Consider the following 72,089-nt stretch of genomic DNA (forward strand, 5'->3'; position numbering starts at 1 on the left):
ATATGATAAAAAGAAGTTAAAATGCTTATGGGATAAAATACCAATAAATTACCTGGGGTATATTGGAGAAGATTGGAAAGGTACTTGAGTGAGTATTTATTCATCATTGTGATAGAATCAACAACTTTGTAAGATAGAAAATATCATAGAATACACCCTCTTTGATAGAAACCTCAAGCTGTCAATAGTGAATTTCAACTTGTTTTGAAATTGGTTTTGTAAAATGTGCTTATACTTATAAATTGCTAATTTTGATAAAGAGTTTATATAAAATGGGAAGAAATTGTACCTTATTGATAGTGTTGTTTGAATATTATTAGTTGAGAGATTAAGGCTAACAACCTAATGGGCATTTCACGGTTATAACATAATGTTATGCCAAATTTGGGCCCAATATGTGGTGGGACAATTCACTAGTTTGACCTAGTGAATTTTGCCCATGTGCACTTCAATATATGCACTGAACCTTTTGATTTAAATTGAGATATATGTGGGTCCAATGCCACACTTTGCCCATGTGCATTTTAATATATGCACTGAACCCTTTTGGTTTAAATTGAGATCTATGTGGATCCAATGACATACAATAATAACGTTCAATAGTTGATCAAAGTTATGAGAGAATAGGATTGCTTAAGATTCAAATTTGTTTTCAACTTCCTAATCGACTAGAAAGTTATATAGTTTGACTAGGTAATTAGCTTGTTGGAAAGAAAAGGTTAAAGTAGGGAACTTCTACTTGGACTCAGAGTCTTAAGTTATAAAAAATATTGTGGAGGGAGACTTGGTGGCATTTGGCAAATCAGAAAGTCTAAGTCTAAAAAGTAAAAAAAAATGGTAAATCAACGAATGAAAATGATAACAAATTAAAACTAATAAAATAAATTAGTAAATAATATAACTAAAAATAAAAAAATTGATGTTAAAGAGAAAAATAGTAATATTATAAATTATATTAATTAAATAAATGTTATAATATTTTATAAAATATGACAAAATCATCTTAATTTTTTATAGAAAATGTTCGAACTATGGAGAAAGAAAAAAAAGAAAAAAATATAAATGTGAAAAAATCAAAATGGGGTCAAATTTTTGGTTGGCAAACGAAAGGATGAAAAATAGGATTCGGGGTGAGTAATCATTTTTTATTAATTTTTAGAAGAGGAATACTTAAGATAAGAGAGAATTCTCTCAATAATCTTTTGTTTTCATTTTTTATAGGGGAACACCCTCTCTACTTCACAGTGATAAGATTAGTGGTGTTGCTGCTCCACCAGCAAGGATGAGACAGAGAACAATTTTCTCCTTCTCATTTGAAAATTTTCTCTGAAAGAACTTTTGTTTTCATTTCTACTAGCGGGACCCGTGCAATGCATGGGAAAATCTGAAAGATTTAATAATTTTATTTACTATTAATTAATATTAAATTAATAATCAAAGTTTGTTGTTAATTAACTAAAATATTCAAAGCTGTTGTTAGTTTCTAAAATTTTAATAATTGTATTTTCATTTAATGTCGATTTATAGAAAATAATTATTGTTAATTTAATATGAACAAATATTTTTTTAATAAATTTAGTTTTATTAGTAATTTATAGTAATTTTAATATTTTTTATTTTTTTAATTGAAATTTTGATTAACTTTAAATAGATAAAATAATAACAAAAGTTATCATTTTTATTAATTTCACTAATAATTAACAATTATATAGGAATGACAACGGGGTGGGTTCAGGGCATGGCACTCCATCCCTATCCTTGTCCCATAGTCAAGACACTTTACCCCATCCCCGCCCCATCCCTAGTGTTAGGCGGGTTCAAGGCAAGGCAACCACTCCTCAATGTCGGGCGAGTTCAAGGGCAAGGCACCCCACTCCTCATCAGGTCATGTTGGGCCAAGCTTTGGGTCATGCTAGGCCGCAGACCGGGCCAAGCTATGAGAGGTCTATTTAAAAAAAATGAAAAAGATGTTTAAATTTTTATTTCATATGATTTTTTATGTATGCAATTGTTTATATATACAATTAAACCTATTTGTGAGCCAGGTAGCTAGCTTCACTGCTCCACGACCTGACTCGACCTGACCCGTTATTTTTTAGGCTTGGACAAAATTTTAGGCTTGTGGGCTTGAGCTCGGGCTTTCTTAAATAAGCCCAACCCAATACTATTACATATATAAAATAGTACTTATGTTATATATAATAAATATAATATATATATATATATATATATGCTTCTTAAATTATTAATAAATATCAATTTACTATTTGGAAATATAAATTAGTTTACTGATTTATTAAATTATTACTAAATTAATATAATATTAGTTTATAAAAGTATATTGAAAATAAGACATTTTGTGTACAAATCGGGCTTCGGACTCAGGTTCAAGCTTCGGGCTCTATATATGAGCTATGCTCGAGTTCAAGATCTAGGCCCGATGGTCGGTTTGGGCACGAGCTCAAGCTTGCACATTTTTAATTGATAAAGAGGCATGTGTTAATTATAAAACTATGGTTTTTTACAAATTAAAATTTTTATCTAATTCTATTCTAGTATAAAAAAAATATGTAACATTTCTATATATATAAATATAAAATTTGTTATTTAAATATTATATAACAATATTTACCATATATCCATATAACTTCCAAGTTGAGCTTATCAAGGGTTGTTTAGCTTGGACCCTATCCGCTAAAACCATCATTGAACTCCAAAAGTTTGATACCCAATTAGACTTCGGATCTGATTATCCTTGATAATGTGTGGGCATGGTGCATATCTCAGCTAGACCTAACTCAAAAGAAAATAATTGCTTGAGTTTGAAAATTTATAGATCTAATTAGGTTAGGTTAAGTTAAAAATGATTAGTTACTTTTTATTATAAATTATTAAAATATTGTAAGCTATTAAAATAATGTAATTATTAAATTATCGTATTTTTATTTACAATACAGTAATTTTTGGACCCGAGAACCGTTATCTCTCTCTCTCTCTCTTTTAAATGTAATAATAGCATGCATTAAAATAAAAGGCCTTTGAAAACCCAAAGGTCTTTCTTTCTCTTAAATGTCTTTTTTAAATTTAATAATAACATGTATTAAAATAAGAGGCCTTAGAAAACCCAAATGTCTCTCTCTAATAGTATGCAACTTTATTAATCTAATCAAGATAAGCAATGATTACTGTTTATATTTTTAAAACAAAAGAAAATAAGAAAAAATACAAAAAATGGAGAAAATAGATAAATAGCTTCTCTCAAAGGAGAAATGCTGACATGAGACAAAGAACATTTTTCCTTCTCTAAATTTTTTCTCTCAAAAATCTTTTTGTTTCCATTTTTTCCTTCTCCAGTAGGGATGGAACAAGGAATAGCCAGTGATCCTAGTTCATCAACACCTTTGTTCAGACTCACAATTGACATTCTAGGTTTGAACCTAGTGCATCAACTATTCATGCGAGAGATAAGGAAGGAGGAAGAAGAGGAAGAAGAAAGAGGGAGGAAGAGAGAGAGAGAGAGAGAGAGAGAGAGAGAGAGAGGCAAGGATGAAATTGACATTTTGTCCGCTACCTTCAAATGCACTCGGAGGTAGCTTGGGCCTTAAATGATTCAGAGGTACTTTCATTTTTCATAGGTGCAATGAACAACCTCTGACCACCAAAAAAGCAATATTTTTGGTATTCATAGGTCAATTCAGTGCTACCAAATGCCACCTAGGTTAAGTAATCAAGACAAGCTTTCATGTAAAAGCAATCCTAGTTTGACCTAAGGGAAAAGGAGGCTCTATTCTTCTTCTCCCACCCTAATTTTTGTAGAAAAACTTCAGCCTTTTTGAAAACATATCAGAGGTACCCCATTGCTGAATTCAGTCTACTCTTTGGAGTGCAACTATTAGCATCGATTGATCTCTCAGACTTCAGCAAGCTCAATCTCTAAGTTTGGGTTGCACCATCTTCGGCTTTGGGGATTTTTGGACATGATTCTTTGAGCAGGTCTATTGTAGACATCACATTTGCTCCCTTCAATCTTTCTACATCACTTTGAGCTTTAAACATGCTCCAACTCACCTCTCAACCGATCAGGGGCATTTTTTGAAATTTTACAAAAGTTTAGACTTCTAGGATCCAATACCATAGGTATGTAGAACCCAAAATTCCATATCTAATGACACCAAGATTACCCAAATCTAACAATGTTTACCCCTTTATCTTAAGACCCAAAGTCGGAATCGATTCTAATCATCCGATTGAAATCATTTCATTCTTAAACCTTATCTCACACCAAGGCAAAAATCCAACATCATAAGTACATAAATCCTGACATTCCAAATCTGAAGATCACTCAATCTAACACCATGCATTTACCCCTTCATCTTAAGACCCAAAGCCAGAACTGATTCTGATCATCTAATTTCGGCCATTTTGATCTTGAACCTTATCTCATATTAAGTGAGAAAAAGGGACTTCACTGCCCGAATGAACTAACTCTTTCTTGAAATAGGGACTTTTTCAAATAACGGCATGTCTAGCTCTTGAAATAGGGGCTTTAGGGAAAGGGTTTAGGGTTTACGTAAAGGAAAAAGGTTTGGTTTCTAAATAGATAAGTCTCTTGCCATTATGATTTGGTTTTTATAGTTTGAAAGAGAGTGAATGAGAAAACTGGAAAGGGGTAAGGGATAATGGAGAGAGCATTCAACAAAAATTGAGAATAGGGGAAATGGGAGAAGGAGAGGGCTGCTGACATGGTCTTTAACACTATATCTTGTCTCAATTTCATTTAACGAAGTCATTGCATGCACCGGTCCAAACTAGTAAAGCAATGTTATCCACATAAGCACTACTTTCCTCTTTTCTTAACTTTTTCTCTTCTTGCTCGCTTGCAACCCACATTTGCTACCACAGTATGGTAGCGCTGAAGCAATTAAATTAAAGCCTTTGATTTGTTGCCATGGCCCCACCTTGAATTAGATGAAATGACTTGTTTGTGAAATCCCTCCCTTATCCTTTACCAACCCTCCCATTAAGCCAAGTCACTAGGGCTTTCTCCTATCATACTACACCAAGTTATCCTTCCTCTCCAAGAGTTCAAATGGTAATATAACTCTTCTTAATGAATACCCAAAAAAAACTCGTGATTCTAAAGGAAACTTGCCGAAGTAAGTAGAATCCTCCTTCCCTTCCCTACATTCCTTGATTCCTTCCCCTTCCCTTCTTCCCTAGCTACACTCTCTGTAACTACACCCAAAGTAGATTCCTCTCCTGTTTTGGATGATAATCTCTGCAACTAGACTTGTTAAAGTAGATTCTTCCTTTGTTTTGAAAGTGAGGGAGATCGAAACAATCTAGATGGGTAAGACATCATTCTTACCTAATTTTTCAGATGGTTCACAGTTCTTCCTGCCCCTATTTTGATTTGTTTTCCACTAATGTAAAGGTTAGATCGCAGTTCTTTGCATCCAGATATGCTTTCCATTTGAGTTTTCTTTTTTTTCTTTTTTTTTTTGTCTTAAATTCATTGTTTAGAAGAAAAAGTAGTCTTGGTAACTTCTAATAGGCCGAACGGAAAAAACTAGATAGCAACCAGATCCATCCGAACGACCTTGAGTTGTTACTGTTGTCCCTCGATCAAGCAACAACTGTAACAGTCATTCAGGTCAAGGAGAGTAGAGGTGTCAAATGGACTAGATTTGGTTCAACCCAATCCAGTCCAATGTGAGTTCACTTACAAATGGACTGGACTCAATCCGGTCTAAATCCAATACAAACCAAATCCAGTCCAATCCATTAAAATGTAAACGGACTGGATTGGATCCAATCCAAACTGAATGAAATATCAAAATTTATATAAAAAAATAAAACATATAAAAATTACAAAAGTGCTTTTACAAAAGTACTTTCGTAGAAGCAATGTTTTAAAAACTGACCTAGAGGCTGAACTGTTTTTGCCTCTTGGTCGTGGGTCATTGGTTCGATCGGCCAAATCGAACGTTTCGGACTGTGCCACGCATATATATATATATATATGTATGTATGTATGAATGTATGTATGTATGTATGTATAGACATATATTTTAGCAATAAATAATACATAGATATGTTTTAGATATGTTATATGTATTATTTATATTTAATTTGCCTTTTAAGTTCATTTTTTATTTTTTATTTATAAAAAATATTAAAAATTGCAACTTGATGCCAAAAAATGGATTTTTTTTGAAAAATAGTAGGACAAGGTGCCTATGGCCCCCTGGGATGCATAGATCTCGAAAAGTTACCCAAAATAAAAAAAAAATGGATATCACCCCTAACAATCTACCGAAACTCAATTTTCCATGATTTGTGTAGTTTTTGTTAATTTGGGTAATTACTTTTGGTTTAATTAATTAATACTTTGTGAAACTATTTTTCATCAATTAATTATTTTGGTCAAATTTTCATGTCTTTCGTAATTTTTAGCAAATTTGTACAATTATATTTGGTTAATGTTTATAACTAATTTTGAAGAAAATAATTTCACTTAATTTTTCTGTAATTAAAACAAATAATTTCATTTACCGATAATTTTAGACAATTAATAATTATTAGTTAAAATAACCAATAAATTCCCAAAAATTATAATTAATTGCATTATTTAATATTTGGTTATTTAATTAATAGTTGATAATTATTTATTCTTGAAAATCTTCAAACAATATATTCTCACTTTGGAAAATTTTCATCATAAGTTATTGGAAAATATTTTTACTAATAATTAATCATCGAATAGCTAATATCTGAAATATCGATGATGTATAAGACATGTTTCAACCTGACCAACAATGTATTCTGGTCAGCAGATCCAAACTTCTTAAAACTTCAAATAACTGACAGCCATTCAGCCAATCTGGGCTCAACCAATTTTCTCTTTCCACATAACATATATAGATTATAGGCTGTCCATGACCATGTGGCTCCCACCTCAAAGCCAGAAGCCGCTGCACTAATTCAGTTCAGTCCTCCCAAACGTGCGAGTTGCTTTCGTCGAGCCGCTTTAGAGAAGTCACTGGATAAACTCAAGGGGAAAGCCAATTTTTTCTTGGCTGAAACCGCTTAATAGACTGTCTGGGTTGGATCCCAAATTCTCAAATCCCAACTGATCAGGCAAAACCAAAAGCCAACCGCTTGACCTCCCAATGGAGAACTTCATATCTTGTCTCGTTCTCTACACTTACGTTACACGTTGTCTCAATTCCCTCGCTCGCTATCCATGCTCTGAGTTTAAATGTCTCCCTCGTCTTCGTCTTATTAATTTGTTGGTTAATTCGTGCTATTGGCTTCCTTTCTTCTTTAGCCCTGTAAGACACAGAAGAGCAGCTCTTCACCTCTCTCTGTCTCTTTCATGGTTCATGCGAGGGAATCAGTTGCCACCATCTTTACAGGATTCTCCTCTTTACTCTCAACTTGGTAAAAGACTGGAACAGAGAGGTTTCGGCCTATCCTCGATCTTTAGCTTCAACTGGTAAGAATTAATCCCAAACAAAACCCTATCCCTACTTCAATTTAGATTTTAATTAAAGATTATTTTATCATGTTATAACAAAAATATTTGCTTGTTCTTTCTTTATTTTCTTGCTTTTTTGAACATTTTAAAGTTGTCCTGATTTTGCATGTACTTGTCCTGATTTTCACTTTAATCGGGTGTGATGTTCATTCAATACATCAAACGTTAGAATTAAAAATCATCAACCACAACCAGCAGTTGATCATCAATCGGGTGTGGTTTCCTTTTTTTTTTTTTTTTTCTTTTCTTTTCTTTTAATAACTAACTCAAGTTCATCGGTTTTATGATGCTTATGTGTATTAGATGGACTCTGGTGAACGATTATCTTTTCAAGGTTGCCTTTTCTTAGTGAGGGAAGTTTTTTGTCCAGACATAACAAACTAAACAAAACTGACATTTTTAGAAAAATTAAACCACACAAGATGTTACACGCTAACAGTTATGGGCCGAGAGTTAACACAGATGGGAGATTTTTGTCTCCTGATGTCACTTGATTTTCCATTTTAAAAAAAATCAGGGGAGGTTTCAGTGTTTAGGTGAAATGTAGGGGAGGTTTAAGTCTTTTGCCTATCTAAAATAAGCTCATAATTAACCATCTTGTTTGAGATTCCTGATATATTGGAACAAATTAATACTGCTCATTCCATCAAATAAAAAAAGCTAATACCGCTCTTAGTAAGGTTTACTAATTTGGATAAACTTTTGTCTTTTGTACTTAATACTGTTGAAAACAAAAGCATACCCAGAAGTGTTTTTGAATATTTGGCAAGAGTTGTTTTTAAAAATATAACAGCCAAAACACTTTTTAAGCCACATAAAAACAAAGCTTAAAATTGGGCCGGGCCGGGCTTTGTGCTTTTAGCTTTTGGGCTTTTTCTTGAAGCTTATCCAAATACAACCGGTAGTTTATTTTTTGGGTTGATGAACTAATTATTTTATTCCACCAAATGCCCGCCCTTAAATCTGCCGATTAAATTCGAACAATTCAGAATATCTTCCGCATTAAAATCATCAACTAAAGTGGTGCACCTAAGTAGGGGTGCCAATTGGACAGGATTTGGTCCAATCTAATCCAATTCAGTATGAATCCGTTACAGATGGACCAGGTCCAATCCCTTCCAATACTTCAATGGTTGGACCTTGACCTTCCAATTTGTTACTATTGGTTTTAATTTAGATTGGTTCCAACTAGACCTGGCAATTGGGTTGAGTGGGTTGGGTCAAGGTATTTTGGGTTGATTTCGGGCCGGGTTGAATTTTTGGTTGGGCTATCAAATGCTAGACCCTAACCCTAAATGTTCGGGTTAGGGTTGACCCATGGGTCAATTCGGGTCATTCCAAAAAATAATTAAAATTTAAAAAAAATAAAGAAATTACATGTAAATTGTTAAAATTAAAAGAATTAACCTTAAAATTCCAAATATAAAATAAAAAACTGGAACATTTAACAATTTAAAGAGTAAACAGTAAAAAGTAAAGACTAAATAGAAGAAATTAAAGAGTGAAAACTTCTAACAATGCATAAATAATCCCAATTAGACTTGACAATGGGGTCAGCGGGTTGACCCATGAACCAACTCAACCCAGTTTTTTCGGGTTGGTTTCACATTCGGGTAGCTAAATATGAGACCCTAACCCTGTTTATTCGGGTTGGGTTGGGTCGGGTTCATGGGTTGGGTCAATTTTTTGTCAGGTCTAGTCCCAATCCAAACCTGGTCTATTGATTCCTGTATTCTTAAATTCTATAAATAGATCAGATATTAGTTTAATCTAATCCAATCCAATATAAATTCATTATGGATGGACTCGGTCCAATCCAATCCAATAAGTACTTTGAACGATTCAGTCTGGAATAGTTCAATTCAATATCTTATTGATCTACTCAATCTATCTAAATTGATTTTGATTTGGACGGATGCAACCCAAAACCGGTCCATTGACATACATGCACATAAGCAAATTTTACTAGAAAAAAAAAAAAAAAAAACAGATATTCAATCGATCAAATCAATTAAAGATTCCTGGATCAAATGGTTGTACATGCATTATGGATGGTTAAAAATTAAAAGGCAAAAACATCTTTCAAACTAGAGCCATACTAGTATTAGAAAACACTGCAGAGTTTATTTCATGGGAGAAACCTGAGCCTCTAACTTCGTCCATGCATTAAAAACGTATCGATGCTAAAAGCATTGATCAATTACAGGAAAGGAGGTCGGAACCTTGGTATTGGGTCCTGAGTGTACCTACAGCAGATACCTGCATCTCTATGGCCAAGCAAGCAATACTACATGTGCTAGTTATACCAGCCCCAGTACAGGGCCATGTCACGCCCCTCATGGAGTTGTCTCAGAACCTGGCTATTTGTGGGATCAAGGTTACATTTGTCACTGAAGAATCAGTAAACAAAGAATAATGGCTGCATTACCCAATAAGGGTAGCATGCACAGCCTCATTCATCTGGCTTCTATCCCGGATGGGGCGAAATTCGGAGATGACACCAAAGAAGTTGATGCTGCTAGAAAGGTAATGCCAGGTTATTTAGAGAACTTGATTAAGAAAATCAATGAAGAATCAGACAATAACAACAACAACCAGATCAATTGTGTCATCGCATCAGCAGCATTGAAGTGGCCCATGGAAGTTGCCGAGAAGATGGGAATCAAGCGAGCAGCGTTTAGCACAACCTCGGTCGGAGTTCTAGCCTTGTTACTTCACATTCCTAAGCTTATTCAGGCTGGAATCATTAATGAAGCCGGTGAGAATTATCGGGTTTATTCAAAAAATAAAAGGGTAAATTACTGAAACCTCCTTTTAAGTTTCTAGTTGTTGTTGAAACCATTCTTGATGTTTGATAATTGCAAATTTGCAATCATTTCTCCTGAATTTTATAACAAAGTTGCAAGGGGATCCTTTTGTTAGAATCCTGGCATGAAAATATCTATAATACCCATATGTGCAGTTAATTTTGACTAGAATGTTCGTTTTCTAAATTTTCTCTTAGTCCAAATTTTTTCAATCTCTTTTCTAAAATTGATTTATTTTCCAATTTTGCCCACTCAAATGTCCAAAATTCTCTTTTTTTTTGTTGTTTATTATATTTTTTGTAGAAACAGCACCAAACCCAATAGTTATTGTATAGGTATTTTGGACATTTTTATAGCTCTTGTTAGAAGATTAGAGGTGTAAGGTGGGTCATGCCGGGCCGACGCGGCATGGTCCGTGGGCGGCCCGCACAAAGCGTGGCCGTGCTGCCCTCCCCGACGAAAATTTTGGGGGTCGACCCGGCACGACCCACGACTTAGGCATGTGTAATGCCGCAGACAGGGTTGGCCTGTGGGCCGAGCCTTAGACCAGGTCAGGCTATGCATCGGGACAAAGCTATTTATTTAAAAAAATGACAAAAAGCTAAAAATTTTAATTTTATATGAATTTTGTGTATACAATTGCTTATATATACAATAATTAAATAAACTAGTATAATAAAATTAAAAAATTACTTATTTTATTAATATATTATATAGTATATATTATTATATAATTATAATTTATATAATATTATTAATATATATAAATAATATATATGGGCTATGTCGGGGGCCGTATTGGCCCCGAGCCACGGGCAACATGGCCCGTTCGGCCATGCCGTGCCATGCTGGCCCATGGACCTAAAACCCCAAGCCCAGCACAACCCGCATGATCATGCCAGGCCTGGCACGACCTGCGGACTATCGTGTCGGGCCGGTCCAAGTTCATACACCTCTATAGAAGATTCTAATAGAGGGAGGTTTCAGCAATGATGAGAAATGGGGGAGCTTCTAACAATTTACCCAAAAAGAAATTCTTTTTCTCCACTTGGTTCAGATAATGGTCCACTACTTGGTTCAGATAATGGTGTGTAACTGTACAGACGATCTGGCCATGCGAGATATCCTTTTCAAAGCAGCATTGGATGCGAAAAGTGTAGCCAAACTCTGGGACTGGGTTCTCTGCAACTCATTTTACGAGCTCGAACCATGGTTTTATAACTTGATCCCAAACAGCCTTCCTGTCGGTCCATTGCTTGCAACCAGCCCGCTCCATCATTTATGTTGCCTTTGGAAGCCTCGCCACATTCAGCCAGTGCCAGTTTGATGAACTAGCAGCTGGTCTCCAACTTGCCGCTAGGCCATTCTTATGGGTTATTCGACCAGATTTCATGAAGGAGTCTACCACAAACCTAAATGGATTCAGGGATAGAGTAGCTCATTGTGGAAAAATAGTGAGTTGGGCACCTCAACAAAAGGTTCTGGGTCACCCTTCTGTTGCATGTTTCTTAAGCCATTGTGGTTGGAACTCAACAATTGATGGCTTAAGCATGGGAGTTCCCTTTCTATGTTGGCCTCAGTTTGCTGATCGGTTCTTTAATAAACACTTCATTTGTGACATTTGGAGGGTGGGTTTGTATCTGGAGGGAGACGAAAATGGGATAGTACCAAGAGACGAAATCAAGAGTAAGGTGAAGAAATTGCTTGGTGATGAAAGTATAAAAGCAAAGGCTTTGGAATTGAAAGAAATGGCTTGGAACCAAGGTGGCACTTCTTTCAGGAACCTTGGGGACTTTGTTGAACAGATCAAGTGTTGATGTAAATTTTTTTGAGTACTAGTGGAATGGTCCGTGCGATGCACGGGGTATTTGATATTGGTGGTGATATTTGATTATGTTTTTACATCTCGGGCATAGATGAAAGTTTATAAACCGTTTAAGTCCTAAGATAATTATATAATAAATAAAAAAAGACTATCCTCACAAAATGCCAAGATCTGAATTTTATAATTATAAAATGTTGGTTGCAAATGCATTAGATTAAAACATTAATGCACCAAATCAATGATAAAAATACATTCAATGACATTATATATAGATATGGTTCATCCCAATGAAACACAATTTATGGAGAATTGGAGATGCCACTCTTAACCGCTCTCCTATTTTGTGATAACCTAAAACTTATGAAAATAAACCTAAAAACATTTTCTTCATACTTTTTAACCAAAAGGAGATAAAGAAATTAGTTGGAAGCAAAATTTATCAACCAACCACTAGAGTAACATGTATGCAAACACCATCTAGGCACGTTGAGCACCTCCACACATTTGTCCAAGAATAAAACAATCAGACGATTCATAATGTGTCACAATGTTGCATACGACTGAGGACATGAGTTGTAGGCCCTACTTAACAACTACTCACAAGATAACATACAGTCCCAATGGCCAAATGCCCTTATAAGACATCGGCCCAACTAACAAACATGTGTAGGGCCCATGGAATGAAATTTCGATATTTTTGTGTAATTTTTGTTATATTTTTTCATTTTTTATATTTTTCTATAAATTATTGTTTTATTCTACAATTTCTATTCATTTTTCTATAATTTATGGTGTTTTTGTTTGTTGTGATTTTTGTTATTTTTCATCAGTTTTTATGATTTTCTACATTTTTTGTAAATTTTTTATGTATTTCTTTGTTTTTTGTAATTTATATTATTTTCTTCATTTTCTATCTTTATTTGTATATTATGTATTTTTTATAGTTATATTTTTTAAGAATTTATGTATTATGTGAAAAATTAATGGGTTGGGTTATGGTGGATTTGGGTTGAACCCAAAATGGGTCATTAACAAGTTAATGGGTCAGGTGCCCACCCAATGGCTTTTTAGAAAAGACAATGTTTTTTTTTTTTTTTTTTTTGCCAACAACTATCATGCACCCTCATATAGAATTAGGATATGTTGGAAAAACCAAAAAACTAAGGGGTAGAATTGGTATGAAAAAATCAAGGTCTTTTGACCACACTAGCTGAATCGTTCTCATTTTTTATATATGGTAATAGATATAAATTCTTATTTTATTCTACAATTTTTGTTCTTTTTTTTGTAATTTATGGGTTTTCTTTGTATTTTCTAATTTATGTTTTTTCTTCAATTTTTATGATTTTCTATATTTTTTGTAAACTTTCTCTATGTTTCTTTATTTTGCAGTGACAATATATACAATCAGAAAAAAATAGAAAGTTTAGGGTAAAGTTAGAAAGTAATATAAGCATGTTTTGAGCAAACCAATTGCAACATTCTCATTTTTCAGTATGGTATATAGAAATTTCTATGAATTTCTATATTTTTTTGTAAATTTTGTATGCATTTCTTTATTTTTTTGCAATTTATATTATTTTTTCATTTTATGTTTTTCATAATTATTTTTCAATGACAATATATACAATGGGAAAAGATAGAAAGTTGAGGGTAAAGTTGGAAAGTAAAATCAGAGTGTTTTGACCAAACCAATTGCAACATTCTCATTTTTTAGTACTAAAATTAATATTAAGCCCATAATAGGATTAATATTATCTAACTAAAATAAATATTAATTCAATAAGAGGTGTCTTTTGTGTTCTTTTCAAGGTTTGATGTTTAGATGATTTCAGATGCATGTTAATCCTAAGTGAGGTTCATGAATTTTTAATTTTTATTCTAAATATCAAAGTGAATTTATATAATAATTGATTGATATATGATTTCAGCAAAAACATAAATAAAGATAAATTATTGGTTATGGGATCTCCAACCACCATTTAGCAGTCCTTATGTGTCTTGTTTGTGATTGATGAGAATTTATGGACGGTTGCAATGAGTTAAATGGGCCTCGAGGTTCTCCACCTCCCTCTTCAGCGTCGTTTTCTCCCTCGCGAGCTCCTCCTTCTCGGACATTAGCAGCATGATCAACTCCTTTTGAGCCCACACATCCTTCTTTAACTGGTTAACCTTGTTGCGGGCCAGATTTTGCTCGGCATGAGCCTTGCGAGATGAAGATTCAGCTACAAGAGCACGCTTCAGATGCACCTTGGACTGGTACGTTAGAGCATGTATAGCGGAGTTCACCTGCCAAGAGAAGGACACAAGAGTTAGTACAAGAAAAGTTGAAGTACAAAATTGAAGAAGTTAAGACAGAACTTACCACCATGCAGTGGGTAGCCGCTCGTGCACCGGGCTGAGGGATCAACAGCTTGGCCCAGCTAGCGACCTCATCGGTGTATATTGTGCTTTGACACTTGAGAAGGCTATACTTCGGAGTCGGTATGCTCCGAGCTGCTTCATCGTTGGCTAAAGAAGCGGCAGCTGCAGGGGCGACCACTAAAGATGTTGCCTTCTCGGGCGCGTGGGGCGGGGAGACCTTCCCTGATTCCTCCTTGACTAGATCGATCACGGGAGGTTGCTCAGAGGATATGGGTTGCTCGGGCTCTGAAACAACAGCCTATGGAGACTCAATGCGAGCTCTTTTGGAAGCTCACTTCTTCTTTCCCTTCTTCATGCTACAGAAGAGTTCGGTCGCAGGGATCTTCATGGTTGTTGCAACAAAAGCAAACTATCAGAAACAACACCGAAATAAAATAAAGGCAACACAACAAGTAACGACATACCAGGACTCAGACCGGCCAGCATGAGTTGGTCTTCGGTCACGTAGTCCACGAACTTGAGATCGAGCTCTGGCCAAGATTGGAGCACTTACCTTGTCTTCAGGTCCAGCCTAACACCGGGATCTTGGATGGCCGCCCTCCAATGGGTCGAGAAAGGCCACCCCTCAGTGTTATGGGCCACAAAGTAGCCCCTTTTCCAGGCCAAGACCTTGTTTGGGAGCTCGTGCAAGAGCTTGTAGCCTGGACGAGGGGACAAGTAGTAAGTCCGCTTGTGTTCGGGAAAAACACAGGAGGAGTTCTTCTTTATTGAGAGAATGGAAGAAAAAATATCAAGGTCAAGAGGCAGGTTATAGTCGTGGAAGAGCGAGATGGTTCTTACTACATTACGGATAGAGTTCGAGTGCAGCTGATCTATGGTAATGTTAAAAAGTTTAATGACTTCGACGATCAAGGGGTGAAGTGGAAGACGAAGACTAGCTGCAAGCTGCTCCTCGAAGATCATGATTTCGTCGTGACCGTGCTCCCAAGGAAAGTTACCTAGGGGAAGACTATAGACAAGGTTGCTCGGAAGCCTATACCGAGCTACCAAGGACTGGAGCATGTCAGCTGTCATCGTCGATGGGCCAAAGTTATCTGGCTGCCGACCTCAGTGCGAGGTGGACGCCAGACCACTTGAGGCCTCTCACGCCTCCTGGGGTGATTCCGCCTCAGGAGGACCGCAGACCGCTTCTTGACCCGAAGTAGCTTCTTCGGTGTGGCGATCTACGACTTGAGCTGAGGTACCCACCTCGGCCCCAGCGGATTCACCACTCCCATCTAAGAGACTATCAAAACTAAAGCTAGACATGGAAAAGACACTGAATCAAAAAGGAGAGTTAGGGAAGACTCACCAAAAGAGATCGAACTGAAGGAAGACACCGAATTGGAGAAACCGAGCTAAGGAACTTGAACGCGACCTCAGATCCAAGGCTAGCAAATTTTTGGCGAAGCAAATGAGTCTCGGGCCCCCTATTTATAGCCGTTGTGTCCAAGAATCAATGGTCGAGATCAAAGCAATCCAATGGCTCCTAGGAAAACTGGTTGTGTGACCCCCGAGGTTGAAATCGGTTTAGCGCATTTTTTGACGTCTGCAAAGTTTATAGATTGCGTGGCATCTGCGCATAGACTAAAAGTGACATGGGTTATTCCTGGTTGAGACGGGTAGCCAAACAGGTCCGACCAGCGATTTGCCCGACAAGCCGCCTAGACCTCGGGCCAAATCCACTTGGACTCGTCATGAACTACCCGCATCGGGTTGGGTCCCCTGGCTCGGGGAGGGGGAGCAATTGATGAAGGATGATTTGGCTCAACCTAGTAAAGAGGGGACACGTGGACACGACCTGACCAAGAGATGACAACTCAGCCTGACATGACCAGTCCGCAACAGATTGAGCTCAGATATTCAACCACCTCGAGATAAGGTGACCTCGGGACAAGGTCACCTCGTGACGAGATCACCTCGGTACTAGAGCGTAATAGGATCACCTCGACCCCAAGATACTTCGGCATTCAATTTAGTTCGGAACTTAAAGGCATCAGCTCGGGGATACCAACTCAGACCACTACGTGATCCCAAAAATCCATCCAATGGATTCCGAACCTCACGGGATCACGCCGCGTAACGGCAAGCCTTATCTCCTCCCCGCCCAGTTTGGGTGGAATTGATAAGCCTCATCAGTTGACAACGTTATCCCCTAATTAACACGGAAATGGATCCCATCGTGACAAAAATCTCGGAACCGATCCGCAAAACCCGCAAGGACTCAACTATATAAAGGCTCCACCCCGATGATTCAAGGTACACGTGATTTCTCTGCTCTCTAGCTCTCTACATTCTCAAAGCAATTTTATCTTACAACAGCTTACTAACTTAAGCATCAGAGCGACCTCGCCGGGTTAGCCACCCCGGGTTCTCTGATCTTATTTCACAGATCCACGTAGCTCGTCGTCTGACTGGAAGCTAGATCATCCTCCAGTAGGGAGCAGTCAGATCATGCTACATCATAATCAATTATTCTTCAAACTTGTAATAATGTTTGTACATTAAGATTATGAAAAAAAATCTAATTTTTCTTAATATGATTTTTTCTTGATCTTATTTTAAAAAATTATTTTCCATAATATTATATATATATATAAGCTACACCTACATAGCACATACCCTTGGGCTAATATTTTTAAATGTCAAGATCACCCTTATATTGTATGAACTCATCTATTACGAGTTTGGCTTCAATCCAGGCACGTTATATACGTGCTCCATTCGCACAGCACGAGGATGCACCACGCATCTTTTGATTCGTGCGTTGGCTTAATATGTGCGAAATGAATTAACGGAGTTTATCCTTTATGTCGTTAGCTTCTCTACCTTTTCATTCATTCTATCCTATTTCCCGCTCGAGACTCATCGGACTCTGCCCTCACTAGTCACTCTCACCCTCTCCCTCCCAACCAGCGGCGACCAACAGTCATCACCGGCAACCGGAGAAAAACCTCAAGTATTTTTGGACTCTGCCCTGATAGAAGCTGGACTATTATCACCGATGACTGATAGAAGTTTAACTCCTCTTAATGGTAATCAGAGTTCAAATTCAACTACCCTTGCTGAAAGATAAAGAGATACCAGAGAGGGAACAGAAGACAGAAACTAACAGAATGGGAAGAACACATTCATGATGGTTTGGCCCTGGTATCTATTTATATACATTGAATAGGAGTTGGAATTACAATCAACTTCTATGTGATAAATACAAAGTACAACAAGTAAACTAACTGTTAAGATAACAGGTAGGTTACTGAACTCCAACACGTCAATGACTCTTCACCATTATCTTAACACGCCCCCTTCAAGCGAACTGTCTGCTAGAACATGAAGTTTGAATTTAGACCACTGGAAACTCGTCCCACTGAGTGGCTTGGTGAACACATCTGCCACCTGATCTCTTGAGGATACGAACTACACCTGAATCCTTTTGTTTAGTACCAAGTCCCGCAAGAAATGGAAGTCTACTTCAATGTGCCGTGTCCTGGCATGAAAAATGGGACTGGATGCTAGAAAGGTTGCTCCACTATTGTCACACCAGATCGTTGGTGCTTGGGATAGTCGAATCCCTAGATCATCAAGAAGTGCTTTCAGCCATAAGATCTCAGTGGCTGTGTTGGCACATGCTCGGAACTCTGATTTAGTACTAGACTGTGCCATGGTTGCCTATTTCTTGGAGCTCCAAGCTATGAGGTTCTGGCCTAGGAATATTGCATATCCCCCTATAGATCTCCTATCATTCGGACACTCCGCCCAATCGGCATCCGAAAAAGCCTGAATGGATAGTGGGCCTGGGTTGGAATCAAAGAAAAGTCCATGGTCAATAGTACATTTCAAGTAACGTAGGATACGCTTTAGGAAAGCCCAATGATCAATTGTCGGTGTGTGAAGAAACTAGCACACCCTATTAACTGCGAAGGCTGTACTAGGCCTAGTAATGGTAAGATACTGTAGAGCCCCGACAACACTCCTGTATTCAGTAGGATCCTTCAAGGATGTTCCACTAACTTTGGAAAGTTTGTTGTTGGCCGCCATTGGAGAGGAGATAGGTTTGTCATGGACCATACGAGCCCTTTGAAGCAGATTAAAAACATAACTTCTTTGTGAGAGAAGCAGACCAGATTTTTGTGGAATAAGTTCCATGCATAAGAAATAACAGGCAGGTCCCAAGTCCTTTAATGAGAACACAGTAGCAAGTTTGAAAACTACACTGTCAATGGCTTGAGACATAATGCTCGTAATGAGTATATCGTCTACATATATGAGCATGTAGCTCCGAACCCCATCTTTAGAGTACACAAACAACAAGGCGTTTGATTTTGAGCACTGGAAGCTAATGACAAGTAAGTGGGACGTAAGGCAGGCATACCAGGCCCGCGGTGCTTGACGAAGCCCATAAAGAGCCTTGTCAAGCTTACTTACGTGTGAAGGGTACTGGGAGTGTTCATACCCCTTGGGCTGTTGGACATAAATCTCCTCTTCAATGAAACCATTTAAAAAGGCATTATCAAAATCCAGTTGGCGAATGCACCACCGTTGAGAAACGGCAAGAGCAAGTAACATGCGAATAGTCACATGTTTTGCTACCGGGCTGAAAGTGTCACTAAAATCTACTCCTGTAACTTGGGAAGAACCTTGGGCCACTAAACGGGCCTTGTATCTCTCTACTGACCCGTCTGGCTTTGTTTTATTTTGAAGACCTATTTTGTTCATGTTGGGTTTTCTAGGCACTAATCTCCACGTATTATTTCTCACTAGAGTCGTATACTCCTTTCTCATTGCATCACGTCAATGAGAATGTTTAGGGGCTTCAGAAAAGGTAGTAGGCTCTATGGAACCAGATTTAATTATGCGACTAAGGCAGTTGGTAATGGATACCTGATTGCAAAGCCGGTTTGCCTTGGAAGTGAGCCATCCATTGACCTCATAACGTGCCTGCAAATGTATTCTCGACCTATGGGAGAGTGGTAGCAACTGTAGCCTTTGTGCCTGTCACTGTAATCCAAGAAGATGCATTTCATGGATCGGTAGTTGAACTTATTTGTGTTGTATGGTCGAAGAAACAGATAGCATGCACATCCGAAAATCTTCAACATTTTGTAATCTGGAGTCTTTCCGAAGAATTTCTCATATGGGGACTTACCACCAACCACTGGACTTGGGAGTCTGTTAATCAGAAAAGTAGCTGTGACAGTAGCATCGGCCCAAAAACTAAAAGGAAGAGACGACGTGGCTAGCAGAGACAGTGTTGATTTTATAATATGTCGATGCCTCATTTCAACGGTGCCATTTTGTTCATGGGTGTGAGTACAAGCAAATCTGTGATTAATTCCACAATCGTCAACTAGTTTAGAAAGTCTTTTGTATTCTCCTCCGCAATCGGACTGGAAATTCTTGATTTTGACATCTCTTGAATTTGACAAAAATATCATCTGATTTATTACGCATCTGCTAAAATCATCAATAAACATTACATAATATTTGAAACTCTAGAGGTCTTTTGGATTCAGAACTAGAAGATGCTACTCACAACTTGCCACTTTTTCCTAATTGACAAGACTCACATATTCACATATTGCTTGTCATACTAATGTAAGGTAAACCATACTTAGACAAAACTTGCCTCACACCCTGAAGAGCTAAATGTCCAAGCTGTCGATGCCAATCATCAACTAAGACTTTTTCACCAACCAACGCTGAAGGAGACTTATTTGATGAAGAATCTGGGAAGCAATATAAACCGTCTCTACTAGGCCCTCTTAGAATTGTTCTCCCCTTGTAGTCCTTCAAGAGAAAAAAACCCCGGTGAAACTCAAAGAACAAGTCATTGTTTCTAGTGAACTTGCCAACAGACAACAAATTTTTGGTAATGGTGGGAATATGAAGCATACCAGTTAAATGAAAGTGAGCATTAGAGGTAGACAGTGTAGATGTGTCGCTATTAGCTATTTGCAAACTTGACCCATTACCGACTCGGACTTGATCATTGCCTCTGTATTCTGACCGGTTCTGAATATTGTCGGCATCCGGGGTCATGTGGTGAGTTGCGTCGGTGTCCGGGTACCATGTCGGGTCATAGGTGGACGACGTCCCACTCTGAAATGCAGCAGGGTCATATTCATCATTGTTGTAGGAGATATCGAACCTGCACCTGCACTAAGCAACCACGTGTCCAGGTTTGTTGCACAATTGGTAGACTACGTTGGATGTTCCTTTTCCACGGCAGCCATTGTTAAAAAACTTACCTGAACCTCATCCTCTTCACTCGAGTGTTTCCAGAATTGGGACTGTTCGCAGAGTTGCGGTTCTGCTAAGAACCTTGGTTTTTGCCTTTGAAATTCGCAACATTGGCTGCGGGTGAAGTGTGATCGTTGACAGTACTGCTACGTTGTTCGAGTAGTGCCTCATGGTTCAAGAGGATGCCAAGCACATCATCGACGTCCAGTTGCTCCATATCAGATCTATTGGTAACAACAGTGACTACGGACTCTTATTCTGAGCCCAAGCCGCATAAAATATACATGGCAAGATCTTTTGGCAAAATCGATTCCGCTACAGCAGCCAAGTTATCTACAATAGATTTAGCATGATGTACATATTCACTAACAGTGAACGTACCTTTCCTCAACGATTGTAACTGGCGCCAGAGTTGAAGGATTTTGGAGCGAAAGAGAGTCGAGTAAGATTTCGAAAGAGCATTCCAAACCTCTTGAGAAGACCACAGTCCAACACCCTGTGCCATGATGCTTTCGGTCAAGGATGAGATCAGCCAACTGAGTACTAACTGATCAAGCTGAAACTATCTCTCAAAGGTAGGATTTGGAATACTCCTTGACGAATCACTGGGATCAACGATCTCCTTGGGCGGGGCTAGAATGGAGCCATCGACAATACCCACTAGCTTATTGGTGTAAAGAATAGGAAGAAACTAGTTCTTCACGGCAGATAATTTTCGCTGGTTAGCTTCACTGGGATGTAGTGGGAGATGTTTGGAAGCTGGGGCAGCCAAGTGGAGTTATCAAAAGTCGAGCTCACTTGGTTTGATGCAAGAGAAAAATCTCCTGAAGAGGCCATGAGGACGTTGGCTCTGATGCCAAGATAAAGAGATTCCAGAGAGGGAACAGAAGACAAAAACTAACAGAATGGGAAGAACACATTCATGATGGTTCGGCCCTGGTATCTATTTATATACATTGAATAGGAGTTGGGATTACAATCAACTTCTATGTGATAAATACAAAGTACAACAAGGAAACTAACGATAGATTCCTGAACTCCAACACGTCAACTCTTCACCATTATCTTAACACTGAACAAGCAAGAATGGAGGATTCTATGGACAAAGAAATGCAGATTGTAGAGTATAAAACCTTGTATTTTGTATACTTTACATATTTCTGTTTGTACTCTTTCCGCCAAAACCCCTTTATTTGGTTTCATGGCGTATATAGCGTGCCTGGACTGAAGCCGAACTCCTCTCCTTCTTCCTCCTCATCTCCTGACAATCCCAACCATCTCTCCTCTTGTATATTTCTCTCTCTCTCTCTCTCATCTCTGTTTCTCAACCAAAAATGTTGAACCCAGACGCCAGGCCCTACAATCTGAAAGCCCATCTCTTCCTCTGTTCTATCCACCAGCTCCACCACCACCAAAGATGGCAACGGTGGTTCCAACTCTTCCACCACAGCTACCACTATTTGGTGCCTTTGGGCCTCTATTTTATCATCCATTTTACCCAGTTCCAGGCCATCAGTACCGACGACCATGCAGCATTTACTACTGTTCTCCACCTCCACTGTTGCCACGACCGGCACTGCATTTTCCTACTTACGCAAGCTGTGCACCATTGCTGCAGAGAACCAGATTAAGAGCATGGAGGTGAAAAGTGGCGGTATTTCAAGAAGGTTTTTTCCAGCGAGATTTAAGGGGTCATATAGATGGCCCTTCTGGTGGGGTTTTCGAGAGAACTGTAGCTGGATTTGGAGACCAAAGGCTGATAAGGCAGAGGAAAGCGGCCATTCATGTTCAAAGCTAAATAATCTCCGTTCAACTCCTCCCACTCCAACGGCGGGGTTTAATGGCTGTGAGTCCATTCTTCATGGCAGTACGACTTTTATGATAAAAAATCTGCCCAACAAATTGAGGTTTTCCTCTCTCCCTCTCTTTGTATATCCAAAAATACTATTCATAGTCCCTATACTTTTTGCTTGAGAACTGTTCTGGAATGGTACTTGCCTTTTTGCCAAATTCTTAAGCTCTGTAGATTAAGGTTTTCTTTTCTCGATAATTAGTGCCAGAGTTTTTTAAGTTGCTTCAGCCTTCAGTACTGTCCTCAGTTCTCACTGACGTCTCTCTCCATTCCTCTACATGTTTCTGCATCCATGCACAACCTGCTCTCCGGCTCTCTCTCTCTCTCTCTCTCTCTCTCTCTCTCGCTCGCTCGCTCGCTCTCCTGTTTCATTCAGACTCTCTCTCCGCTCCTTACCATCATCGGAAAAGATATATTATGGAATTTGTATTTACATTGTATCTCTTAATATGCATGCATGCATGGCGACATACATGGATCAGGGATGCATTTTTTCTCTTGTAAAATATTTACGTTAGCAAAGTCCCAGTTTTGGAATTTAAATGATCGTTGCTTGCAACAGATCATGACCTCGAATCATGTTTGTATTTCTTCATTAATCTGCACACTCTTTCTCTCTGTTGCATTTTGTTTTGTTTTTTCTTTTGAACTTGTTATCCGTACTTTATGTCAGTAGGAGATGTTTCTGCGCTTACTTGACAAGCACTGTGCTGAGGAGATTAGGAGAATGAGAAAACCCAGTTGGGGTTGGACTCGTGTCTCTGAATACGACTTCGTGTACCTGCCCATGGATTTCTGGTAATCTTCTCATGTTCTTTTCTATTTCTTCTGCTGTGTTTTTTCTGTAACAAGAAAAGAAAAGAAATAAAAACACCAATAACCCTTTGTTTCAGAGGTTGATATTTGTGGATTTTTCTTCTCTCTCCACTTGGCTTTTGTGAATTTCACCAGCAGCGTTGCAGCAGAGAGGTTCTAAAATCGTTCAATAATTACAAATGGAACAGGTTTGAATCGAAGAAGGTCTGTGAAATTCGCCAAGCTAAGATCCAGGTGTTCATCTTTCTATCTTTTTCTGTTGACGTTTGTTGTGGCTGCGCAATTCAACAGTCACAATAAATGATGTCGTTTGGTGTGGCTGCTGAGATTTCAACAGCCACAATTACTGCTCTACCATTTCGACTCCACCAAAAACTGTTGCATCTTCTACCCTTCCATTTCTTTCGCCAGAATTTTAGGGACCATGTTCCCTGTTTTCTTCTGTGGGTGCCTCCTGGGGTAATAGGTACATGGAGAGAGAGAGCGCATTAGAAAGCTGAAGAGATTGGGAGAACTCTATCGCCATCTTCCAGCAATATCTACAGTCATCTATGCTATGGAGTGCATCAAAGCTTTGTTATAGGCATTTCGGCACTTGTAAGGTGGTCAGCTTGTAATACTCTCATCTAGGATATGAATAAACAAGTTTTCTTTCCTCTCCCGTGGATGTAGGTCTCTTTGACCGAACTACGTAAATCTGGTGTCATCTTTACCTTTCATTTTGTTCTTATTATTTGCTTTATAATTCACATATTTTTCAATTATTTTCTTGTTTGCCGTACTACTTAATCGGTAATTCAGAATTCAATCCTAACAACTAGTATCAGAGCATTGTTTTTTTTGGATTATTTACCGATTAATTTTGTTACTAATGGCATCAATGAAGTTTGACATTGAGAAATTTAATAGATTTGTGAATTTTGGTCTATGGAAGCTCAATATGAGAGCGATTTTGATTCAGAACCTCTTAGAGAAAGCCTTGGCGGGGCAAAAGAAAAAGTCTGAATCCATGTCCGATGAAAAATGGGAGGAGATTGATATAAAAGCCATGTCGTCTATTCATTTGTGCTTATCGAACGAGGTTCTTCGTGAAGTTGCTAAAGAAACATCTACAGCAGAATTGTGGCTCAAGTTGAAGTCACTCTATATGACAAAGAGTGTGACCAATCGGCTTCTGCTGAAAAGCAGACTTAAGGACCTTCGTCTTCTGGAAGGTAACTTGATTAAAACCCACCTTGATGAGTTCTTCTCGATTGTCACGGATCTACAAAATATTGATGTTGTAATTGATGATGAAGATCTGGCTATCACTCTTTTATGTTCTTTACCCGCATCATATATGCATTTTAGAGAGACCTTATTGTAGGGGCGTGAGGAAATTACAGTTGAATATGTAAAGAATGCATTGTTACAATGCAAACTGATTGATAATCAACTGACCAATAACCCAAGTAACTCTACAGCCGAGAGTTTCATTGTTCGTGGTAGGCCATCTGAAAGAAGTGGCAACAGTAAGTCAAAGGGTCGGTCTAAGTCAAATCATCATAATTTGACTTGCAACTACTACAAAAGGAAAGGTCATGTTAAGGCTGAATGTTTCAAGTTGCAAAATAAGCAAAAACATTAGGCAAGTGGTGACACAAAGAAAGATCCTCAAGCCAAAGCAAGTGTTGTGGAGGATGAGTTAGAGAATGATATTCTGCTAATTGCAGATGCAGTTGCAAGGAAGGGTTCAGAATGGATTATGGACTCAGGATGTTCTTACCACATGTGTCCTGACAAAAGTGCATTCTCCACATATGAAAATTTTGATGGTAGAGTTGTTTTGATGGGCAACAACGCAGCTTGCAAGGCTGACGGTAAAGGGACCATCCGGGTGCATATGCATGATGGTATTGTGAGGACATTAAATGAAGTCCGTCATGTTCCTAATCTGAAGAAGAACCTAATTTCTTTGGGTACACTCGACTCCAAAGGTTGCAAATATTCAGCTGAAGGTGGAGTTCTTAAGGTAACTAAAGGTGCTTTAGTAGTTCTCGGGCATATGAGCGAGAAAGGGATGACTTCTTTGAGCAAGCGGGGTTTACTTTGTGGGCATGTCACAGGTACTCTTGAATTCTGTGAACATTGTGTGTTTGGTAAATACAAAAGGGTTAGCTTTGCCAAAGGGATACATACGACCAAAGGTACACTTGATTACATCCATTCATATTTATGGGGCCCTACTCGTGTTTCTTCGAAGGGTGGAGCAAATTATCTTCTGACATTCATCGATGATTTCTCTAGAAAGGTATGGATGTATTTTCTCAAAAATAAAAATGATGTGTTTGAAGTCTTCTTGCAATGGAAAACTATGATCGAGAAGCAGATAGGGAGGCAGATTAAAAGGTTGAGGACTGATAATGGGCTTGAGTTTTGTGAGTCTGACTTTACAAATTATTGTTTGAAGGAAGGTATCGTTAGACACCACACCTGTGTTGGTCGACCACAACAGAACAGTGTTGCAGAGTGAATGAACCGCACACTCTTGGAAAGGGCTCGTTGCATGTTGTCCAATGCAAGTTTGGATAAGTCCTTTTGGGCCGAGGTAGTTTCCACGGCAGCCTATTTGGTGAACCGATCTCCGCATTCAGCTCTTGAGGCTAAGACTCCATTTGAGATTTGGTCAGGTACCCCTGCTCACTATTCATCTCTAAGAATTTTTTGTTGCCCTACTTATACTCATGTTAACGATGGAAAGTTAGAACCTAGATCCAAGAAATGTATCTTTGTAGTCTATGGCTCTGGTGTAAAGGGTTACAAGTTGTATTGCCCTTCGAGCAAGAAAATTATTATTAGCCGTGATGTTATATTTCATGAATCACACATGTTATCTCTAAGGAAGGAGGATTCTTTTGCTGTTGATTCAGGTACATCACAGGATGACCGGATGCAGGTGGAGGTGGAGCCCAATCCATCTTCATAGCCTTCTTAGTCTATTTCAAATGAGCCGGTCACATCGGATGATGTTCAGCCCAGTTAGGAGTCGCACACTATTGTCAAAGATAGACCGAAGCGACAGATAAGAACACCAAGCAGATTTGATGATTGTGTCTTATGCATTGACAGTCGCTTATGAGGTAGATAGCACTACCGATCCGACCACTTATGGTGAAGCCATACCCAGTCCAGACAGTGGTAAGTGGTTAGTTGCCATGGAAGAGGAGATTGCATCTCTCGAAAAGAATGGAACATGGGAGCTTGTATCACCACCACCAAAGAAGAAAATTGTTGGGTGCAAGTGGGTCTACAAGACTAAGGAGGGTATTCCTGGTGTTACTCGACACAAAGCAAGGTTAGTGGCACAGGGTTTCAGTCAAATTGTAGGTATTGACTATACCAAAGTCTTCTCCCCTATTGTTAAACATTCTTCTATTCATACCTTGCTTGCTTTGATAGCTATGCATGACATGGAATTAGAGCAGTTAGATGTTAAAACTGTATTCTTGCATGATGATTTGAAAGAGAATATTTATATGAAACAACCAGATGGTTTTGTTGTGGAAGGAAAGGAAGACCACGTTTGCTTGTTGAAGAAGTCTCTGTATGGCCTTAAGCAGTCCCCAAGGTAGTGGTATAAGTGCTTTGACGCTTTTATGGCTTCTAGTGGTTATTCCAGGAGTGCCTTTGACAGTTGTGTTTATTTCAGGAAACTCTCTAATGATTCCTTCATTTATCTGTTATTATATGTTGACAACATGCTCATTGCTTCTAAGAATAAGACTGAAATTGTGAAGTTGAAATCTCTTCTAAACAGTGAGTTCGAGATGAAGAATCTGGGTCCAGCAAAGAAAATTCTTGGTATGGAGATTATTCATGATCGTGAGAACGGAAAACTGTTTCTCAGTCAGCAGAACTATATTGAGAAAGTTCTTGATCATTTTGGCATGTCAGATGTCAAACCTATCTCCACTCCTCTAACAACTCACTTCAAGTTGTCAGCAAAGCAGTCACTGAAGTCTAATGAAGAGAAAGTATATATGGCTCATGTAACTCACTCTAGTGTTATTGGTAGCATCATGTATGCTATGGTATGTTCGCATCCAAATATTGCTCAAGCAGTCAGTGTTGTGAGCCATTATATGTCCTGTTTGGGGAAGGCTCATTGGGAAGTCGTGAAGAGGATATTTAGGTATTTGAGAGGTACATTTGATTTCTGCCTTGAGTTTGGAAGCTCCACAGAGAAGCTTATTAGTTATTGTGATTCTGATTATGATGGAGATCTTGATCGGAGGAGATCTCTCACTGGCTATTGTTTCACTTTGGGTAGTACCTCTGTTAGCCGGAAAGCTTCACTTCAGTTGACAGTTGCTTTGTCTACGACTGAAGTTGAGTATATGGCGGTGGCTGATGCCGCTAAGGAAGCTTTATGGTTGCGAAATCTGGTTGGTGAACTCACAGGTAGTCAAGAGGCTACAGTGATCTATTGTGACAGTCAGAGTGTCATACATTTGACTCATGACCAAATGTTTCATGATAGGACCAAGAACATTGATGTGCGTTATCACTTTGTTTGTGATATTGTTGAGGATGGTCGTGTTTTGGTCAACAAAATAACTTCCACTGAGAATCCGGCAGATATGTTGACAAAGCCATTACTATCATCCAAGTTCGATGCTTACATCGACTTGGTGGGTCTTGTCTCATTTGATGCTTGATGCCGTTAGGGCATTTGGAGAGGGAGATTTGATGTTTGAATTCTCGCCAAGGTGGAGATTGTTGACGTCTGGTGTGGTTGCGCAATTCAACAGTCACAATAAATGATGTCGTTTGGTGTGGCTGCTGAGATTTCAATAGCCACAATTACTGCTCTACCATTTCGACTCCACCAAAAATTGATGCATTTATTTTTGCCTCCTCCACTTCTGCCCCTCCATTTCTTTCGCCATAATTTTAGGGACCATGTTCCCTATTTTCTTCTATAAAAAGGGTGCCTTCTGGGGGTAGTAGGTACATGGAGAGAGAGCATTAGAAAGCTGAAGAGATTGGGAGAACTCCATCGCCATCTTCCAGCAAGATTTGTAGTCATCTATGCTATGAGAGCATCAAGGCTTTGTTATAGGCATTTCGGCACTTGTAAGGTGGTCAGTTTGTAATACTCTCATCAAGGATATGAATAAACAAGTTTTCTTTCCTATCCTGTGGATGTAGGTCTCTTTGACCGAACCACATAAATCTGGTGCCATCTTTACCTTTCCTTTTGCTCTTATTATTTGCTTTATAATTTACATATTTCTCAATTATTTTCATGTTTTCCATACTACTTAATCAGTAATTCAGAATTCAATCCTAACATTTTCTTTACACATTAAGCACTTTCTTCATTTTTTTTATTTGGGTTTTCATTAGTTCTATATCACATTCTTTCTTTCATGCATCCGGTTTTAGTTAATCTGGGTTTGTTTCAATTTCCTTTTGTTTCCATCTAGTTCAGGGAAAGGAATCTCTTATTGCACGTTTTCAGGCATCCAACTTCGCTTGTGATACAATCCATGGTTGCAGACGGCATTCTCCAGATTGAAGGTTGTAACTGACTCCCCAAGCGGCAATGAGAAAACACGAGACAACGACGATGACATCTCCACTTCATCTTTTTTCCGATGGCCATCTCTTCTCTCATCGGACTCCTTTGTCCATATAATCCTCCATTCAAGGGTAGGCGAATCTGAATGGTTACCGTTGACAGGAGTCCGACTTCTATCAGTCGCCAATGATAGCAATCCGGCTTCTATCAGGGTAGAGTCCAAAATACCTGAGGGGGTTGCTGGTGATGGCTGTTAATCACCATCGGTTGGTGATGGTGCGCAATCCAGTCACTCCTAAATGGCACTTGCATGGCTCCCGAAAGGTACCTGAGATGGAGAAGAAGAAGAATCCCCGGGGGCTTGCCCGACGGGAACACTCCGATGCTTAAGTTAATATTCTGTAGGAGAAGCAAGGAGAAGATGAAGGCTAAGAGTGCAGATAGCACGAGAGTAGAAGATCATGCCACTCTTCCTTGATAATAAGCTCCTTATAACAGAAATCCGTTGCATCCGATCCACTGGCCTCTGACAGGGCAGGTATAACTGCCACTGTCAGCTTGCTACAGCCGTTACTAGCAGGGGCTGAGGTGGCACGTGCGGGGCCGTCATCGCAGGGTACGTGCCTGTCAGGTGTGAGGCACCCCCTAAAGGTGGCAGGCATGACGCTGTCTGACGAGGGATATGGCTGCTACCCCCAAATTTGTCAGGTATGGTAGTCGGACAGGAAATCCTCCTACGATATGTCGGGCTACCCTGTGCCAGGCTATCTTGTAAGCAACAAGCTGTCTGTGGCAGTCTAACCCGAGTTGTATAGCCCGAGCTGCCTAGCCCGAGGTGTCTTCACCTCGGTTATCTATAAGCGAATCAATGTGTTCTTGTCTGGGAGTGGCCTGAGCTCCACTAGGAGGAGCTCGGATATTAGGAGAGATCAAGGGGCTTCGAGCTCGGAGGCAGCTCGGGGGGCCTTAGCCCTAGGGAGGAGGTGTAGGCCAGGCGGCTCGTTTGTGAGCTAAAGTTTCCTCGGGGTATTCATTCAAAGGTAGCTCGGGGAACTTCGAGCTCGCGTTGTGGCGAGCTTCTCCTGTTGTAGGCTACGATGTAGCGAGCTGCTTTATGGGCCCGTCACTAGGCTATAATGCTGAGATGTTGCCCGCACTGAGTCAGTGTCCACGTGTCATCATTTCATAGATCGGGTCAAACTGTCCTCCATCAATTGCCCCCCACTCCTTGTGCTGAGAGCACTGCCTTAGCGCGAGGGGTTCATGAAGCGTGATGGACTGATTTGACCGAAATTTAAACTCGATTGACTACTCACATTAAATGCATCCGTGAGGATCAAGAGATTTTTTGACTTTTCTAACTTTTTAGATTCCCCAAAACGTGTAGAAGTGGCTTTTAATTTTGAGCGTTGTGCAGCCGTCATTGCCTTAATCATAGAAGACGTGCCACCAATCACCTTTGGTTTTCAGAAGGCGTGCGGTTAGTGCGCCTACGAGCCATTGGATCTACTTAGACCTAGGCCGTCGCTTCGGAGAACCGCCAATCACCTTTAGTTTTCAGAAGGCATGCGGTCAACGTGCCTGCGAGCCATTGGATCTACTTAGATCTGGGTCGTCGCTTCGAAGATGTGGGGGCTATAAATAGGAGGGCCCTTTGGGCCTTGTTTCCCTTCACACCATCTTGTTGCCTTCGAATTCTGAGGTCACGCACTTGTCAAGTCTACCCAAGTTCCTTAACTTACTTCATCCCGTCTCCTTTTGCTAAGTCTTACTTATTGTCAGTCATGTTGGGATACCCGTACCATGTCCATGACCATGGCGGTGACCAATGTTCCGGGGGCCAGGGAGGTCTCTGGTGAAGGAGCTTCCACTTCATGTGGAAGGGAGCCCGATAATTTCGGCCCTTCCTCCATGATAGAGGGGAGACTTAGGTCTCTGATTAGCTACTTCCACCTTCCTAGGGACCTTCTCTATTGCATCCCCATTGGTCACTTTCCATGGGAGGATGGCCCCAACGACATAGTCATTTACCAAGAACAACTCGAGGCTGGCCTGTGTCTCCCTCTGCACCCCTTGATAGTGGATGTGCTAAACCACTTCAATGTCACTATTGACCAACTCCATCCCAACGCCATCCAGAACTTGGTTGGGATGATATCCTTGTGTCGGGAATACTGTCTTCCCTTGAGTTTGGACATCTTTTCTGCCATCCTCTATTTAAAGAATGCCACTCCCGGGCTCCACCGGAGAGGCGCCTCTACTACTTCTCTCCCCGTCGTGGCTACAAGCTCTTACATGAGCTTCCGAAGAAAATCCCCACTTGGAAATGGGATTATTTTTTGGTCCGTAACCCCGAAGGGTGGCCCTTCTCTACTTCTTGGAGGGGCATCATCCAAGACTCCAGGGTCGAGCTGGACCCTGAAACTCAAAAAATGATGTTGTCCTAGGCATCAATAGACTTCCTCTGTTCAGACTTGGCTGAGGAGAAGCTCGTGCAAGCCGGCCTAAGACCGGGTAGGTTGTCCTTTTAGGTCGTGTGATTTTTGTTATGACATTGTGTTCGTATGTATATACATGTCTCATTCTTACCGAACTAATATTGTGATTTCTTCTTGGCAGCCATCATGTCTGGTATCGACTCGCGCTGCCTTCTCTCAAGCAACCAGAGGCACCAGGTGAAGAGGTCGTGCCCCGACCGGACTCCCACCTCGGGGGGTATTGAGTTCGGATCTACCAAGCCGACTTTATCCTCCCCTCCGCCCGAGATACCGCCACCTCCACCCATAGGAACTAGTGGGGCTGGTCTCGGAGGGGGCGAGCTCCCACAGAAGGGGGCAACTCCCCATAATCCTCTCCAGCCATTTCCTTACCCTCCGTTCCTGGTGGGAAACTGGGAAGGGGTGAACGACTACACCGTGGCTTGCCAGAGGAGCCAGAAGGCGATTAACAGCGATGAGGTCACTCACGAGGCGAATATGGAGCCCGGGGCCTTGCTGCGTTCGCCTTCTCCCACTGCATGGTGGTAAGTGATTCTTTCCTTTCTTCTTCTCTCATTTTGCTTCTTTTCTGTTGGCAGGTGAATACCGCCATCCATGCTATGGCTCTCCAGACACGTATCCACCACATTGACGCCCTCGACCAGCGGGCTACTAATAAGAAGATCCAGGGCAAGCTCGACCGGATTCGGGGCGAACTCCATCACACTCGCAAGGGGAGTGAATCTCAAGGGCTGCTCGTCCGTGACCAGGAGGCCCAAATTGCCTAGCTTTCTAAAGAGAGCACGCATTACCGGGAGGAGTCATCGAGGGTGGCAGTGGAGAGGGAGCTCCTTCGGCAGCAGGTATGGGACTTGGAGTCCACTCTTCTAGATCAGACCCGAAATTTCAACCAAATGGTGGAGGCCGAACGAGAGAAAGCGGTCTGGGACTTCAAAGACTCCTAGGAATACCACGACCTCTAGGTGGAATATGGCTCGAGTTCATACCGGTTTGGGTTTAAGCTCTTTCGATGGTTGGTTCGGAAGAAGTTCTCTGGGCTCAACCTCGACGGCATTACTATGAAGGGCCTGTCTCCTGAGACTACGGATCAAGCGGAGGAAGAGGAGCCTGACTCCCCGGACAACGAGGATGAGGAGGCGGATCCATGAGGTGGTGTTTTTTCCTGGACTTCTGGTGGCTTCTGGGTGCCATAAACCCAGTCTTTCAAAGATCTTTGGTTGGGCGGTTGTGCCCTGTGGTTGTTAAACTTTCTCGAGCTGCCTAGCTCGGTTATTGCCTTGTCACTTTTCTCTTTCCTTTTCTTCCTTTTTTTTTTTGAAATGGTAATGAAAGTTCTTCTTTTTCTTCTAAGTATGGTGTGCACTCTTTATCTTTGCTAAGGTGATCACAACACCCAAGCTATTAGAGCTACATACCTGAAGTAGGACTTCTTGGCTGTCATGATCCCGAACTGTATTCCGATACTTAGTAGGGGTAGCCTTATGTACACCAGGTGAGTGACATAGTAGGGTACATGCCCAACCTGTCTGCATCCGGGTTAAGTTGACATCAATTGTCCTTAACGGGTTCAACTTGTTGTATGCCAGGGCGGGCTACTCATCACAAGGTTCATGCCCGAACCGCCTACGCCTTGGGCTTTGCAAGTACTTAGCTTATGCCGATGAAGCAACTAGGTATTGTATGCTACCGAGGTCTTTCATTAGCTCGACATTTTAGCCCTTAGGCTGGAGGAGTGGCTTATAATCTGTTCTCCTGGAGTTTTCCCATGTCATAGAGGCGACTGGGTCTTATTGCACCGAGGTCATGTTAGCTCGGCATTTTGGCCCTTAGGCTCGGGGAGTGGCTCGTGGCCTACTCAGTTGTTACATATAGTATTGTCTTAAGTTGACAATATTCCATGCCCGAGGTACTTGTTTCCCTTCGAGGGTGTCGAGCTCATATATTCCTTCCCCGAGCACTCGTTTCACTCGGTAAGGTCCTTCCCAGTTGGACTCAAGCTTTCCAACGCTGGGCTCAGGTACCATAACTTTACGAAGGACAAGGTCGCCAACGTGAAGGTTCCGCTTCTTGACCCTGATGTTATAGTACCGAGCTACTCTCTATTGGTAGGCTGCGGTCCTGATGTACGCGAGGTCCCTTATTTCGTCGAGTAGATCGAGGTTGGTACGCAGCTCATCTTCGTTCGTTTGATCACTGTATGCTTCTAGTCATAGTGTAGGTACTTCGATCTCTGCGGGGATAACTGCTTTGGTGCCATAGGTGAGGTTGAAGGGGGTTTCTCCCGTGGCAGTCTTCTCTGTGGTCCAGTAGGCCAATAGAACATGGGGTAGCTCATCTACCCACAACCCTTTAGCTCGATCTAACCATGCCTTTAGTCCGCGGAGGATGGCTCTGTTTGTGACTTCTACCTGACCATTTGCTTGAGGGTGTGCGACTGAAGTAAAGTTCTGTCGGATCCCCATATCTTGGCACCAGTCTTGGAATTTGATGTCCTTGAACTACTTGTTGTTGTCAAAAATTAGTACCCAAGGTAACTTGAAGTGGCACATGATGTTCTTCCAAAAGAAGTTTTGGACGTTCCAAGCTATGATCGTTACAAGGGGTTCAGCTTCTACCCACTTGGTGAAGTAATCCACTGCTACTACTAAGAACTTCCTCCCACCGGTTGTTGGCAGGAATGGCCCGAGCAGATCCATGCCCCACAGTGCAAAAGGCCACAGGTTGGTGAGATACCTGAGGTTGGCAACGGGTTGGTGGTGAATATTGGCATGCTTCTAGCATTTGTCACATTTTTTAACGAGCTCAATAACGTCTACCTTCATTGTTGGCCAATAATACCCCTGTCGAAGTGCCTTTTGGGTGAGGGCCCTGCCTCCCAAGTGTCCGCCGCACAGACCCTCATGAGTGTCGTAGAGCATGAGCTCGGCTTCGGTAGGTCACAAGCAACGCAGGTAGGGGAGCGTGTAGGATTTCCGGTATAGCCATTCATTTATCATGACGTATTTGGCTGCTTAGCACTGCACCCTTTTGGTTGCGTTGCAATCTGCAGGGAGGGTCCCGTGTAGCAAGAAGCTCGTGAACGGGTCAATCCAGCTCAACTCTGCTTGAACGACGGGAGCGACCTCCTCTACCCCCCCGAGAATGCTAGGCCGAGGCAGGTCCTCTATGTACATGGTTCTCATGGTGATGCCGCTGGTTCTAGCTAACCTGGACAAGGTGTCAGCCTCAGCGTTCTCCGACCTAGGGATTTTTTTGATGATGTGTGACTGGAAGTTAAGCAGGGCCTCTTTGACTTTGGCTAAGTAGGCAACCATGGTTGGCTCGTGAGCTTCGTACTCACCAGTGACTTGGTTTACCACGAGCTAGGAGTCGCTACAGATAATGATGTGCTTGGCTTTTACTTCTCTGGCTAAGGCTAGTCCAACTATCAATGCCTCGTACTCCGCTTCATTGTTACATGTTGCAAACTCGAACAATAGCACATACTCCAGTTTTGTGCCACTTGGGTCGTGCAGGACTATTTCGGCTCCGCTGCCCTGCTGGTTCGAGGAGCCATCTACGTGAAGGATCCAGGGCTCCTCATCCCAGCTCGCGCTTGGCCGAACTAGGAGAGATACCACACTGGCTACTACCTCATGGGGTTCGGACTCAACCGGCCTGGGAGCTTCGGGCTCACTCGAACTGGGGACCTCATGCTCAACCGGCCTGGGAATTTTGAAACTGAATGTGCACTCGATGATGAAATCTGCTAAGGCTTGGGCCTTAATTGCAATCCACGGCTTGTACTGGAGGTCATACTCGCTGAGCTCAATGGCCCACTTTGTCTACTGACCAGAGACCTCGGACTTAAGTAAGACTTACCTCAGAGGTTTGTCGGTGAGGACGATAATAGTGTAAGCCTGGAAGTACGGGTGGAGCTTCCGAGCTGCAATTACCAGGGCATATGCTAGCTTTTTTATCTCCGGATATCTCATCTATGCTCCCTACAATACTTTGCTAACATAATAGATGGGTCATTGGACCCGATCTACTTCCTTTATTAGAACCGAACTGACCACTTCGTCACTCGCCGAGAGGTATAGTTCCAAAACATCGCCCTCCTCGGGTCGGGGTAAGATCGACACACTAGGGAGGTATTTTTTGAGCTCGTCAAATGCGAGCTAGCAGTCTTGGGTCCACTCGAACCCTTTGCTCTTAATTGCCTTAAAGAATGGAAGACAGCGATCCACCGATTTGGACATGAAGCGGCTCAGGGCGGCTATGCAGCCATTCAACCTCTGAACCTCCTTCAACTTCCAGGGTGGTCTCGTATCTAAGATGGCCTTAATCTTATTTGGGTTGGCCTCAATGCCGCGCCAGTTAACGATGTATCTTAGGAATTTACCCGAGGTCACACCGAATACACACTTGTTTGGGTTCAATCTCATATTAAACTTACGCAAAATTTCAAAAATAGAATGCAAGTCTTGTATTAATTCATGCAAAAATTGAGTTTTGACGACCATGTCATCTATATAGCATTCTACTTTTCTGCCAATCAATGGCACAAACAACTTATTTACAAGCCTTTGAAAGGTTGCCCCTACGTTTTTTAACCCGAAGGGCACAACCTTGTAACAGTATAGACCGAACTCCATGATGAAGGCAGTCTTTTCTTCATCCGTCAGGTCCATCTTAATTTGGTTATAGTCCGAATAGGCATCTAAGAAACTCAGCAACTCGTGCCCTGAGGTTGCATCCACCAAATTCTGGGGAGCGGGAAGCAGTCATTCAGGCAGGCTCGGTTTAGGTCAGTGTAGTCGACGCACACGCGCCACTTGCCGTTAGCCTTCTCTACCAAAACGGGGTTGGCTACCCATCTTGGGTAGTGACTTCTCTTATGAAGTCAGCTGCGAGGAGCTTCTCGACCTCCTCGTTGACCGCTTTCCACCACTTCGGGGCTTGGTTGGGTTTCTTCTGTCTAATGGGCCTAACTACAGAATCAATATAAATCTTGTGAGTTATAAGGTTGGGGTCTATACCAGGCATATCTATCATGAACCATGCAAAAACATCTAAATTTTGAAGTAAGAAACTTTTGTAGTTCGGATCGTAGAGGTTCCAGGACGGAAGCACCGATCTGAAGCGTCCGAGCTGGGTCTGCTATTGAGGTCGGGACAGCGATTGTTTCTTCCGTGGGTGCAACTCGTTCTTCACCTTGCTCTGCAGGCCGCTCCAGTTCGAGGTCATCGGCCACCTTGGTCTTTCCCTTTAGGGTTGCGGCATAGCACTTGCGGGACTCGAGTTGGTCGCCCCGCGCTACCCCCACACCAAAGTTTGTAGGGAACTTCATTGCCAAATGATAAGTGGATACCACCGCCCGTAGGACGTGGGTGATCGGCCAACCTATTATGACTGTATGGGGAGGGGGTCACAACTACCAGAAAGTCGTGGTTATGTCTGACTACGCAGGGCCATGTGCCGACTTCCACATGTACTATTACTTTCCCAAGGGGCCGGACTTCTCCGCTAAAGTCCACCAAAGGAGTGTTCGCGGGCTTTAAGTCACTTTTCTACAACTGAAGCTGGTCGATTGAGGCTTTGAAGAGGATATCTGCCGAGCTGCCCGAGTCAATGAGTACGCGCCTGATCTCGAAGTCATTGATCCTCAGCTTTATCACAAGCACGTCATCGTGGGGGTAATGGACCCCTCACAAGCACATCTGAACTGCTGCTGAAGTACAACCCACGACAATCGAGCCTCCCACTATCACGTGGATGGTGCCTCGAACTGGCCTCTCTTTTGGAGGCTGCTTCTACGACTATTTGGCCGGCCTGTGATGAACCTACAATTTATCTAAAATTTTTTAGGACTTTAGCATGGATTTTTATGCCAGTTTTATTAATTTTTGCCTTAATTTAGCTTAATGCTAAGAATAAGTTTCAGGGGTAATTAATCCAAGAAAATGAAGGAAAAAGGCAAGAAAAGAAGGTTCAAAAAGACCAAATCCAGTCCAGCCCGGTTGTGGAAGCAAGAGAGAGCACTTCGGCCCAAGAAGAGCAAGTGGATTCCTTAAGAAAACCCAAGAAAAGAAAGCCTAGCTAAGAGTAGAATTCGGCCTAGCAAGAAAGGCCCATTCTCAGCCCAAAAGAGCAGCTCAATGTATAGCTATCATGTGCTAAGAGAGAGCCTAAGTGCAGCCCAAATAGCAGCCCTTAGGAAGCTTTCAAGAGAGCTCTAGAAAGCTCAAGAAAGGGGTGTAATACACCCCATTCTAGAGGCTTCAAGAGGGGGCAAGAGCCCCCTTGAAAAACTATTTAAGGAGGCCTCTAGGAGGGGGGAGAGGTGTTCAATTGCTTGAGAGGAAGGCTCTCCCACTCTTAGAGGTTCGGCCACCTTGAGAGAAGAGAAGAGAAGAAGGTTAGGCACAAGGAAGAAGAAGAAGAAGGGCTGAAGGAAGTTCAAGACAATCAAACTAGAAGAGAAGGTGAGCTCGAAATTGGGGTTTTGTGATTCAAAGATCATTTGTAATAACTCAATTGTAGTTTCATTCTCCTTTAATTTGAATTTTGTTTCTTTGTTATATTTTCTTTCTTCTTTCTCCTTCTTCCATTCTTCCTTGATGTATTTCAGCTTGTAAAATTTCAGTTCAGTAATCTAATTCTTTTTTATTCATTCGAATGGTCATGAATTGTACTTGGAGTTTCTTGAATAAGGGTGTTTTTGTAGATTAATTCCGCCAACTAACCTTCAAAACTCAGATCTGAATTCTCAGATATGAGATTGCAAGATCTAAATTGCTTGAAAGGGAATTCAGATCTGCAATTTTCAGATTGGCCGAATGGATCTAAAGCTTGGAATTCCTAGAGTGCTTGAGAGAGACTCTCTATTCAAGAACTGAATTGGATGCAAGATTAGAGATAACTTGCACAATTCAAGAACTGATCAATTCAGTTTTGAATTGATGCCTTAGAAGTGTTTGAAGAAATGCATGCATGGGGATTAGATTCTTGTTAGAGATAGAAGAATTGTCACTCATGCATACGATGAACATGTGCTTGAGAGAGGCTGTTCATGACCTTGGGGTTTCACCAAACCTAGGCTCAATTATGATTTATTCGAATGATCCAAATTGATAGATTGCTGAATTTTGAGATTGAAATTTACTGTTTACTCTTCTAACCTGATTTGAAGGCAATTGGACCAATGATTTAGATAGATTTTAATTTAGGATTTTTAACTTTCATTAAAGTTTTGATTTATTTGTTAATCAAATAAGAAGTACTCAATTTAGTATTGATACTTGTTTCCTAAATCCTCGTGGGAACGATACTTCACTCACTACTTTATTACTTGAACGGCTAGTGCACTTGCTAGTGTCACAATGAGCCACAAATCAAGTTTTTGGCGCCGTTGCCGGGGATTTATAGAAGCAATATTAGGAACGATTGATCATTCTTAATCTGGTTTTTAGCATTGCATTCATGGCTGGTTTTCAAATTTTCATCTTACATTTCAGCCTTGAATGCAAGGGTTGCATTGATGGAGCCATGGTTCTTCTATTGATATTTGATTGTTCCATCCTTTGTTTTAGTTTTAGTGTAGCTGAAGTAGATCTGATTTCTCTTATTTGTGATTCTATTACCTCCAAAAAGAAAAAAAATTATAAATCTCAAAATGAGTTCAGATCTGAATTGCATTCAACAATCAGAGCTACACTCATCCAAAAAGATTTTGGTTGCATTGCTGTATTTTGTTTTAGCTTTCTTCCTTTCTAAAAAAATACATATATATATATAGAAAAAGAAAAGAAAAAAAAAACAATGAAAGAATAGCATGAGAGCTTTCAGATATGAACTTCAAATCTGACTTTCAAATCTGAAGTTCAGATCTGAGTTCAGCCGAGTGCAGGTCTGCATTCTGCTAGGTTCAGATCTGAGTTCATCTGAACTCAGACCTGAACCTACTCAATTATGACTGATATTTTGATACATCAGACTTGTCTCATGGCTGAAATTGTAGCAAAGAATGAAAGAAATTTGATGTGAACTCAGACTTTGGGTCAGATCTGAGTTCAGTTGGTTGCAAATCTGCTAGGTTTAGATCTGAGTTCTTCAAGAAGCTCAAGAGGCTCAAGAAATGGTTGAGCAGAGGACTATGATGGACTATGCCAAATCCACTCTCACTAGAGCTGCCTCCAGCATTATCAGGCCCAATATTGCTGCTAACAACTTTGAGATCAACCCTATCATCATACAAATGATTGAAAACATGGTGCAATTCTGTGGATTGGCCCACAAAGATCCCAATGCACACATTTCTAAATTTTTAGAAATTTGTGACACCTTCAAACACAATGATGCCATTAGGTTGAGGTTATTCCCATTTTCTTTGAAGGATAAAGCCAAAGCATGGTTGCATTCGTTACCGGCAGGATCAATAGTTACGTGGAATGAAATGGCCAGCCGTTTTCTCTCTAAATATTTTCCCCCTTCTAAAACTGCTAAAATGAGGAATGACATCACTACATTTTTTCAGCAAGAGGGGGAATCTTTATACGAGTCATGGGAACGATACAAGGAGCTGTTAAGGAGAGTTCCTCACCATGGCCTCCCCATTTGGCTGCAAGTGCAGACTTTCTATAATGGTCTTACTGACTCAAATAAGACCATATTAGATGCTGCAGCCGGAGGGTCCATAAATAATAAAACTCCTGAGGTTGCCCATGCACTTATTGAGGAAATGGCAACCAACAACTATCAATGGCATTCTAAAAGAACTCAAACTAGGAAGCAGCATGGATTGCATAATGTTGATACTTATACGGCACTATCTGCACAAATAGGAGCACTCAGTAAGAAAAGAGATGAAATGCAGATAGCTGCCATGCATGTGCAGCCTCTTAATTGTGAATTGTGTGGGGGAGGCCACATCAGTACTGACTGCCAAGTTGGCAATCAGTTCAGGCCATCTACTAAACAAGTTGACTATGTCAGCAATTCGTCAAGACAGTAGGGTTATCAGAGTCACCATACTTTTCATCCAGGATGGAGGGGACATTCAAACCAGTCCTGGCCAAATCAGCTTACTTCCAAGTCGTTCCACCAGACTTATCATCAGCCTTAACCAAAGCCCAATTTGGAGGAACTGATGACAAAATTTATAGCAGGTGCAGAAACCAGGTTCCAGAACCAGGAAGCCTCAATCAAAAACCTGGAAAACCAAGTGGGGCAATTGGCACAATTAATCTCTTCCAGACTACCGGGAACTCTTCCAAGCAACACTAAAGTGAATCCATGAGAGCAGGTGCAAGCTATTACCTTAAGGAATGGAAAAGAGTTGCCCGAGGTAGAAAAGAAGAATTGGGCTGAACCCAAGGCAGAAACAAGCCTTGGGACCGGACAACAGAAGACGGAACAACCAGAAGCACAACAAGGGATGCACCAGTAGCCACAAGTTCCATTCCCTAACAAGATGAAGCAACAAAAATTGGAAAAGGAATTTGGTAAGTTTCTTGAAATATTTAAAAGTTTACATATTAATATTCCTTTTGCTGATGCTTTAGCCCAGATGCCACACTATGCAAGGTTTTTGAAGGAATTATTGGCAAAAAAAGGAAACTGGGAGATGTGGCTACAGTTGCTTTAAATGAGGAATGCTCTGCTATCCTTCTGAACAAGCTGCCTCAGAAACTCAAAGATCCAGGGAGTTTCACTATTCCTTGTACCATTGGCAGTTTAAAAATTGAAAAAGCTTTATGTGACCTGGGAGCTAGCATCAATTTAATGCCATATTCTATCTTCAAGAAATTGGGGTTGAATGAACCCCAACCCACTAGTGTGGCATTACAATTGGCTGATAGATCCATTAGACATCCTAGGGGGATCATAGAAGATGTGTTAGTTAAAGTTGACAAATTCATTTTTCCAATTGATTTCATTGTGTTAGACATGCAAGAAGATGTGGAGGTCCCGCTTATCCTAGGGAGACCTTTCCTGGCTACCAGGAAAGCAATGATTGATGTTCAACAAGGACAACTCAGCCTTGGGATACAAGATGATGAGATAATTTTTAAAATGTCTGATGCTATGAAACATGCACCCTATAGTGATGATTCTTGTTTTATGATTGATGCCATTGAATTGACAATTGATGAATGCTTCCAGGTAAGTAGAATAACTAATCCTCTTGAACTCTGCCTCCAGCAGGGAGAACTTGAAAAAGGAGAAAATGAAGAAATAAACCTCATGATAGCATACCTGAATGATAAGCCTCAATTCAAGGGAAAGGGGTTTCTTAAATTAGAGAACTTAGGAAAATTGCCTGGACCATCAGGTAAGCCATCACCCCAAGAACCCCCCACCCTTGAACTGAAGCAATTACCATCCCATTTAGAGTATGCTTTCCTTGAGGAACCATCAGATCTCCCCATGATAATTTCCGCAGCACTGAATCCCTTACAAAGAGAAAAATTATTAAGAGTGCTGCGGGAACACAAAAATGCTATAGCTTGGAAGGTAGAAGATATCAAAGGCATTAATCCATCGATCTGCACTCACAGAATTTTGATGGAAGAGGACAGCAAGCCTTCCGTTCAGCCCCAAAGGCGCCTGAACCCCAACATGAAAGAAGTGGTAAAGGCTGAAATAATTAAGTTGTTAGATGTTGGGATCATTTATCCTATTTCTGATAGTTCTTGGGTAAGCCCTGTGCAAGTTGTGCCCAAGAAAGCGGGTATGACTGTTGTTCTAAATGAGAAAAATGAATTCATCCCTACTAGAACCATCACCGGATGGCGTGTGTATTGACTATAGAAAATTAAATAAAGCCACCCGGAAGGACCATTTCTCTTTCCCATTTATGAACCAAATGTTGGAGAGGCTAGCCGGGCATGAGTATTATTGCTTCTTGGATGGATATTCAGGGTATAACCAGATACCAATTGCACCAGATGATCAAGAAAAGACCACTTTTACTTGCCCATATGGAACCTTTGCATACCGAAGGATGCCCTTAGGGTTATGCAATGCCCCAACAACCTTTCAGCGATGTATGATGTCTATATTTTCTAATATGGTTGAAAATTTTATTGAGATCTTTATGGATGATTTTTCAGTTTTTGGCTCTTCGTTTGATGCATGTTTGAATAATCTGGAATAGGTGCTTACTAGATGCAAAGAAACACATCTTGTGTTGAATTGGGAGAAATGTCATTTTATGGTGCAAGAAGGCATAGTGCTTGGACACAAGATCTCTCAAAGAGGTATAGAAGTCGACAAGGCCAAGGTGGAGGCAATTTAAAAACTGCCACCCCCAACATCTGTTCATTCGTTGAGAAGTTTCTTAGGACATGTCGGATTCTATAGGAGGTTTATTAAGGATTTCTCAAAAATTGCCAAGCCATTATCTACCTTGCTTCAAAAAGAAGTGACTTTTGAATTTTCAACTAAATGCCTTCATGCTTTCAACATCTTGAAAGACAAATTGATCCATGCACCTATCATGGTAGCACCAGATTGGACCCTCCCATTTGAATTAATGTGTGATGTGAGTGATTCTGCTATAGGAGCTATTTTAGGACAAAGAATGAACAAACATTTTCAGCCAATTTACTATGCTAGCAGAACCTTGACTAGACCCCAACTCAATTACATCACCACAGAAAAGGAGCTGCTAGCAGTAATATTTGCACTTGACAAGTTTCGTTCATATCTGATATTATCCAAGGTTGTTGTCTACATAGATCACTCAGCATTAAGGCACTTGCTAACCAAGCAAAACTCAAAACCAAGATTGATCAGGTGGATCCTTTTATTGCAAGAGTTTGACATTGAGATTAGAGACATGAAGGGTGCTGCAAACCTAGCTGCTGACCATCTCTCCCGGTTGGACAAGGTAAGCTCAAAAGAGGAGATAACCAACAACATTCAAGAAGAATTTCCGGATGAGCAGCTGTACTCAATACAAAAATACTCATATCCTTGGTATGTTGATTTTGCTAATTATCTAGCTACACAAGTCCTTCCTCTTAACCTTTCATATCAACAGAAAAAGAAATTCCTTTCTGATGTAAAATACTATTTGTGGGAGGAACTCTTTTTGTATAAATTGTGTGTAGATCAGATCATAAGGAGATGTGTCCCTAAGGAGGAGATGGAGTCGGTACTCCAATTTTGCCATGATAAAGAAGCAGGAGGTCATTTTGGAGCTAGCTGCACTGCAGCCAAGGTTTTGCAATCAGGTTTTTATTGGCCCACACTTTTCAAAGATGCCCATAGGTATGTGTCCACATGTGACAAATGCCAAAGATCGGGAAACATTTTCCGACGGAATGAAATGCTCATTTCCAATATTTTGATATGTGAAATCTTTGATGTTTGGGGTATAGATTTCATGGGACCTTTCCCGAATTCTTTTGGGAATAAGTACATCCTCGTTGCAGTTGACTATGTATCCAAATGGGTAGAAGCCATGGCTTTACCCACAAATGACTCAAGAAGGGTGGTACACTTCCTAAAAAAGCTATTCTCCCGATTTGGCACTCCGCGAATTATAATTAGTGATAGGGGAACTCACTTCTGCAATAACCAATTTGAAAGGTTAATGCAGAAATATGGAATTATACATAAATTAGCTACCCCTTATCACCCTCAAACTAGTGGCCAAGTGGAGTTGGCTAATAGGGAACTCAAAAGAATTCTGGAAAAGACCATAGCATCTGTCAGAAAAGATTGGTCCATCAAATTAGATGATGCATTATGGGCATACAGAACTGCATTTAAGACACCCATTGGCATTTCCCCCTACAGATTGGTCTTTGGTAAAGCATGCCATTTACCAGTTGAATTAGAACACAAGGCCTATTGGGCTCTTAAATTCTTAAATTTTGACATTCAGGCCACAGGAGCTAAAAGGTGGTTGCAATTGAATGAATTGGATGAATTCAGACTTGCCACCTATGAGAATGCCAAAGTTTATAAAGAAATAATAAAAAACTGGCATGATAAGAACTTGCTGAGACGGGACTTTTATGTAGGCCAACATGTATTGTTATATAATTCCCATCTCCGCTTGTTTCCAGGTAAGCTAAGATCCAGGTGGTCTGGACCCTTTACCATTTCACAGGTTTTTCCCCATGGGGCTATAGAACTCACCCACCCAGTTTAGGGCACGTTTAAAGTAAATGGTCAGCGCCTGAAACCATATTTAATGGGCGGTACTGTACCCCCTCCATCCACTGTTTATCTTGATAACCAATATTCTTTTATGCTTGCTCATGAACAGGTTAAGGCATCTTTTTGTCATTTATCTTTTTAGAATATTAGTTAGTAAAATAAAGTTCTTTTTCTCAAAATTCCAATTCTTTAAGGACTCAGTTCATCCATTTCTTTTCTTCAGTTTGCTCTAGCAAGTTTGGTTCCCTAACACTATGAACATTGAGGACAATGTTCATCTTAAGTGTGGAGGAGTGAGCCCAAGGCTAGGGTATGGGGGCTGAAACCATACACCTCATTCACCCCAACACACATATGCAGGCAATGACATAACCTAAAAAAAAAAAGACTGGAACTCCTCAAGTTCATTACTATCTATTTGATGATTTTTAAGAAAGATTTCAATAAGTTGAGGGAGACTGTTGTACTTATTAAGTTTTTATTTTTGTGAATGACCCAATTTGATATATGCATGAGAAAAGGGGAGCTGAATATGCCTTTCAACATGACTAGCCCTAACTATCTTCATGTGTATGGAAGCCCTTGATTTCATGGTTAATGATCAATAGAGCTAGTGCACATCTGAAGTGCTGATTCTTGAGGTTCAATAATTGCAAAGAAGGACAAAAGCCCAAATTGACTCCGCTATTTTGAGCTGAATAGTAAAACTAGTAGCTCAGAATATGAGTCCTATTTACCTACCTCAAGTAAGTGACCAGTGTGAGATGGAGCATAAGATGCACTCACACAAAAAAAAAGTAAAAAATAGAGAAAAGTGTGTGAGATGGAGCATAAAATGCGCTCACACCGGAAAAAAAGAAGAAGAAAAGGGTGAGATGGAGCATAAGATGCACTCACCCTTAGAAATAAGTAATTGTGATGACAACTGAGGTTCAAAGGGGCACTCTAAAGTTGAACTCTCATTGAGATTTAGTTACAGATGTGAAACGTAGTGAAATTTGATTATTAACCTTGACAATTAATGAGCTGATTTATATAAGAATTAGGAGTGAAGGCTAGACTATGATGAAATTCATATTTATATAAGAGCTGAGCACTTACAAAAGTTCCCTGACTACTCAATGCATTTCTATCTTAAAAAGTTCACCAGGTAAATGGTAAGAACAAAAGGGGGAATGTTCAGTTTATGGCTGATGTCTTTGCTTGAGGACAAGCAAAAGCTTAAGTGTGGGGGTATTTGATGAACCTACAATTTATCTAAAATTTTTGAGGACTTTAGCATGGATTTTTATGCCAGTTTTATTAATTTTTGCCTTAATTTAGCTTAATGCTAAGAATAAGTTTCAGGGGTAATTAATCCAAGAAAATGAAGGAAAAATGCAAGAAAAGATGGTTCAAAAAGACCAAATCCAGCCTAGCCCGGTTGTGGAAGCAAGAGAGAGCACTTCGGACAAGAAGAGCAAGTGGATTCCTTAAGAAAACCCAAGAAAAGAAAGCCTAACTAAGAGTAGAATTCGGCCCAGCAAGGAAGGCCCATTCTCAGCCCAAAAGAGCAGCTCAATGTATAGCTATCATGTGCTAAGAGAGAGCCTAAGTGCAGCCCAAATAGCAGCCCTTAGGAAACTTTCAAGAGAGCTCTAGAAAGCTCAAGAAAGGGGTGTAATACACCCCATTCTAGAGGCTTCAAGAAGGGGCAAGAGCCCCCTTGAAAAACTATTTAAGGAGGCCTCTAGGAGGGGGGAGAGGTGTTCAATTGCTTGAGAGGAAGGCTCTCCCACTCTTAGAGGTTCGGCCACCTTGAGAGAAGAGAAGAGAAGAAGGTTAGGCGCAAGGAAGAAGAAGAAGAAGGGTTGAAGGAAGTTCAAGACAAGCAAACTAGAAGAGAAGGTGAGTTCGAAATCGGGGGTTTGTGATTCAAAGATCATTTGTAATAACTCAATTGTAGTTTCATTCTCCTTTAATTTGAATTCTATTTCTTTGTTATATTTTCTTTCTTCTTTCTCCTTCTTCCATTCTTCCTTGATGTATTTCAGCTTGTAAAATTTCAATTCAACAATCTAATTCTTTTTTATTCATTCGAATGGTCATGAATTGTACTTGGAGTTTCTTGAATAAGGGTGTTTTTGTAGATTAATTCCGCCAACTAACCTTCAAAACTCAGATCTGAATTCTCAGATCTGAGATTGCAAGATCTGAATTGCTTGAAAGGGAATTCAGATCTGCAATTTTCAGATTGACCGAATGGATCTAAAGCTTGGAATTCCTAGAGTGCTTAAGAGAGACTCTAAGAATTCAGATCTACTATTCAAGAACTGAATTGGATGCAAGATTAGAGATAACTTGCACAATTCAGTTTTGAATTGATGCCTTAGAAGTGTTTGAAAAAATGCATGCATGGGGATTAGATTCTTGTTAGAGATAGAAAAATTGTCACTCATGCATAGGATGAACATGTGCTTGAGAGAGGCTGTTCATGACCTTGGGGTTTCACCAAACCAAGGCTCAATTATGATTTATTCGAATGATCCAAATTGATAGATTGCTGAATTTTGATATTGAAATTTACTGCTTACTCTTCTAACCTGATTTGAAGACAATTGGATCAATGATTTAGATAGATTTTAATTTAGGATTTTTAGCTTTCATTAAAGTTTTGATTTATTTGTTAATGAGATAAGAAGTACTCAATTTAGTATTGATACTTGTTTCCTAAATCCTTGTGGAAATGATACTTCACTCACTACTTTATTACTTGAATGGCTAGTGCACTTGCTTGTATCACAATGAGCCACACATCAGCCTGCTGCTGGACTTGAGGGCATCCTTACCGTGCTCCCCTCGCCGACCTGTTTTATTATTATCATTGTTATTATTATGTGCAAAGTTCCTTAGATATCAGCGATGGATGAGCTCCTCTATCTCGTCGTAGAGGTTCTTACAATTTTTGGTACTTTGACCGTGATCTCTATGAAAACTACAGTACAAGTTTTTATTTCTCTCATTGGGATTCCCTCTCAAACGGGGTGGCCACTTCACATACGGGGTGTCCTTGATCGGCATCAGGATTTCGGCCCGCTTCGCGTTCAATTTGGTGTAATCAGTTCGGTCCGCTACTGGAGCTCAGAACGACTGACCCGGCTTTGCCCCCCGAGCTGTGTCTTTTTTCTTCAGGTTGTCCCCTTGACTGGAAGGCTCCCCTTCCCTTTTTTTCTTCTCGGGCGCGCCTTTGCCCTTCTGGTTGATCTCTTCCTCCGTGGCTATAAACATGTCCGTGAGTTTAAGGAATCCAGTTATGGTCATCGGTTGGTTGACAACCATGTGCCATTTGAACTCTATATGCATCACGCCTTTCTTGGCTACTGCGAGGTGCACGGCGGGGTCCAGGCGGGGTATCTGCATGAATGCATCATTGAACCACTTGATATAGCCTCAGATGGACTATCCCTCTCTCTGCACTATGTTGAGGAGGATTTCTTCAGTTCGCAGGCACCGCTTGCTGGTAATGAAGTGAGACGTGAAGGCTTGCACGAACTGTGCCCAACTTCTCATTGATCCGGGTTCCAGGTTCCAGTACTAGGTGCGGGCTGCTCCTCTGAAAGTGGTGGAGAAGGCCACACACATGCACAACTCACTAGCTCTCGTCAGGTGCATCTACAACTAGAAGGCATCTACGTGGTCATTTGGGTCAAATGACCCGTCATACTTTTCAAGAGGGGGGAGCTTGAAGTCTTTAGGCATTGAGACTGCTAGGAGTTCGGAAGACAGGGGGGATGGAACTGAAAGGAGGGGAGCCTTAGCTTTGCTCGAGCTTACCTCTTCTCTGCCTCCAAGCTCAAGTAAATTGTGGGTGGCAGATCGGAGAGCTTGGCGGTGAAGTCCCTGCTTCTTGGTGGGCTCGGCGTTCGTGTTGCTCACCTCTGTGCTGTCAGGGATGGTTTGTGCAGGAAGAAGCTCGGACCGTTGGTGATGGCTGCGGACAGAGGGATCCTGCTTGAAGTCTGCAGCCAGGATCTCAAACCAGTTCTCCAGGAGTGGGGTTTCAAACTTTGATTGTTGAGGTGATGTAGACCTGGCGAGCTGGGGTCCTCTCGATCTGACCGCCCACGGCGAGACCGGGGTGGCCGGTCTTTCTTGTCTGCCGCGGGAGGAGGCCTAGCCCTTAGGAGGGTTTTGGGAGGCTTCTCCTTGGCGAGAAGGGCGTTCGTCCTGATGGCGAGACCCAGCTCACTATGAGGCTGGGTGTCGAGGCGGGAGATGTGGCTGCTTAAGCTGAGGTTGAGGTAGCTAGGGGAACTGTTGTTGGTAGTGGTACTGGGAGAAGTGGTGCAGCACTTGCTACTGATAGAGCTGGTGTTGCTGGAGCTGCTACACTTGGGCTTGCATGGCCCGCATGCACTACATCGAGTCATCGAGCTAGCTTTGGCTAGTCGCCAGAGGAACGACAGTCAGTTCAGCAAAGGTCGTTTCTACAGAGGAAGGAAGGGGAACACCCACAGGCGTCGTTGCTCGCGACACATTCAGGCTAGGGACTTCGTCCACCGAGAGGGGAATGGTGAACTGCCCTATGCAAACCGTGGGAACCTGGGGTTGTTCCCTGGAGTTATCCATCTCCATGCTTCATCCAACGTTGCTTGAGGAAGCCATGAGTGTTGAGTTTTCATAGAAGAAGGGACTGTGAAGTTTTAGAGGAAGGCTTTTAGAAGCGTTTCCCACAGATGGCGCCAAATGATGGTGCACAATCCGGTCACTCCTAGCTGGCACTTCCGTGGCTCCTGAAAGGTACCTGAGATGGAGAAGAAGAAGAATCCTCGGGGGCTTGCTCGGCAGGAACACTCCGATGCTTAAGTTAGTATTCTGTAGGAGAAGCAAGGAGAAGATGAAGGCTAAGAGTGCAGATAGCGCGAGAGTAGAAGATTGTGCCTCTCTTCCTTGATAATAAGCTCCTTATAACAGAAATCCGTTGCATCCGGCCCACTGGCCTCTGACAGGGCAGGTATAACTGCCACTGTCAGCCTGCTGCAGCCATTACTGGTAGGGTCTCAGGTGGCATGCGCAGGGCCGTCATCGTAGGGTACGTGCCTGTCAAGTGTGAGGCACCCCCTAAAGGTGGCAGGCACGACGCTGTCTGACGAGGGATATGTCTGCTACCCCCAGATTTGTCGGGTACTGTGGTCGGACAGGAGATCCTCCTAAGATATGCCGGGCTACCCTGTGCCGGGCTATCTTGTAAGCGACAAGCTGCCTGTGGCAGTCTAACCCGAGCTGTATAGCTCGAGCTGCCTAGCCCGAGGTGTCTTCACCTCGGGTATCTATAAGTGAATCGGTGTGTTCTTGTCTGGGAGTGGCCTGAGCTCCACTAGGAGGAGCTCGGATATTAGGAGAGGTTAGGGGGCTTCGAGCTCGGAGGCAGCTCGGGGGACCTTAGCCCTAGGGAGGAGGTGTAGGCCAGGCGGCTCGTTTGCAAGCTAAAGTTGCCTTCGGGTATTCCTTCAAGGTAGCTCGGGGAACTTGGAGCTCGCGTTGTGGCGAGCTTCTCCTGTTGCGGGCTACGATGTAGCGAGCTGCTTTATGGGCCCGTCACTAGGCTATAATGCTAAGTTTTTGCTCGCACTAAATCAGTGTCCACGTGTCATCGTTTCATAGGTTTGGTCAAACCGTCCTCCATCAGTTGGAAAGGGAGAGAGTGAGAGTGACTAGCGATGGCAGAGTCCGGTGAATGTCGAGAGGAAGTGGAATGCTTCTAATGAGAAGCTAACGGCATAAAGGATAGACTCCGTTCAATTCATTTCACACGTATTAAGTCGACGCACGAATCAAAAGACGCGTGGCGCATCCTCATGCTGCACGAACGGTGCGCGTATATAACGTGCCTGGACTGAAGCCAAACTCGTTTGTAATGACCCCAAGGATTCATGAATGGGAAACAGGGCTGCACCGGTAGCTCAGGGAACTTGGAGCTCGCGTTGTGACGAGCTTCTCCTGTTGCGGGCTACGATGTAGCGAGCTGCTTTATGGGCCCGTCACTAGGCTATAATGCTGAGTTGTTGCCCGCACTAAATCAGTGTCCACATGTCATCGTTTCATAGGTCTGTTCCAACCGTCCTCCATCAGTTGGAAAGGGAGAGAGTGAGAGTGACTAGCGATGGCAGAGTCCGGTGAATGTCGAGAGGAAGTGGAATGCTTCTAATGAGAATCTAACGGCATAAAGGATAGACTCCGTTCAATTCATTTCACACGTATTAAGTCAACGCACGAATCAAAAGACGCGTGGTGCATCCTCGTGCTGCACGAACGGTGCGCGTATATAACGTGCCTGGACTGAAGCCGAACTCGTTTGTAATGACCCCAAGGATTCATGAATGGGAAACAGGGCTGCACCGGTAAACACCCCCGCCCCCCCCCCCCCCCCCCCCCACCTCCACCCACCGAACTCTCTTTTGCTCTTTCTTTCTCTCCCCTCCACCTCTCCGTCATCATTGCAACCTACCCAGAAGCAGAGCCACCGTCCCATTTATTTCTAGAAACTGCTCAAAAGAAAAACCTATATCGGACGCAAAGCAACCGAAATAACAGTCCGGATCAGGTAGGTAAGCACGTCTCTTGCTTCAAAGATAAACAGAGTACGATGGGTATTGGGCAACTGTCTATTTGATCGGTTAGTTTGTTACACACTCGAAGCACGTCTGGTTTTCCATTTCAGAAAAATCTACACATACAAAATGAATGAGTTGAAATCACTCCCACGGAGAGAGATCCAAACAATTTCTCGACAGTAATTCCTGGCAAGAGAGCACAGTGTGATGCCCCGACACATATACATAATGAATGGCAACAGTCATTCGAATATCTCCCTTACACGTTGTATAAGTATAACAAATATCTCTCTCTCTCTCTCTCTCTCTCTCTCTCTCTCTCTCTCTCTCTCTCTCCCCTTTTCATCTTGGTTATTTCTTAATTTCTTTCACTCTTTCCAAACTAATGTACCAGTGTTTGCACCAGCTTTGCAGGATTCTCCTCTTTACTCGTTCAAGTAGTTAGTTATAGACTGGATCATATTTGAAAGAGGTTTCGGTTGATTCATCTGAGCATTGTAGAAAGGAATTCATTGGGAAAACACTTTTTCTCTGGTTTAGCTTCAACTGGTAAGAACCCCAGGAAATTAAAACTGTCCCTACTACAATTTAGATTTTCTTATGCTTTCAATTTTTCAGTGAAACACATTTTTTGTTCAGTTTTTTATGTCTAATTATTGCCCATTTTTTATATGTATTAGGGTAAAATAAACTATATATTAGTTATTAGAAACAGACACATTTACACATGGCTCGAGCCCAACAGCAGGCTTATTCCACCAAACCCATATAGCCTTCTGAGCAATAACATGAGCCCCAATAGCATGAGATCTAGATTTATAAACAAAAGAGACACAGATAAATGTAAAATATCATAGTATGTAGATGGATAAGTTTATTGTTGGGAATTTAGATAAGTTTAATTTTGGGTTGTTGTGTTAAAGATGAGAATCAATTAGAGAGTAGAGATGGGATAAGAGTCACAGTAGAGTAAGGATTTCTCAGTCTTGAATCCACAAATATTGATCGGGATCTTTGTATTGGGTCCTGAGTACACTTCCAGATACATACATCTCCATGGCAAAGAAAGCACATGTGGTAGTTATACCAGCCTCAGTACAGGGCCATGTCACGCCTCTCACGGAGTTGTCTCAGAGCCTGGCTATTCGTGGGATCAGGGTTATATTTGTTATTGAAGAATCAGTGAAAGAAAGAGTAATGGCCGCATTTCCCAATAAGGGTAGCATGCACAGCCTCATTCGTCTGGCTTCTATCCCGGATGGGGCGAAATTCGGAGATGACACCAAAGAAATTGATGCTGCCAGAAAGGTAATGCCGGGTTATTTAGAGAACTTGATTAGGAAGATCAATGAAGAATCAGACAACAACAACAAGATCAATTGTTTCATCGCATCAGCAGCATTAAAGTGGGCGATGGAAGTTGCTGAGAAGATGGGAATCAAACGAGCAGCGTTTAGCACAACCTCGGTCGGAGTTCTAGCCTTGTTACTTCACATTCCTAAGCTTATTCAGGCTGGAATCATTAATGAAAGCGGTAAGATTTATGCTTCTAGCTAGTCCACTACAATAGTTTAGCTTTTGGAGTATTGAAATATAATTGAACTTTGTTTACAGGAACTGCTTTGAAGAATGAGATGATTCAGTTGTCTCCAAACGCGCCAGCCATTAGCACAGCTGATTTGTTGTGGAACTGCACAGAGGATCCAACCATGCAAAGTATCATTTTCAAAGAAGCATTGGATACGAAAAGTGTTACCAAACTTTGTGACGGATTCTTTGCAACTCATTTTACGAGCTGGAGCCATGGTTCTGTGACTTGATTCCCAACAGTCTTCCTGTAGGTCCACTGCTTTCAAACGTCATACCTGGGGGAACAATCGGAAGTCTCTGGCAGAAGGATTCCACCTGCATAAGCTGGCTAGACCAGCAACCTGCCCGCTCCGTCATTTATGTTGCCTTTGGAAGCTTTGCAACATTCAGCCAGCGCCAATTTGATGAACTAGCAGCTGGGCTCCAGCTTGCGTCTGGGCCATTCTTATGGGTTATTTGGCCAGATTTCATGAACGGGTCTTACAGAAACCGAGATGATTAGGGATGGTGTAGCTCATTGTGGAAAGATAGTGAGTTGGGCTCCTCAACAAAAAGTTCTGGGTCACCCTTTTTTTGCCTGTTTCATAAGCCATTGTGGTTGGAACTCGATAGTGGGTGATTTAAGCATGGGGGTTCCCTTTCTATGTTGGCCTCAGTTTTCCGATCAGTTCTTTAACAAACACTTGATTTGTGACGTTTGGAGGGTTGGTTTAGATTTGGAGGTAGACGAAAATAACTTGGTATCAAGAGACGAAATCAAGTGTAAGGTGAAGAAATTGCTTGGTGATGATAGAATAAAAGCAAAGGCTTCGGAGTTGAAAGAAATGTCTTGGAAGGCCGGCAACCAAGGTGGCACTTCTTTCAGTAACCTTGAAGACTTTGTTGAACAGATCAAGTGTTTGATGTAAGGATCCATTTGGTTCGCAGTTGGAATTGGAATCACAATCGAAATCAAAACCCTTTGGAATCAGAATCGGTATGATCCATTCCCATAGTCCATTTAGTTCAAACAGGAATGGGAATGGAAATGAGAGTCAACAGGAATGACATTTCATTCCAAAGGGATGGACAGGGGATGGTTATTCCCTCAAATGGGGATGCCATTCCAGAAAAAATGAGAATGGAATTCCAATTCCGCCCAATCAAACAGTCTGAAATGGAATAGTCCATTCCGATTCTGATTCCAGACCCTTATTCTCGTGCGAACCAAACAGGACTTAAGTTATTTGAGTGGTACTTGGACGGTTGGACTTGATTTCAATTTTACAGGTTTACTCATTAATAGACCAATCTGACACGGAGTAATTAAGCACTCACTAAATGTCATGAGTAAGCAGTCAATATAGGCAAACATTTATTTGTGGTGCATTCTATGGAAATTGTTGCAACATATTAAGGATGCTCATGGATCTCCTACCATAGGAAGATCATTCTCTACTAAAACGGAAATGCTAGAACAGGAGAGTAGTTCATTCTGTTTTTTTCGATATAATAAGTAGTTTAGTGTTTCCTCGTTGTTTCTCCTTTCCCAATATCATTCCTTTCCATTCTTATTTGATTCTTTGTATATAAAATCAGTGTAAAATGGCTTTTTGGATTGAGTGGGTGAATACAATTCTTTTTTCCACCATTTTTGTTGGGAGAATCACGAAATCAATCAAACTCTAACCAAGTTCTAAAACAACGGAAATAATATTTTTTCTCCCTCTTTGTGTGAATCTGTTAGGAAACAATTTAGTAGAGCTTAAAACCAAAAACAAGCACACAATAACACAACCAAATTTACGTGGAAAAACCTTTCCGGTGTGGGAAGGAAAATACCATGGTCACCAAGAACTTCCACTATCAAGAAAGTAATTGTACAGGGGTTCTCTCTAGATAAAACTAGAGGCATACAATCAGCAAATCATCAAGAAAATATATTCCTTAGAAACGAACAAATATCTCAAGATAATGGAGAAATCTCACCCAAAATAGAGGTACTATTCACGGACTCAGATCTCACAAACCAGTGAGTCAAACCAGATCTCCACCGTTCTGATTGAAGAACCTTAAGTCACAAACATGCCTGCAAATTTTCAGCTCAATCGGACTACAAACGACTTTCGATCGAAGCACAAGATGAAAACTGTGCAGGCTAGAATTTGAAAAGTCTACTCCTTTTCTCTCTCTCTGTTTTACCTGAGATTTTGTTCCTCTTTTTTTCTTTTCTTCTTCTAATCTCCCAGCAGCCAACCCCACTAAAAAATGTTATTTTTTTAACTATTTTCATTTGGGAAAAAATACCCTCATCCATGGGCTCAGAAATACCACATGGGCTTCTTGGGCCATCCTCCACATAAGAGGGAAACCCAACAAATCTCCCCCTTTCCCGACTAGGTGGAGGGATTCGCCATCCCGGCGACCAAACGACAAGCCTCAAGTTTTTCTCTTGGTAATGATTTTGTTAACGTATCAGAGCCATTATCATCTGTGTGAATTTTCTCAAGTTCAAGTAATTTGTTGTTTAGAGTATCTCTTATCCAATGATACTACACATCGATACGCTTTGACCTTGCATGAAATGCTGAGTTCTTAGCCAAGTGAATAATACTCTGGTTATCACAGAATATGACATACTTCTATTGCTTGAAACCAAGCTCTCTCATGAACTGCTTCATCCATAACAATTCTTTACAAGCTTCTGCTGCTGCAATAAACTCCGCCTCTGATGTAGAAAGAGCAATACACTTCTACAACCTTGACTGCCACAAAACAGCTCCACCAGAGAAAGTAATCAGATAACCTGAAGTAGACTTGTGAGAATCCTCATCTCCTGCCATATCTGAATCTGTGTATCCAACTAACACTAGTTTACCACTGCCAAAACTAAGTGTTAAATTGGAAGTACCTCGAAGATATCTCATTATCCACTTTATTGCATCCTAATGCTTTCTTCCTGGATTCGAAAGGAAACGACTAACAACTCCAACTGCATGAGCTATGTCTGACTTTCTACATACCATTGCATACATCAAACTTCCTACTACTGAGGCATATGAAACATTTTCCATATCTTCCTTCTCTTTATCTATTGAAGGGCCTTGATCTAATCTTAACTTAAAGTGGTTAGATAAAGGAGAAAAAAACACTTTAGCTTTATCCATAGGGAACCTTTCAAGTACCTTGTTAATGCACCATTCCTGTGACATGTACAACTTTTTCCTTTTCCTGTCTCGACAAATTCGAATACCAAGAATTTGTTTTGCTAGTCCCAAGTCCTTCATGGAAAATGACTTACTTAACTACTTCTTCAGATTCTCAATCCTTAAAGAATTTCTGCCAACAATCAACATGTCATCAACGTAAAGTAATAAGATAATAAAATCATCATCAGAGAATTTTTGTCCAAAAACACAGTGATAAGAAGTTGTCTTCTTATAGCCATACTCCCCCATAACTAACTCAAACTTCTTATACCATTGTCTAGGTGCTTGTTTCAAACCGTAAAGGTTTTTCTTCAACCAGCAAACATAACTCTCTTTTCCTTTCACCTCGAAACCCTCTGGTTGCTCCATAAAGATCTCTTCCTCTAATTCACCATGAAGAAAGGCAATTTTCACATCTATCTACTCAATCTCTAAATCCAAGCTAGTTGTTAAGCCTAAAACAACACGTATGGAAGACATTTTCACAACAGGAGAGAAAATTTCATCAAAATCAATACATTTTCTCTGACTGAATCCCTTGACAACCAATATGGATTTGCATCGTGGTTGTGAAGTATGTTCTTCTTGCTTCACCCTGTAGACCCACTTGTTCTTCAAAGCTCTCTTACAGGCAACTTTACCAGCTCAAACGTATGATTTTCATACAAATATTGCATCTCATCTTCCATAGCACCAACCCAATGTGCCATGTTTTCATCTTCTATGGCTTCTGCATAACATTGAGGCTCTCCCTCATCTGTCAATAATACATACTCATTTGGATCATACCGAGTGGAAAGATGTCGATCTCTAGTAGACCTTCTGAGTGGAATTTCTGGTTCTGGCAACTGATCAATAGTCTAATGATCTACATCACCAATACCCTGTTGATCATCCTAAGTATTTTCCGTCTATACTGATAAAGGAATCGGATCCAAGTCAATCAAATCATCACTATATTGATGGACTATTTTTTCTGTCTTCTCAACATCTTGTATAGTCTGATCTTCTATAAACTCGACATCACGGCTCCTAACTAGCTTCTTCTCAACTGGATTATATAATCTGTACCCAAATTCATCTAGACTATAATCAACAAAGATGCATTGTCGTGTCTTCACATCAAGCTTAGACCTCTCATCTTTTGGGATGTGCACAAATGCCTTGCAATCGAAAACATGCAGATGATCATAAGAAACATCTTTGCCAATCCAAACTCTGTTTGGAATATCAAACTGAAAAGGAACATATGGTGTGAGATTAAGAACATGTACAATTGTATTCAAAGCCTCACCCCAGAAAGATCTTGGCAACTGAGCCTGTGAAAGAAGACATCTTACTCTTTCAACTAGAGCCTTGTTCATTCTCTCAACTAAACCATTCAACTGAGGAGTCTTGGGATATGTCTTTTGATGTCGAATGCCTTAATACCTGCAGTACTCATCAAAATGACCTAAATACTCTCCCCCATTATCTGTTCTGATGCATCGCAATTTCTTCACAGTTTGCCGCTCAATTAGAGCCTGAAACTACTTGAACACATCTAACACTTGATCTTTGCTCTTCAAAGTGTACACCCATAACTTTCTTGAAAAGTCATCTATGAAGATCACAAAATAACAGGCACCACCTAGAGTTCTTGTCTTCATAGGACCACACACATCTGAATGTACTAGATCAAGTATACCGCATTTTCTTGAAGAAGGGGAGATGCTGAAAGAAACCCTATTCTGCTTCTCTGCCAAGCAACGAGTACACTTTTCCAAATGTGGATCATTCATACCAAAAAGAAAATTCTTCTTAGCCAATACTGTCAAGCCTTTCTCGCTTATGTGAGCAAGTCTTTTATGCCACAACTCTGATGTAAGCTTATCTTTCACAACATTAATAGCGTCTTGTGAAAGTCCTGCTTGCAGTATATACAAGCTAGAATGCTTGTTTCCACGAGCAACAATCATAGAACCTCTAGTAAGCTTCCACTGTCCATTACTGAAAGTGTTGCAATATCCTTCATCATCAAGTTTACCTATAGAGATCAAATTCAAACGAATATCAAGAATATGTTTTACCCCTCTAAGAAGTAGCTTCGTGCCATTGTTCATATCCAAGCACACATCTCAAATACCAATGACTTTGGCCAAGCCATTATTGCCCATCTCTACTGTACCAAAGTCACCTGCCATGTAGGATGTAAAGAAGTCCTTTCGAGATGTGGCATGAATGGAGGCTCCACTATCAATAACCCAACTGGTCTCATGACATGCAACATTGACAACATCACTATCATAAACAGCAAGAAAGTCTTCAGTAGAAGTGGTAGCAACTCTATCATTTTCCTTGTTATCACCAGCCTCTTGTACTTTGCCTTTCCTCTTGTTCTCCCGTTTCAACTATCTACAATATTTCTTGATGTATCCTTTCATGCTGCAGTGATGACACTCAACATTAGCAAACCTGTTGGACTTACTTCTTCCTTTATCTTTGTTCCTGAAATCTTTGCTCTTACTCCGCCCTCTTCTTTTTGTAACCAAAATCTCTAACTACTAAGAAGACCCATGTGACGCTTCTTCATTTAAAATACTACTCTTAGCCAAATCCATATTGATTATACCATTCGCAGTTGGGTTACTCAGTGACATTCCAAATGTCTCCCAAGAGTCTGGCAATGTACCCAGTAGACACAACCCCTAAATCTCATCATCAAACTTGATACCCATTCCAACTAGCTGAGTGATTATACCTTGGAACGCATTCAAGTGATTTGTCAATGGATTTTCATTTCGATACCTCAAAGCCATCAACTACTTGATGAGAATCATTTTATTATTTCCCGTTTTTCAAGCATACAACTCTTCAAGTTTATTCTAGAGTGTCTATGCATGTGTTTCTCCACTAATATGATTCAAAACATTATCATCTACCCACTGCCTTATATACCCACAAACTTGTCAATGTAACAAGGTCCATTGTTCCTCAGACATATTTTTTGGCTTCTCAGTGGCAAACACCGGTAAATGAAATTGTTTAACATAAAGGAGATCTTCCATTTTTCCTTTCCAAGTATAGTAATTTGCACCATTCAAAGTAATCATTCTACTCAAATTAGCTTCCATATTCAACACAAGATATTCAATAACAACAACCACAAGCTCTGATACCACTTTGTTGGGAGAATCACGAAATCAAGCAAACTCTAACCAAGTTCTAAAATAGCAGAAATAATATTTTTTCTCCCTTTTTGTGTGAATCTGTTAGGAAACAATTTAGTAGAGCTTAAAACCAAAAACAAGCACACAAGAACACAACCAAATTTACGTGGAAAAACCTTACCGGTGTGGGAAGGAAAAAACCATGGTCACCAAGAACTTCCACTATCAAGAAAGTAATTGTACAAGGGTTCTCTCTAGATAAAACTAGAGACATATAATCAGCAAATCATCAAGAAAATACATTCCTTGGAAACTAACAAATATCTCAAGATAATGGAGAAATCTCACCCAAAATACTTAAACTGAGGTAGGGCATTTAAAGAAATGCGATTAAATATTCAAAATGACTTTTCATATGTTTTACTCTTTTATTTTTTATTTTCAAATTAATGTGCATGTCATATACCCTTCCACCACTACTTTCAAAATTCAAAACTGCAATGGCTAATTTGCAATACAATTTATGAGTTCAAGCCTTGATTTTGTGACTTGATTCCCATAAACAAGCAACCTGCTCAGTCAAATTACATTCCACATAGATATATAAATTTGCAGATCATCAGATGGGCACCTCAGAAGGTCTTGGCGTACTCTTCGATTGCTTGCTTCTTGACTCATGGTTTATAACTTGGAATTCCAGTATAGAGATGGGGCTTTCCTTTCTCTTTTGGTTTTACTACACCAATCACTTTATTTTCAAGAACCACATTTGTGGCATCGGGAACAATATTGGTTTAGAGTCCAATTTAGCAGAGATATAACAATGGGATTGTGTCTAAAGCTCAGTTTGGAAGGAGTATAAATACAAATATGTAGAGTGCAAAACCTTGTATTTTGTATTATTTTGAATGTATTTGCACTCTACATATTTGTATTTGTACTCCTTCCAAACTGATCTAAAGGCATGAAACTACAACAAAAAAGTGGAGAAACTGCTCTTAGGTTTAAGGTATAAAAGCAAAATCTTTAGGGCTAAGTGGATAAACTGTTTTGCATTATATATATTTATAGGGAAATTCAATTCCACTTTAGTATCCTAAACTTTGGGGGTATTGTCAAGTTAATACCTAAACTTTCAAAAAATGTCAAGTTGGTTCCTGCCATTAACCAATCATCAGTTATCTGTTGAAAATGTCACAATTACCCTTCAAAAGAAGACACTGTTCATTGTCTTCTACCTTGAGACTGAACCGGTTGAGGTGTTTGAGATTCTAGACTAATGAAGCCATTATTTTCTACCTTCAGATCTGAAACACATTCTTGTCTAGTTATTTCTTTGCTTTTAGTTATTGTTTCCCTCTATTATATTTCATGTTTTTCTCTCTTTTTCTTTGAAGATAACTGGTTCAGTCTCAAGGTAGAAGACAATGAACAGTGTCTTCTATTGAAAAATAGTTGACATTTTCTGCAGATAACTGATGATTGGTTAACGGTAGGGACTAAATTGACACTTTTTGAAATTTTAAGTACTGCAGTGACACATTCGAAAGTTCAGGTACTAATTTGACACTACCCCCAAAGTTCAAAGTACTAAAGTGGAATTTTCCTATATTTATATTTACACTCTTCTCAAACTAAGCCTAGAGTTCAAAGAGATGGCTTTGAAGATAAAGTGCAACTTCTTTCAAGAAATGTGACAACTAATTCGTCTAACAAATCAAATGCTATGAACCTCCAAATATGTCCCATATCAAGCATGGAAATTAAACATTCAAAGGCTTTAATGTATGAACTTGGCCTAGCTTGTTTGAAGTGCAATTTCATGTGCACTAGCGCAAAAGCATGGAAGCTCAGTTTGGGAGTACAAATACAAATATGTATATTACAAATATATATAAAATAATACAGATATAAATACAAATATGTACATTACAAAATACATGGTTGTGCACTAGTGCACATGATATGTACATTACAAATATATATAAAATAATACAAAATACAAGGTTGTGCACTCTACATATTTGTGTTTATACTCCTTCCAAATTGAGCTGGAAGTACAAATGATTTGAATGCAAATTCTGATTAATTTTTCTTTCAGGTTTTGCCCCTTACATTGAAAAATGAAAGGGTAAATCTCTTAAACTACCCCTACTATTCATGAAATTGACAAACTGTACCCTTAATTGTTTACATATTGTCTCAAAATATCCTTACTATTTTTAAAAATTGGCATCACCATTAATTGCTAACGGAAAGAAACAAAACATCGAATTTTCCTACCACTATTCCTCAAATTTCAAAATAAAACCCAACCGATGGACAATGGCCATGGAAAGAGCCTACCATCTAGAAGCTCAACCTTCCCTGTCGCCGAAACTAATTCCTTCCAACAATAGCAAGAGCAGACCCTTTGATTCTTCCTAGTTGAAGTTGAAGCATTCTAGGGCTTATGAACCAATAATCCGGGGAGAACAAAGGGGAAGAAGAGAGAAAGAGGGTGTTAGATAGAGAGAGGAAAGAGAGATAGAGAACAGCATCGATGACTGAGGTGCCACAACCGAAACTGATACTGAGATTGGAGAAAAAACTCTCGACTTTGCCTTGTTACTCGATCCATTGATCTCTTTTGAATCTAAACCGGTGAGGGTACTGGCGCACTTGTCTCACTGGTGAAGTTGAAGCCTGATAGTGAAACTAAAGGGAACGAGGGGAGAGAGAGAGAGAGAGAGAGAGAGAGAGAAGGAGGTGAAGAGAGAAAGAGATGGAGGGAGAGATAACGGATGTGGCGAGGTCTGTCACTGCTACAACTTGCAACAACAGTAGCAGCAATGGTGGTTGTGATGACATCTCCGGTTGTTGGATCTGAAACAAGGGCGAGAGGGAGAAAGAACAAAGGTAATGAAGGGAGAGAGAGAGAGAGAGAGAGAGAGAGCAAAGGGGACAAAGAGAGAAAGAAAGGGAGGGAGAGGGTCGGATGTGGAGAGGTCCACTGCTGCTGCAACCTGAAACAATGGCAATGATGAAACAGGGACGAGAGAGAGAGAACAAAGGAATGGGGAGAGAGAGAACAAAGGGGACAGGGAGAGAGAGAGAGAGTGGTCAAAGATGATGATGATTTCTGAATTTTAGAGCTGGAACAGAGCCAAGATGTTGTCGTTCAACGATTTCTATAAGTTTAATGGTGGGTAACTGGATTTTGTTAGTTCAATGATTTTGTTAGTTTAAACTACTAATTCACGGTTGAATTTCTAACCCCGTAGTATACATATGGATATATTGAAACCATTGAAACCGAACGGAGAAAGGAGAGAGAGAGCAGAGACAGAGGGGAAGGTTTGAGAATGGAGAGAGAAAGAGGGGGGCTCATGGGATGAGGGTAACATTGGGTTTTGAAAAAAAAAATGTATAAGTAACGTGGGGTCACATGTGCACAAATCATAACGGAGCATTAACAGATGCTAACGGTAGGGGTAGAGCTAGTCAAATGTTAGAAATAGTAGCGGGTAGTATTAGACAATATGTAAATAGTAAGGGTACAGTTTGTCAATTTCGTGAATATTAGGGGTAGTTTAAGAGATCTACCCAAAATGAAATGAAATAAAACTTGAAGCAAAGTAAAATGAACTTGGTTATTTTCTAGAGGGAGGGGATTCCTTTTATCTTGTTTGTCAAAAAACGGCTTCAAGGCCCAAGAAGATCAGTTACAATTAGGAGTGGATTTGAGCTGAGTCGAGCCGAATACTATGAGGCTCGAGCCCAGATCGCCAAGGTTGTATGAGGTTCGAGCTCTAGCTCGAGCTCGACTCGAGTCAAAAACTCATAAGAGCTCGACTCAGCTCGAGCTCAATTTGAGGAAAAATATTTTATAAAAATAAAAAGTTATATATAAAAATATTTTTTATTTGATATTTAGAAATTAAGAATTATAATATATATATATATATTCGAGCTCAGCTCACGAGCCAAGCTCTATTAGGCTCGAGCTCAACTCATTTATTAATCGAGCTTGTAAATTGGGCTTGAGCTCAGCTCGAAGCTCGGTTGAAACTAAGCTGAGTCGAGCTCGAGTAGCTCGTGAAAAGCTCAGCTTGTTGCCACCCCTAGTTACAATGGACTATAATACCATTTTAATGATGGTAATGGTGGGTTATAATACCACAGTCTGGAATATAATTACAATGAGATATGGATTTGTATAACAATTTAATTTGTAGAATTTACTCGTTCATCCTCTAACTTGATTGGTATTTGTGATTTTTGGAGAACTCAACACTCCCAACTCCATTCATCTTGCTCTAGTAAATATTATGAACAATATCTTCTGAGTCAATCTCTTTTATTTAAGGGTAAGTGAGCATTGCATGGGAACATGTAACTTATAAGTATATCTATTGAACATCATAAGTTTTTGACCTCTCTCTATCCATTCTTTCATTAAAAAGGTAGCCAACCCTGTATACTTAGTTTTCTCCAAGCCAACTCCTTTCAAAACCAATTATGTTTGATTTGACAAAAAATAAGAGAAACAGAAAGTTAAGGGAATGTTATAACACAACCTTATATCTAAAGCATCTCTCCATGTGATATATTATATGTTGCTTGTTCATAATTATTTTATTACATCCATATCTTATATTTGGAGATGTGGAGCCAAGGTAGCAAATGGCTCCATTTGAGAGACCAGTTTGGGCAGCTTGAGCATTGGATGAACTAGAAGTCAGCTAAAAGATAGCCTATTTCATGTTCTACTCAATCTAACCCAAAATTATCATGCATCCTTATTCATTTGGTGGATATATAGATTAGAATATTGAGATTAAAGAATCTCACCACCATATGGAAATCATTGCTTGGTACCGAAGTATGATTCAAGAATTAATTAATAAGGCTTAGTTCATTTGATACATTTATTGTAAATGAATAAAAGTACATTATTGTTTCATGTTGATATTGGTATGTTTTTGTGACCCTTAAACTGGACACTTATGAGACTCGTGTTAGTTTAGAATGTTCTTAACCATTGGATAAACTTGTAGATTTTATCTTGACAAGGCTAACATTGATGTGCTACCAAAGAAGTTGGGGCAACTTGTCTCAATTGCAAGGATGCAATGTGTGTTTGGATGAAACACTGAATCCGGACCATTTTCCAATTATGCCCTATACCTTGGAGATTGATGGGCAAAACTGAAAAATTAAACATAACCCCTAGACTTGATTACGGTATTAAAATAGGTGTTGGATTGGGTTGTCTTTGATATGTCAATCAGGTAGATCCATCAAGGGTCAAAACTTGGGTATCTTGAGGCAGTCTGAGAATTCACCTACATGGATGATCATAGTAACAGGATTGTGGCAACCCGACCCGAAGGGAGGGGATGGATTTGGGATATGGGGTTTGGATGGAATTGCCACCTAAATTTTTGGAATTGGGAATTTAGGGAAACCCGAGATTTTTCAAAAAAAACATTTTGTTTTCTTGGTGACTCTTTGCCCAATGAGGATGAGATTCTTAGGGTCCAGGGACCAAGGTACGGTGTGGGAAGGTGTTAGGCACCCCACACTCACCCGGTTAAACTGGCCTCTACTTCACCAATGTTCCAAGGATTATTTAACATTTTTTTGGCTTTTGAAATTGTTGGAACTGCACAAAAAAAGGTAAACTAACAATTAAAGAGTCATGCTAAGATAGACAAATAATTAAATGAATGGGATAAATTAAATTAGATCTTAAAAAAAAACCATTAAGCTAGACTCAAAATATGCAAATGATCTAATCTACCGTAACATGCCAAAAGAGAAAAACCAATTATGAAAATGAGTGAGAGATAAAAGGACTATATTAATGAACAAACTAAAGAAATGATAGGTCACAAAGACTATATTAACAAGTGAATAAGAAGAAAGAGTTAAATAGCTAATGCAAATTAGATGACTAGTAAGGAGTGGTAGGAAAACATGTGAAATGGATAAATGTGCAACTAGTAACATGGTCACATCGTCGACATCGGACAATGATCATTAGACTACGATCATGTAATTTAACAAAACTGAACTATAAAAAAGAACAAAACAAACAGCCACCACACTAGATGAGAGAATTGTCCAAATACTAATAGAAAAAGGTGGAGAGGGAGAGCAACAGAGCTAAATAAGTTTAAACATGATGCATGCAAATTATCTAGTTAGGTACGGTGCCACTTAAGTGAAAAAAAAGGTAAACAAATAAATAAACATACCAATGAAATACAAAACAAAGAAAAGAAAACTCAATGAATGAAAAGAATAAACATTAAACATGAAATCTAACACAAGCTAGCCAATCTTAAAATGAATGATGATTGAACTAATAAACTAATCGAAAGAAGAAACTTGAAACCTTAACAACAAAGTCCATCTTTGGATAAATTGTTGACTAATCCTTCTCAATACTTACAAAGAGAAGAAAAAAGGATGGATAGAAATTATGTTGTTGGGCTGCTAACGGGCGTACCTTTTTCAAAACTTAACTAGCTGAAATGGCCTTTCTCTCCACTGATGCATTCTCTATGACAGCGTAGACATTTTCTTTGATTTCTACTTGGAGATTTTCGTAGTATGTACTCCTGATCATTTATTGGCTGTTCTTGGGTTTGAATTGTAGCCAAAACGTTGGAAACAATGCTGGGTGACTGTAACTTTTCTGCAACAAGATCTTAGCTTCAAGAATGCTTCATGCTTCTTTCTTGAAAGGCACGACCCAAGGATGTTCTTTGGCTTCAAAATGATATGGGGAACTCTAGGAGCGATGGAGAATTAGTGGGGAGGTTTTGGGACATGGGTAATGGCCATGGGAGTTGAGCTCTCTCTGAAGGGATAGGAAATCTATCACATGGACGCCCAAGCAAATTTCAAAAATTTTTTTCTCCCTTCAACTGGGAATCGAATTCCCTATTTAGAAAATCATATTTTCAATGATCATTTTTTAACCATAAACTGATCCAGATCTGAACCAAAAAGAGTAGGGAGGGATAATACCTGATACAGAGAAATAGTATATCCCAATGGAGGTGTTCATGCCCAAGGAAGGATCCAAAATCTACTCCCACAGAAGATGGCACAGTGCAGGGTGGAGTAGAATCAGTAGTGTTCTTCCAAAAGAACTTGACCCTTCGCATGAATCAACTAGATGGCTTGTGAATACAAGTCCAACCAATCTTTTCTCCAAAAGATTGGTATCAAGATCAAATCTTCATTTCTCCCAAGAACTGGAGATCGAATTACGGGAGGTGGTGGCTATAGGAAGGAAGCGGCAAGAGAGTATTTGCAGGGTGCAGAGTTCTATCTTCTAATAATCTCAGCTCTAAAGACAATGATCTATGGATTGCATGTCAAAAGGCTGCCGCCCCCTCCTCCTTTTATAATCTCAAAGGGATCAGCTCCTAATCCCATTAGGAGTTGCTAACCCAAATCATATTTGGATTAGAAGTCCCCTTGAGTGATAAGGGATAACTCTTATCTTATTTGTAGATTAGATCAGCCATCTCTTAATCTAATTAGGAGGCTTCTACATCTAAATCTTATTTAGATCTTGGACTCTCTAAGTGGATAGGGTCTGGGCCCAATCCTATCAGTTGATCCATCTCAGAATTCACCACTTAAGTGACTAATCAAATTACCCCAGTTCGAAATGGGCTTAAAGCCCATTTAAGGTTATGTATTCATTTAGCCTTCCAAACTGCTGCCCAGTTGGGCTTCCTTGTATGGCGTGAGACCCAAACATTGATCTACACATCAGCCACATGGGTTCGGCCCAGCCTTTGTTACAAGGCCTGGCCGAATACACTGTTATGGACAGTGCACCCCTTGAAACCCATCTCATGGTCTCTATGGGCCCAACACTTACCCTAAGTGGTCCTTGGGCCAAACCACCTTGTAACACCCAGGGACTGTGGGCAGATACAAAATTAGCCCATCAGGTATTATCCTCAATGGTCTTACACTTAACCTCTCAGCCCATAATGATCATACACTGCCCGACAAGAGAGGACCTCTCCCTCGATTGCAAGGAACAGTGTTGCACTCTCTGCTTATATGGATCCCGGGAATTAAAACATTTTGCAAATCATTTCAAAACCATAATATATATACTTTTATATCTCATATAAAATATATTTTGAAAAATAAATCTCAACGATTGAAAACGGCTACCGGCAGTCTTGGTTTCCATCAGTGAGCGTGCATCCCCAATCATTACCTTTGTCCGACAAAGGGGCTGATCCTATCACCACCCACACAGATGAATTCTCAGACTATCCCAACATACCCAGGTTTTGACTCCTCCTAAGGATCTCACTGAATGGTACATCAAAGACAGCCCAATCCGACACCTAGTGTAGTATCATAATCAAGTCTAAGGGTCGGGTGTAACTTTCCAGTTTTGCCAATCAATCTCCAAGGTCCAGGGCAATACTAGAAATCAGGTCCAGTTCAAAGATTCAATTAATCATACACTGTATGTGCCAAGGGTCTCACCCCGACAGCTGAGACAAGCCACCCCAACCGACTTGGTGGCACCACAGTGTCAGCCTTGTCAGGATAGGTCTCCCTAGACTGACCCACTGGCTGTGAACATTCTAAACTAACACGAGTCTCATTAAGTGTCCAGTTTAAGGGTATTACACAGAAACATACCAAGGGAACATGAATCAAATATGCACTTTTATTCATTTACAATAAACTCATAAAGTACATCATTTTGATTGAAGCTAAGGGCATACAAAACTGTCTAACAGCTCCCACTTGCACTTAGGTCCAATCAGGTACTACCCAGAGTCCCATGCTTTCCAAGTGTTTCTAAAAAACTTTCTGTGATAGTGGCTTTGTCAAAGGGTCTGCTACATTTTTCACTGATGCTACCTTCTGAATCAGGACGTCCCCTCTACCAATAATCTCCCTTAGTACATGGTACTTCCTCTCAATGTGCTTCGACTTTGAGTGGGCTCGTGGCTCCGTAGCCTGAGCAATAGCTCCATTGTTGTCACACAACAATGGGATGGGTGATGTGCTGGATGGAACTACTCCCAACTCGTGAACGAACTTCTTCATCCACACAGCTTCTTTGGCAGCCTCACCTGCGGCAATGTACTCGGACTCGGTCGTGGAGTCTACAGTGGACCCTGTCCTATCATGAAAACATATCCAAAAGTAGACTTTCTATCATCTAGATCTGATTGGAAATCGGCATCTGTATACCCTTGGATCTGTAGTGAGTTACCATCAAATACTAGACAAAACTCTTTTGTCCTTCGAATGTACTTAAGTATGCTTTTCACAGTAGTCCAGTGCTCCTGCCCTGGGTTGGCCTGAAATCTGCTTACTACACTCACTGCCTGAGCAATGTCAGGATGAGTGCACAGCATGGCATACATGATGCTCCCTACGGCAGAGGCATAGGGAACGTCTTTCATGCCATCAATCTCCTCAAAAGTCTTGGGAGACATCTTCTTGGAGAGAGTGACTCCGTGCCTGAAAGGAACATTTCCTTTCTTGGAGTTTTCCATGTTATATCTTTTGACTTTTTTTGTCAATGTAGGCAGATTGGGATAATCCTATTATCCGCTTCGATCTATCTCTATAGAGTCAAAGACCCAATATATAGGAGGCTTCTCCAAGATCTTTCATGGAGAATTGTTGTGAAAGACATACTTTCACCGTATCATTCCCAATGAGTAGAATGTCATCTACATACAGAACCAAGAATGTAACCTTATCTCCATTGTACTTCCTGTAAACACAGGGTTCATCTGGATTCTGCTCAAAATCAAACAATTTGACAGCAGAGTCAAAATGGATGTTCCAACTTCTAGAAGCTTGCTTAAGTCCATAAATGGATCTATTGAGTTTACATACCATGTTTTCCTGACCCGCAGCTATGAAGCCTTGCGGCTACTGCATATAGATATCTTCAGTAAGATCTCCATTCAGGAATGCAGTTTTGACATCCATCTACCAAATCTCATAATCATAGTATGCTGCTACAGCTAGCAGGATCCTAATGGATTTAAGCATGGCCACAGGCGAAAAGGTTTCCTCATAATCGATGACCTCTTTCTGAGTGTACCTTTTCGCCACTAGACGAGCTTTGAAGGTCTCAACCTTGCCATCGGGGCCCTTCTTCCTCTTGTAAATCCATTTGCAACCGATTTCTTTTACCCCAGAGGGTGGATCTACTAGAGTCCAGACCCCATTGGTCTCCATTGAGTCCATTTCTGCTCTCATGGCCTCCACCCACTTCTGGGAATCTATGTCCAACATAGCTTCCGCATAAGTCACGGGATCCTCCTCACTAGTTAAGGTTTCCACCAGGTAACTATCCTAGTCATAACCATAACGAACTGGTGGCCTGGATACCCGAGTGGATCTTCTAGGTTGGTCACTACCTGGAACTTGCGGGACATCTCCCACTGGTCCTGAGCTCTCCTTATCAAGAACAATTTCCTGACGATGGGTGTCCAGGATGTAGTCGGTCTCCAAGAATTGTGCATTTCGACTGCAGAACACTTTCTGCTCACTTGGGTCATAGAATAGGTAACCTACAGAGCCTTTTGGGTAGCCTACAAATAGGCAATGGCTGGTTTTGGATTCCAATTTGTCCGCACTCATCCTTTTAACATGTGTTGGACAACCCCAAATCTTCAAGTGTTTGACACTTGGTTTTTTTCTGGTCCAAAGTTCATATGGAGTATTCAGAACCGATTTGGTTGGAACCCGATTCAGCACGTAAATCACAGTATCTAATGCATAACCCCAAAAGGATGTGGGTAACTCTGAGTGTATGAGAAGCGACTGGACCATATCCAATATGGTCCTATTCCTCCTCCCTGAAACACTGTTAAGTTGTGATGTAGTAGGAGGAGCTAATTGTGATACTATCCCATTTTCCTTTAAGTAATCCCAGAATTCGTCAGAGAGATACTCGCCACCTCAATCTGATCGAAGGGCCTTAATTTCTCTCCCTAACTGTTTCTCGACCTCTTATCTAAACTCTTTGAACTTTTCAAAAGATTCAGACTTGTGTCTCATTAGGTACACGTAACCATATCGTGAGAAATCATCTGTGAAGGTGATGAAATACACGTGTTAATTTTGTGTCCTAACTCTCAGGGGACCACATACATCAGTATGTATTAGGTCAATTGTGCTTGTACATCTTTCAGGCTTACCGTTAAATGGTCGTTTCATCATCTTTCCTTCTAGGCAAGGCTCACAGGTGGGAAGATCTTCTACAGTTAGAAAATCCAAAGGACCATCCTTTACCAACCTTCGGTCAACACCAATGTGGCCAAGTTGGTAATGCCACAGACACGTGGGATTAACTGTATCACGGGCTCTCTTCTTGGGGATTTCAGCCAACATAGTTTCGGTTATGTTAGTTTCTAGAGAAGGATGTAGAACATAGAGACCGTTCTCCAGTTCCCCGTATACGATGAATCTGTTATTTCTTTTAATAGTAATTGTATTACTAAAGAAGACAGAATAACCATCTGCACACAGTTTTGAGACAGAAATCAAATTTCTCCTTAAATTTTATACATAAAGACAATATTTCAATACAATTATTCCTTCTCTAAAAATTAACTCCACGGTTCCTATGGTCGCAGCTGCAACAATTGCAATAGTCCCCAAGTAGAGTGCAATTTCTCATTTACTTAGCCTTTTGCTTACTTTGAACCTCTGTAGGGAGGTACACACATGAGTTGAAGCCCCGGAGTCAATACACCAAGACGCAGAAGCTACCAATAAATTGGTTTCTATAACACATGCTTCGAAATTACCTTTCTTGGATTCCAAGTAGGCAAGACAGTTCCTTTTCCAGTGGCCAGTCTTCTTGCAGAAGTGGCAGGCATCTGATGCTTTGTCTTTCTTCTGCTTCTTACCCTTAGTGGTTTTCTTCTGAGGCTTCTTTGCCTTCCTCTTTCTCTTGCCTGTATTGCTAGCTTCAACAGGCATAGCTACAGGCTCATCCTTTCTAATCAGTTCTTCGGCTCTTTCCAACATGTTGTTGAGCTCTTGCTAGCTGACATTCAGCTTGTCCATGTTATAGTTCACGATGAACGGATTGAAGGAAGGAGGCAAAGAATTAAGGATAGCATTTATCTGGGTCGCAAGGTCTAGCCCGGATCCAAGAGCCTCTAGTTCGTTGATGTATCCCATCATCCGAAGACAATGGTCGTGAACTTATTGGCCCTTGGTCATTTGTGCGGTCATGAACTGTTTCAAGACCTTCTGCCGAGTAGAACGACTCTGCTCTTCATACATCATCCTAAGACTCCCCAATATGTCCTTGGCAAGTTCGATCTGATCGAACTACCTCTATATTGGGTCAAGGAGGCAATGATGTAACACCGGGCAAGGGAGTTTTTCTCCTCCCATTCCTGATAGTCTCTCCTTCGGACCTCAGAAGCCCTGTCGCCTGGATGCTCCAGTGTAGGATTCTTTGCCACTTTGTCCAGCTTTTCAGAAGCTAGGACCAGCATAAGGTTCCTATACCAGTCGGCATAGTTTGGGCCCTTAAGCTTGTTGTCATCAAAAAGCATTGCAAAAGATCCGTTTGCCATTTTCTGATAAAAGAGCAAACATCAGTCTATAACCTAATTTGATTCATGTTCATTACATAGATATGGATTTTAATCTACGATCCATTTCCATTTATTCATCTCTGAGATTTCCCTCCTTTTTCAGTGACGGAGACTACGGGTTGTCTCTAGAAATGTGGGAAATCACATAGGGTGCATGGAGCCAACTATTTTATCTGCATAACCCCACCACCTTTCTGTGAAGGATCATATCTACACATCATATGAGTTTTCCCTTTAGCCTCTATCA

General features: G+C 40.8%; 1 non-coding gene and 2 pseudogenes across 3 annotated transcripts; 2 read left to right on the forward strand and 1 right to left on the reverse strand.

Annotated features, from left to right (window-relative positions):
• Positions 1-7,022: 7,022 nt before the first annotated feature.
• LOC148867048 (UDP-glycosyltransferase 83A1-like) lies at positions 7,023-12,248 on the forward strand (annotated as a pseudogene). Its single transcript, XR_016110331.1, has 3 exons — positions 7,023-7,498; positions 9,747-10,298; positions 11,451-12,248. The product of XR_016110331.1 is annotated as a UDP-glycosyltransferase 83A1-like (transcript).
• A 27,781-nt stretch (positions 12,249-40,029) lies between these two features.
• LOC148867049 (small nucleolar RNA R71) lies at positions 40,030-40,136 on the reverse strand. Its single transcript, XR_016112108.1, has one exon. It is a non-coding gene; the product is annotated as a small nucleolar RNA R71 (small nucleolar RNA).
• An 11,073-nt stretch (positions 40,137-51,209) lies between these two features.
• LOC148867050 (UDP-glycosyltransferase 83A1 pseudogene) lies at positions 51,210-54,143 on the forward strand (annotated as a pseudogene). Its single transcript, XR_016109495.1, has 5 exons — positions 51,210-51,566; positions 51,699-51,841; positions 52,335-52,826; positions 52,907-53,333; positions 53,377-54,143. The product of XR_016109495.1 is annotated as a UDP-glycosyltransferase 83A1 pseudogene (transcript).
• Positions 54,144-72,089: the final 17,946 nt, after the last annotated feature.

Source organism: Nelumbo lutea, chromosome 3, assembly GCF_056320005.1.
Source record: "Nelumbo lutea isolate HS-2025 chromosome 3, American lotus-T2T, whole genome shotgun sequence".
NCBI classification, from domain to species: domain Eukaryota; kingdom Viridiplantae; phylum Streptophyta; class Magnoliopsida; order Proteales; family Nelumbonaceae; genus Nelumbo; species Nelumbo lutea.